We start from the raw sequence: 53,558 nt of genomic DNA, 5'->3' as shown, positions 1-53,558 counted from the left end.
CCAATTTAAAAGCAATCGATAAAGAATCTAAAATAAAGATAAGAAAATATAATAGATAAGATAAAGATTTAAAGATGAAAATAAAAGATTTAAATTAAAAGATGATAAAGATAGAAGATAAAGAAAATAAAAGTAAAAGATAAGAAAAATAAAAAATTAACATAAAGATAAGAATAGATAAGAAAAATAAAATATAAAAATAGAAGATAAAAGAAATAAAATCAGAATTTGATAAGGTTGGGATCTGACGTGCCTTATTTGCCTAGGATGTATGAGTTTATGATTTTTCTTTATTAATTTAAGTGACTCTGTTCTACCCACATTTATTTAATTACTTGCACATGATTCCTCATGATGATAAACCTATTTTATTTATCTATCTTTCAAATTCCTTTGCAAAGACTCAAAAAATAAAACACATGAAGTATGAATTCTAAATGTTTGCAAGAATGCAAAATTATCATTCTATTCCTAGCAATGATTTTCTTATGAAATCTTTACTTTTTGTTATATTAGAAGTTACCTTCTCCCGAGCCTCTAACCCCTAAAACCAATGCATGAAGAAATTACCCTCTCCAAAGGGTCTAACCCCTAACAGAATATAAAGATGAATAATGCAAGATAAAAGTAGAAAAGATAATAAGATAGAGAACACATTTGCATTGATAAACAATGAGTACATCATACATCGCTTGGCTTTTAGGCCTCTCATGACCATTGAGGGTCTTACAATCGATAGGGTATAAGAATGGGATAAGAAGGATGGAAGAAAGAATTGGAATAAATGAAACCCCTAGGAGAGGGGATTCTGTGGTGTTTTTTCTGCTTGCTTGAGTCCCTTACTCCTTTTTTATAATTGTTGCAGTGGACTTGGACTTGATGCTAGAAATCTTCCTTTTTGATATTTTTTTTATATCTTTTGAATTTGTTTTGCTTTTAATCATATCTTCCTGATACTTTGGATATTTTCTCGATCTTTTCCTGTTTTAATTTCTCATTTTACTAGTCATAAATAAGAAAATATCAAATCTTAATATTCAAGTCAAAGAGAACGACTAAATAAATATTTTTAAAGATATTTTCAATATATTTTTATTATCAAAATAACTCATACTCAGTATGAATATTGGTTCCAACATTTTCTTCATTGACACAATTGTTTCAGAAAAAATTGAATGATAACTGAGAATTAGAGTTATCCAACCACATAAGTAAACCGAATATAACAACTCAAACAATATTAAAAGTATCAAATTAATACCGTTCAATGAAAATGTTATTAATCTTTATTTCTATAACTTGATATTCATTTCATCTTATTGAAAAAATACTTAAATTTTTTTTATCAACTTATTATGCAACTTAGAAAATCTTATGTTTCTATATAATAATAATAATTTTTTTATATCAATAGTCCGAAGATTTCAAGCAACTATCAAAAAAAGTATTATTGATAAGTTTGAAAAAATCATTGAGAGAACTCTGCCTACTCGATTGAAAATATGATGATTGTTAATATAGATATGTAAAAAATTCAGACTAACAAACACAAGTTCAAGTTGACTTTCCTGAAACTCACATTATACTTTCCTGAAATTGAGTTTCAAACTGAAAGTAAACTTTGATTTATTATAGTTTCCATAGATATTGGTGGGAGAAGATTATGCTTTTTTACTTAATTAATATAATTTATTTATATTTTAATTTAAAATAATATTAACCATTTTTTCATACTAACATATTTAAATTTTAGTTTCAATACAAATATCATGGGTCATGTGATTGAAAAGGACGATCTAAAAGAGATAATATTTGTCTACCAAGTCTATCTTGTCTTTGGCTGGTGAATTTTAATAGGATAATGGCATTAATAATACATAAAATAATAATTCAATTTCTAAATTATTATAAGAATAATTTCTTTTTCCATTATTTTTATATATTATATATGCAAACGGTCTTTTTCTATATAGTGGTCTTGTTTTTCTTATTTACTTTTATTGCATAAAAAACGTTAATTAATGAAAAAAATTATGTTATCATGTAAAAAATATTTTTTTATAAAAATAATTTATTTATTTATTTATAATAACTTAAATTATGTAATTTACATATAGTTATATAAGTCTACTATTTAATAAAAAAAAATCACCTCAAAACTACGTGAATAACTTGTTTATCCCATGCATCATACGGCTCAAAACCTAATTATACATAAAGATAATAAAGAAACACAAAAGCGAAGCTAAAGAGAAAAAAAATCCCATAGATACATCAAGAAATCTTAGGGGGTGTTTGGTTTGGTTATTTTCTATTTTTATTTTCACTGAAAACAGAAAATGATGATGAAAATGTGTTTGGTTGGATTTCTGAAAACATTTTCAGTGAAAATGAAAACAGGAAACAACAAGAAAATGAAAACAATAAATTCTCATTTTCAGTGTTTTCAGTTGAGAACAAGAAACCTCATTTTGGGTAAAATGAAATTGTGGTGACAATGAATGTAATTTTAAACAAATCTAAAAATATAAAAAGACAAGAAGTCAATATACCATAAATTTTCAGTATTTTTGTTTTATGAAAACAGAAAATAAGAAGTCAAACCAAACATGTTTTCAGAATTCTAATCTTTTGAAAATGAAAACAATTTTTAAAAAATGAAAACAGAAAATGAAAATACAAACCAAACACACCCTTAGCTTTCAGCTTATTGCCTTCTTGTATTTACATAGTTCAAAGAGAGAGAGGACTCGCAGATGTAGCTTTGAAAATCATAAAATTATTCTTAAACATGTGTCACAAATTTTAAGTATAGGTGATGTGTGCTACTACTTGGTGGTAAAAAAAACACAATTCATTGCTTAAATGTCAAAAGAAGCTACGTAGGGTGTGCTTGACACATTACCTAATGATAAAGGTCGGTGCACGACTACCACACTAATATGACAACGAGACATCCCAAGAGTTAGTGCCAAACTTTTCCTTCTCAAGATCCAGGACACCAAACAATCTTGTGATTGTCTAGCACCAAAATATTACTAACTCTCTAGTATTTTTTTATAAAAAATAAGTAATAATTTATTTTATACTATAAGTTGTTTTTTTTAATAAAAAAGACCAAAGATAGTAGTATAAGTAGCCTTTCATTCTGTCTTTATGTGAACTTCGTTTTTTTAAGGTGATTCTCCAAACTATTATTTTTTTAAAAAACCAAACAATTATTATTTAATTATAAAAAAGGAATTATAAGGTAGAGCCTTTCTTTTAGTCCCATTCGTCCTAATTTCAAGTTTTATCCTTTGCTTGAAAACCTAAAAACAAAATGTCACAATTGATTTTTTCTTCTTCTCAAAGCACAATCAAAATCAAGCAAATAAGCTCAGTTATAAAGTCATATTACCTTTCTCAAAATTAACTTGCTTTAAGACAACTAATGCCAAAAAGATGGATACAAGTGATTTAACCCTATTAAAAAGCATAAGAAAATATATAATTTGTAAGATAATTACCTATAATAATGTTTCAAATACAAAAGAGTATCCTCATTTACATTTTCTTTACAATATCATAATTATTTTCAAGTCTTTGGTGAGAATTTCATGAGTGAAGATAATTTTACTTTACATAAATGAAATAGAATAAACTCTTCGAAAGTCATTCCGGAAAGTAAATAACTTATTTAATCAAAATCGTTCCCTACAATCAGTTTTTTCATCAATTCTCTTGAAAGTTATTTCAATATAAACTTTTTTTTTAGCAAACATAGGCCCACCAAATGAAAAGACAAAAAGAAATAATAAATATTTCCTTTTTATTTCTCACCATAATGTTTTTGTCCTATGGTGTTAGCTCATTTTGCTTGGTGTATTTTTGTCTATTCAAGGACATAGATGTCCCAATATGTTACAGCCCATATTATGAGAGGAGATAAGACCAGTACTACTACGAGGCCCCAATTGCTTTTCGCCTGTTTTGGGTACAATTGCTTCTTGTAATCTCTTTTTATTTATTTTTATGCTTGCTTCTTGTAATCTTAACTCTGAATTCATAAGGAAAATCTACGAAAGTCCGATAAACTTTAGACTTCCTATTTTTCCAACCTTTTTTCTCAGTGGTTTGGTAATATGAGATTTAATAATATACTCTTTCCTCTCTGAATATATTAAATTAACTCTCTTGAACGAAAGTGTTTTTAAAAAATATTATTTAACTAAATTATTTTTAAAAGTTTTTCTTAAAAAAATATTTTTTAAAATAATTGTTAATCTTTTATCTGTTTTAACATATTATTTTTATTTATATTTCTAAAGTCAAATGTAAATATTTTGTAAAAAAATTATTATAAATTTAAAGTATGATTTATATGTGCAAAATATTTTATAAATTTTAAGAATTTGTTATTTATTTTAAATATTAGGATATTTAGATTTGAATAATATTAATATTTAAAATATTTTAGGATTTAATTGTTTAATCTTTTAAGATTGAGATGTTAGGTGTATAAATAGATACTCTTTATAAGAGAAGTATATCATACAAGTATTCGGCTAGCCTGAATATCCAAATATACCCCTAACACCTTTAAGATATTGAAACATACTTCTCTTGGAAAAGACTAAGTATCCCACAAAATAGAATGCCAAAGTACATAATCCATTAGGCATACTTAAATGTCCCTACGAAAATACTCATGTACTCAGCCCAACCAAGTACCCAAACACTCAATGCCCCAATGGAAGTACTCAAGTACTCGACCTAGCGGAGTACCTAGGTACCTAATCCTTTGGGAATACTCAAATGCCTGTGAAAGTACTCAAGTACTCGACCTAACCGAAGGTCGAACACCTTATCACGCTATAGGATAATGTTTAGGTATTCAGCATGGCTGAATATTAAACACTCCCATCTTGCCTGTAATTAATTGCTTAAAGGAAAGACTTACTTGATCAATCGATAAATAACCATTAAGGATGGATTCAGCTCCCTAATAATAATTAGAGGTACATTACCTAAAAAAGATAATCTTTTGAAAAGGCCCATAGGTCTAAAGCCCACTAAGGTATGTATAAATAGTTATGCGAATATTGAGGTAGGAAATTATTGATTCTCATTTATTAACCTTATTTATTGCTCTTGACCGAGACCTTACTTGAAAGTTAGAGTGTCTTTTGTAGGTATCCCACCCTCCGACCTACCGAGTGTTATTCCAATGAGGAAGATCACATAGAGGACTTATACAAGGAAGAAAACTATTTGTCTATCCTTATGCAAGTACATTTTTCCACCAATCGTGGGGGCCAAGTAAAAGTTTCCTGCACCCCAAAGAGAGCATGGTAGCCACTACCTAATCCATGGTAGAACTACAATCATTCATATGGGATAAAAAATGTGAAGAAGTCTTGAAGCTGAAATTGGCCACACCATCACTGTTGGCCAAGTCGAACACAAAAAAAAGTTAATTATATACCTATCAATCTTTGCTGAAGTTGTGAGTGCGGCAACGATTCAAGAATTTGAAGGGAACCTACACCCCATCTATTTTTCTAGTCAGGTCTTGCATGAAATTGAAACTAGATACCAATTTATTGAAAAAGTGGCCTTGTCCTTACTCCATGCAGGAAGACAAATTCGATAGTATTTTTAAAGTCATTAAGTGGTTGTGAGGATTGATTGTTGATAACTACTAATTATGAGTATATTTTGGGGTTAAATTATATATGAATTTGTAATTTTTATCTCCTAAGTTTTATTTTTTGAGAAAATAATTGTTAAATTAACATCTTTTAAGTTTTTGTGCAAAGAATATTAAAAGTGATGAATTTATGATGCTTAGTAAGTAAAATAAAGCTCAAAAAAGCAGGATAATTCAGGAAGACATGAATAATTAAAGAAAACGAGTTAATTAAGGAAAGCAGGAATAATTAAGGAAAACATGACTAATTAAAGAAAGTAGGCTAATTCAGGAAAGTAAAGGAAAACTTAGTGCAAGAAGTCTGCTAATATGCACCTATAAAAGAAGAAGAGAGAAGAAGAAAAAGACACAAAAATTCCAAGAGAATACAATTCCTTATAGATGGAAAATGCTAGAAGAAGGAAAAGCAAACATTGAGAGTCATTACTTCCCTCCATTCCCTTTCTTATTTTCTCCTCCTTTACTAAATATTCCCCTTTTGCAATTGTAAAGCTGACAATGAGAGGCTAAATCCTCTTTATTGGAAACTTGGCAGCCAACTACTCTTATTGTAATTTCTCTTCCTATCTATTTATGAATATTGCATTTGCATTATCTTTTCCTATACTTAATATTATTGCTTGTGGCTTGATCACTCATTTGCATGGTAAGTTTTAGGAGTAACGTTGGAAAATGTTATTTTCTAATAGAACTAGGAAAGAGTATCTTAATAAAGTCATAACTAGGGATAGGTTGATATTTGTTTAGCGTGTTATACATCTCTATTCTTAATGCAATATACTATTTTAGCTCTGCAAAGGGATTTGAGAGAGAAAATAGATAAAATAGGCTCTTTCATGTGAGGGACCAAAGTTATAGTATACTAGTAGATACAGGTGTAAATTGGAATAATTATAAATAAAGAAAAATCATTAACATTACATCAAATAGTAGCTTTGGTAGGCTAAGTTTCCAACATTCTCATCTTCTGAATTTACTTCTACAATATTATTGGATTCTCTATTTTTTTTGTCTTTAATTAATCAATTTAAGTTCTTGTTTAATTTCTTCTCTTTTTTGATTTAATTTTTTTGCCAATTTAAATTATTGTTTTTCTCATAAACTTTTTAAGTCGATTTTCTTTAACTTTATTTATTAATACAATATTCATCTACCTAAGTACAAACAAAGTCCATGTGGATTTGACACTCGAACTTTCATTTTAACTTTACTACTTGGGGTGAATTGGTGCACTTTCCAATCCATCAACAATTTCTCAATTGCAAAAATGTTAAGAAAACCAGAATTTGTCGAAAGGATGATTGACATTCGTTACGATCCCAGAGGACCAATAAAGGTGCAACACTTGGCAAATTTTATTAATGAATTACATCCATCTAACCCCTTTGAAGATCAATGATGGACTTTACAGGTAGGCATATCTTTGAACAAAAGAGGATGTGGAGCTAGAGTCCTCTTGGAGGGACCCAATCAATTAATTTTGGAACATTCGCTTAAGTTTGGATTCAAAGCCTCTAGCAATCAAGTTGAGTACGAGGAACTCTTGGCCAAGCTAAGGCTAGCCAAGGAAGTACAGGCAAAAATGATAAAGTGTTGGAGTGATTCCAAGGTGGTAGCAGGGCACATAAATGGGGATTCTCAAGTCAAGGAACCCCAACTTTTAAAATACTAACGCATGTTATGAGACTTAAAAGGGAGTTCAAAGACGTATAGGTAAGACATATTGACAAAGACTGTATTGACAGAGCCGATGAATTAGCTTGCTGCAAGTGATCGGAAACTCGACCACTTGTGAACATTGATATTAGAAACCTTGTTGGAACCAAGCATCCTTTTGGATGAGTGCATGGATGTGTCTTCAAAAGAAAAAGGATGGATGACTGATATATTTGAGTACCTTACCAAGGGAACACAACCAAAAAACCCCTTGAAGCCAAAATCTTGAGAACAAAAGCAACAAGATATGTTGTTATTATCAGTGACTTGTACAAATAAGGATTCATAACACCACCACTCAAATGCCTAAATCAAGAACAACTTGAGTATATGATAAGAGAATTGCATGAAGGCATTTGCGATGTTCATTCAAGAAGTTTAAAAATGGCAACTAGAGTACTTAAGGCTGGATACTACTAGCCTACATTGAGAATTGACTGCGTTGATTTCATTAAAAGGTGCATACAGTGCCAAAACACATGGTAACCTCATTCATTAACCATTAGATGGCTTACACATTCTTGCATCCCCATGGCCATTCACCATGTGGGGTATGGACTTACTTGGCCCTTTTCAACTTGCCAAAGGACAATGTAAATACTTGTTTGTTGCTATTGATTACTTCACCAAATGGATAGATGTTGAGCCCTTGACCTCCATCACAACTCATAATGTGCAAAAATTCTTGTGGAAAAACATAAGTACTTGGTTCGGCGCCCCACATATAGTGATAACCAACAACAGATTATAGTTCATGGACAAGAAGCCAAATGACTTCATGAAAGGTTTAAACACCTCTCATCGGGTCACTTCGATGGAGAATCCCTATGCCATCTGACAAGCCGAAGCAGTGAATAAAGTCATCCTAATGGAACTAAAGAAGAAGCTTGAATTAGCTAAGGGAAAATGGACAGAAGAGTTGCTAGAAGTTTTGTGGGGGATCCAATGCACACTCTAGTCTAAAACTAAAGAAACACCATTTCGATTAACTTATGGCATTGACGCTATGATCCCGATGGAAATAGGAGAACCCTCATTCCAACAACTACATTATAATGAAACTGACAATGTGGAAAACCTAAGGGTCGAACTCGATGTTGTTGATGAAACCCAAGACCGAGAAAAGACTATGGCTAAAGCATGCAAGTAGAAAATGATCAAGAGATTTAATACTAAGCTAAAACAAAGAGAATTCTTAGAAGGTGACTTGGTTTCAAGAGAGCAAGGAGAAGTAATGAAGAATTCTCGAGAAGGAAAGTAGCTATTAATTGGGCTAAACCTTTCCTGAATCAACAAAACCTCAAGAATGGTGCATACAAGTTAGAAAAACTTCCTGGCAAAACCATACCGCACACCTAGAACTTTACCCACCTCAAGTTTTATTATAGCTAATTAAGTGTATTCAAGGGTGTACTCTTTTTCCTTACTTGACATTTTTCCCTATAAGAATGTGAAAGGATTTTTGCCAAGAAGGTTTTAACAAGGCTCCTCTATCAAATATGTGAATACTAAGATGTTTCCATCATATCTGGTTCTTTAATATCTTTATAGGTCCCTCCCAAGTTTACGTACTCGGCCAAGGTTGTACCTAATCAATTAAAAGCAAGGTTTCTCTCTTGAATATACAACAAGGTTTCCCTCTTGAGTATACCTACTCGACCAAGGATGCACCTAATCGGTTAAAGGAAAGCCCCCCTACTCGAGTACACCGAATCGGGCAAGGGAGTACCTTTACTCACATTAAAAGTATTACACCTAAATATATCTACTTAACCAAAGACGAACTTATGGTCAAATTCATAAAATGGCTACTCAACCTAAGAAAAACCTTATTATACTTCAAATAATGAACTAGTGTCCCCGAGTACATGTAGTCGGCTAAAAATCAATAGAATATCCCAATACGCAATAGCAAAGTTAGTAAAAGGATATACTAGTAGACAAAGCAAACACACAATTGCTTCATTAATAAAAAGAAAAACACATAGAGCAAAGCCATATTAGCTAAATTAACAAAATGACACTAATGGTTGGCCATTACAAAAGAGATATTTAAAACATAAGAACACTAATTATCAATCACTTCATCTTTGTCATTCACCTTAGTGTCACCCATATTAGTATTAGCATTAGTCATTTGGGTTTTAACAGGAGGAGTCAGTGGCCAGCTAGTGCGAGGAGTCTTTTTATGAATGTCTTGAATGGAAATTAAAGTTCTTTCATGAACATCCTTGAAAATATCAAACTCAACATTCTTAGGATTCTCAAACTTATGATGCACATGTTGGATAGCTTTGTTAAGTCGGCATGATGCTCCTCAATCATTTTTTCCCGAGCACCACACATCAAAGTTTGGCATTTCTCTTGCCCTTGCTTCACCTCCTTTTTAGCCTTTGTCAAAGGTCCTTTCAAGGTATACATTTTACTCTTCAAGGCAACAATTGAGTCCTTTTTCCTTTTAAGGTTTTTCGCCCAAGAAGCCTATCTATCTTCATATTTTTTAACATCATCAATCAGCTTCATGTTGGACCCAATGGTTTGGTCTCTCTCCTTTTCAATGGTCTCAAATGCTTTCTTCAGTTTCACAATTTCTCGATTAGCCAATGAGTTGCATTGAATCATTTGTTGAGCAATGGTTGAGGATCAACACTGCATCTCTAAAAACTTAGCCCAACTCGAAGCTGTGTCAGAACTCTGAAGAATGTCTTTACCGTAGTGAGATATGACATGATTAGGCATCAAGTTCTAGGGATGATAAGTGGAGTTAAACAACTCCTTCCTAAGCACTAAAGGAAGTGCATCAAGGGAATCGAGAGGAGGAGTGTTGAAGCAATGCAAGTCAGTTGTTGAAGTTTCTTAGTATGGTTCTCCTCTTCACTCTCTTTCCTAGCATGTTTTTTATAATGCTTTTATCAATAGGCAGTACCAAGTCGGTCGTGCTAGGACAAGGAAGAGGAGTTCAAATGACAGGACCAGTAACGATTGCATTAGCGGCGATAACTCTAACCTCAATGCACACACTCACACAATTGAGTGCATCCATCCCAACAAGACGAACAATATCTACAAGAAAAATAAATTATAAGACCAAAAATAAACTAGTTAAGTGTCAAAAAGAAAGAAAAAGACACCTCTTAAGTCCTTCATCACAATCGAAGACTTATACAAAGTAATTATCGGCTTGGTTGGAAAACTTAGGGGGAGTGTTGCCAATATGGTCAAATTACACTTCTTAGTATTGGTTAGGTTGTCTTCAGGAAAATCATCATATCTCATTGACACCTGTTGCCAATAGAAAGGAAATAGTTGCTTCCTCTAAGCATCACGAAAATGGTTTTCGCCTAAGCCTGGGGATGATAACAACCTTAAGGAATCCCCCTTTAAAATTTTTATAAGACGAAGTAAATGGCCTGAATAAAGGCCTCTCTTGGTGTCGAATCAAGGATAACCAATGAGCCTTGTTTGTGGGCCTTGTCTAGAAGAAATACAAAAATAGATTTGTAGTTGGTTCAAATAAAAAAAATCTACACAAAGCACGAAAAGCTAAGCCACACTCATGGTAAATTCATCAAAAGGTATTTCCACATGCAGATCACACAAAATACAATCATACACATAGAAATAATCCCTCAATGGAGTTACATTAGTAGTCTCACCGATACTCGATCTATCACCCCGCATCGATTTCTCTTTAGCCAAGAAAACCCAATTTGGATTTGCAAAGGTGTCATTTCGGCAAGCACAAAGATGGATTGGGCTAAAGTCATCATCCACGAAGGGACAAACCCGAGCATAATTAATAAAGTGGAGAATGCTTAGATTATCAGAATATAGGATAAAATATGTTCCAACCTTGTCGTCTACCCACAAGTAACTAAGGAGGGTTATTGGAGGAGGCTTATCCTTCTTAGTAATTGCTCGACATTTCAGTTGCAACACCGACTCAACATTATCAGTACATGACACCCTAACATCAACTCTCTTGCCAGAAACAACCTCCATGGACTCATTGACTACCTCCTTAAGACCATATTGATCTTCGTCCTTATCATCCCAAGAAAAGGTAGAAGAGTGGGAAGACAAAGTAAATGACCCGGATGAAGTAAATCCCAAGATATCCAAACTAGAAGTCAACACCACTAGCACCTCCTGATCTAACTGATTACCTAACCCTTTCGGACTCTGCCCGAGTGTTGGCCACATCATCAACATTCATATTTAAAGAATAAAACGTACCAGACAAATCCTTAAGGTAAGATGCTTGAGAAAGAAAGCTAGTCTTTGACGCAAAGCAAACTTAAAACTTTTGTGTAAAACCCAAGTAAAGTGTAGAATCCCTTTTTATACCAAAGGCCCACAATTGTTGGTCAAGGTCCAAATCATCTTAACCATTAGATTTGTTGGTGTCAAAGAAGGCCAAGCGACTTACGGTTAGAAAGAACGTAACGATAACTTGAAAAACTTAACTGTTGCAATTCAAATTTGAAAGCAACACTCCTGGCACAAAACCCAAACAAAACGTTCAACCTCCCTGACACAAAAATCTTCATCACTAAGTTCCTCAAGGCTTGAGGGGCCTACATACTATACAGGTATTCGACTAGTCCGAATATCCGAATATACCCCCAACACCTTTAAGATATTGAAACATACTTCTCTTGGAAAGGACTCAAGTATCTGACAAAATCGAATACCTAAGTACTTAATCCTTTGGGCATACTTAAATGCCCCTATGAAAGTATTCGTGTACTTAGTCTAGCCAAGTACCCGAACACTCAATGCCCTAATGAAAGTACTCAGGTACTCTACCTAGTCGAGTACCTAAGTACCCAATCCTTTAGGAATACTCAAACACCCATGAAAGTACTTAGTTACTTGACCTAGCCGAGTACTTGAATACCGAATCACTTGAGCATTCTCAGTGCCTTTGTGAAAGTACTCAAATACTCAGCTGACCTGAAGGCCAAACACCTTATCACGCTATAGGATAGTGTTAGGGTATTCGTCATGGCCCAATATCGAATACTCCCACCTTGTCTATAATTATCTACCTGAAGGAAAAACTAACTAGATCGACCAATAAATAACCATTAGGGATGGATTCAACTCCCTAATGATAATTGGAGGTACATTACCTAAAAAAGGTAATCTTGTGAAAATTCCTATAGGTCCAAAGCCCACTATGATATATATAAAAACCTATGCAAATATCGAGGTAGGACACTGTTGATTCTAATTTATTAGCCTCATTTATTACTCTCAACTGAAACCTTACTTGAGCTTTGGAGTGCTTTTTGCAGGTATTGCACCCTTCGGCCTGTCGAATACTATTCGAAGAAGGAAGATCATGCAGATGACTTATACAAGGAAGAAAGCTATTTGTCTACCCCCGTGTAGGTACAAGAAAAATTACCCAACATGAGAGAAAATCATCCATAAAAACTCATAATGAAGATGATATGAAGAAAGAGGGTTTTCAAATTTTCCATAAAAACTTATGTGTAATAATGATAATATAAAGAAAAGGTTTACAAACTTTTCATAAAAACTTATAATGAATAAAAATAAAATATTAATGATGTTCCTCTACATAATAAATCTCCTTTTTCAATACAATTATATCTCTACACAAAAAAACATATGGTTTTTTTGTTGTTTATTTGTGTAGAGATATATTTGTAAAATAGGGAAATATACTATGTGAAAGAAATGCATCAATATTTTATTAATGGACTCTATATATAGGTTATGTTTAACAAAACTAGCTAAAAAGTTAATTAGAAGCTAAAAATTAGTCGAAATTTGAAAACTATCATATTGAATCACAAGTATTTGGTAAAATTCTTTATTGAAGTAGCTGAAAAATATAAAAATAGATAAATAGACATAAAATTTTACCTTAAATAGAAAAGATGAAAAATAAAATCTAATAAATGCTCAAGGACAACAAATGAATAAATATAAAAAAATTAGAAGCTAGAAGCTAGCATTTTATAAAATGTTACTTTGTGTAGCGTTTCAAAAAACATTAAAAATTACTAGAAAAAACTTGTTTATCAAACAATTAGACAAATTTTTTAGATATAAAAAAAATTAAAAATTAACTAAAATGTCTTAAAGAAAATGACAAAATTAAAATATTATCTTAATCTTAAAATCAAAATGCTAATCTCCTAATAAGATTAAATCCTTATCTTTATATTAAACAAGTTAATATTTGTTTAATGTTTTTTGGCGGTTACTTACTATAAATTTTTTTTTGAAAACTGTTATTTATAGTTATGATGATGAACAAAAGTAAAATATATTTTATTCAAGCTAAAAGGAAAACTTTTTATACTTCAAAAGTAAATGAGAAACCAAAATAAAAAAAAAAAGGGGTACTACCGGCATCACTTGGGACAGTGGTCGTTAAGAAGGCTGTGGATTCAAAGTGTTAAAGAACAAAATCAGACTAAATCATGTTACAACTAAACTAAATCAGACTTGAGGGAAAGTGTTAAAGAACAAATCACCCATTGGTATGTTAGAAATAAATTAAAGGATATATAAATAAGAAGGCTGTGGATTCAAAGTATATAGTGAGACAATAAAAAAAAAATCTTGGTACATCACTTAAGTTAAATTCGCTAACAAATAACTTTTCACATATCGATATGTTGTTAATAAAAGTGAAATTGGATTAAATTTCTTAAACATCTCATGTTCGAATCTGGTTGATAAAAAAAATACAATTCAAAAGGAGGCTCCAAAATAACTTCTCGCACTCTTAAATAAAAATGTTTACAATAAATCTAAAAAGTGTATAAACTCATTTTCTTTCTTTAATTTAGTAACAGGAAATATTTTCAAAAAATTATATATGCATTTGAGACTTTTGTGGCCTGGTGTGGTGTCTTCCGGAATTATAAAGTCTTATATTGCAGAAAGACTCAAAAGTTGTCTGATAAAGAAAGAAAGAAATTTAAAGGAACATGCAGTGTATGATCTATTTGAAAGGCGGAATCTCATGCAAGAACAAGAAGAAATGAGCTCACTTTGGATTTCGACCCATTTAGCATCGTTTATTAATTAACAATTTTTCTTAGACACTTATTATAAATTCATTTCCATACTACAAACTGAGGTAATTCGTGCAGTACTATAGTCTGCATATATACTTCTAAGAGTGTCCAGCGGATCAAATTATTTTGATGAATCCGACAACTCAAATATTTAAATTGGTTTGTATTGGTTCAATTAATTAATTCTTTTTAACTTTAAATTTAAACTAAACTAGTTATAGTTAGTTGGAATTTTAGATTTATTTTTATTCAATCCAAATGAATCTGATAACTCAATCAACTATTTTTAAATTTTTAGATCAATACATTTAGACTACTTATTTTTTTCTTATACTTTGTTTATATTCTTTCCTTTTCAGTCATCTTGAACAGTTTTACTAAGTGTCTCCATTTAGTTATATTTATTATGTACTTTTTTATCCAATTTTGTATAAAAATAATAACAAGATACATATAAAATAGTTGGAGAAAAATTAAATATTAAATAAAAATAATTAGTCACTAAAGAACAATAAATATTTCTACTTTAATACATCGTTTAAAATTTATACAAAATAGACGCAAATCAAATCAATCATAAAATTAGGATGTTTTATTTCAAATCAATTAAGCATGACCATTCAAATTTGATTTTACTCTAAATTCGAACCAATATTGTAACTCATGACTACATACTTAAGTATCTTTAATTTTTTTTGTATGTGAGACTCTATTTTTTATTCGTAAAATAAAATTATTGAAAGAATTGAAGGGGTTCTCCAATCCATAAAACTACGACTCCATCTTTTTTCTTTTTCATGTTAACTTCATGTTCATGCTAAGACTTGCAAAAAGTTGGACTTGCAAATTTGTTGAGGCAACTTGCACGACCCAAAAAAAGTGAAGATCCTGAATGGACAAAAGATCAACTATGTATAAGAAAAAAATCTCAAGAGCCCAGGGGAGATTTGTAAATGATAACCGGATCGCTATTATTAGGGTACATTTTAGTACTCTATAGTGGAATCCATCCATGCAGTGGGACTAATTCCACTTTTCTAACGTAATATTCATCGTATCATATATATTTTTTATTTGTTATCACCATAATTAGCATCTCATGCTTTTGAATGGTATCTCTAAAAATTTTAATCCTTTAAATTTATGAAATTAACTATTGATTGAGACTTAACCACACTCAAAGTTTTTCACTCCTCTCCAATAATGTATATTATGAAGATCAAATTTAAATTTTCTTACAAACTTAATGTATATTCTCAATTGAGTTATACTCATTAAATTGGTGATATTATATATAGCAGATAACTGAGTTATACTCGACATTATATATAGTACATATAAAAGGTAGCAGTGTAATATATATATTATCTCAAATATATCTAACACATGCACAAGTATAATACAGTATTACATATCAAATAACAAACAACTTTAATTTAATTTTTCGATCTATTTTAGTGATTACATATTGTGTTGGTATTAAAGCTCTATCTCACCCGTTTCTAGTTAATTTAATTAAGCTTACGATAATGAAACAATAAATTCTGAGTGCTCCATCATTATAGTCATAAAATGACAAAGCAATGGGGTGAACAAACAGAAGAAAAGGACAACTAATGTCATCGACTTAATTATTCCATCCCTTACCCATCAAAAGAGAAATTAAATTACCATTAAAAGTTAGTCCAATTATATAACATTGGCAAAAAATTATATTGCCAAATAGTTAGTTTAGTTATTTTTTGGCAATGTTATCTTTAAATATTACTATAAGTTTTCGTTGAAGTTTGTGGCACTACACTTGAATTTGGGCTGAAACAAATTTTCTATTTCATTAAGGAAAAAGAAAAATCATACACTAAACAGTATAATGTTAAATTAGATTTTTTTAATTAGTATAACTTTTTTAATTAAAATTAAAGTGTTAATATTTAGATATTATAAATTTATATTAATAATATGATGTATCATATTAAAGAATTTTATTAATATATAAAGTTAATATATATTATTAGATAGTATAACCTATTATTTTATTAATTAATATAAATTCAAAATATCTATACAGACAATTTTTTAAAGAATATACCAATAGAAATAATTTTAATACTTAATATTTTTATGTGTGTGTTAGACAATGCTATTTTTCTTAGTGCTCTATTAAATTTTACATTTAAAAGAAAAATCTAACAAGGAAGAAATCTAACTTCTTACTAATAAAATACTTTAATTTGTCAACTATTATATGTTAAAACTTTTCTTAACCTTTAAGGCTTTAGCCCCATGCTGTTTGAAAGTTAACTCTTGTCTCATAATATTTAAGCTCCACCACTTCTCTAATTGACTTTGTGTATTGTTATTGGCTGGAAACAGTAGGGGGGAAAAAACAGACATTATGATCATGTTGGAACTTGGAGCACCCATGTTAATTACCTTTCAAAAGCTGAAACCATTAAGACATTGTGGGACGAATTGAACAGGAAGGTCAGCAATGTCAAGTGCCTCCCATGTCCCAACAGTGCACAATCAAACATAAAATATTAGTACAGGGTTGAAAAAGCAAATTATTGTTCAACCAAAATGGGGGAAAAAGAAGCATTAACTTAAGAATAAACAAAATTCAAAATGTGGGTCAGATTCTGATCTACCTAGTTGTTCACAAACTTTCTGCTTTTACTTTTTTTTTTTTTATTTAACAAAAGAATTTTCCCTAACCTCTCGTTTCTGAACTTGATTGACTGTTTAAGAAGAAAATGTCAATTTTTTTTTAAAAAAAGAAGAGAGCTATATAAACAATTTTTTTTTGGATAAATAGTCATCTTTATCATTGAATGTGTAAATTGCTGATAAATTCATCCCTAAAAGATCAATTTAATTTTTAGTCTCCGAAAGTATAAAAAATGTGACAAAATTATTCATCCGTTAACTTCTGTCCATTACTGTTGATGAGAGAGCCTATGTGGCACATAGGGACAAAAATTTCACAAAATTGATTACTAACATGATTGTTGAATAGATTGGACGAAAATGTTAGTAAGATATTATTGGACAAAAAATATCAGGAAGTTATAATTATTGAACTTAAATATCAATACGTTTCCCTAAAACCAAAATGTCTGTAAGTTATTATTATTGAACCAAAATGTCAGTAATTTTTCATTGTATCAAAATGTTAGTAATTTTTTATTGAACGTAAATGTTAACAATTTTTTGTTAAACCAAAATATCAGTATGTTTCTATTAGACTAATTTGTTAGATCCCAAATTTCGTTTCATTTAAGGGTAAAATATAATTTTCGGATAATTTCTCCCTTTTTTTATCATTACAAGCATACAATTATAATATTCACTTAAAAAATAGAAAAATAAACATAATAATAACCATAATATTAATTAACAACCACAATTTGTTTGTCACAATAGAAATGATCCAAAAAAACATTCTACTAGTGTACCAAAATAAATATTATAACAGTGTATCAATCATTACAAATTTATCCAAATTATAATAATTAGTCACAATCTACTATAATTCAGATAGTAGAAGTGAAATATGAGATATGTGTATTTTTTTATTTATAGTAGATGGTAACTAATTATTATAATTTGGATAAATTTGTAATGATTGATACACTATTACAATGTTTATTTTGGTACACTAGTAGAATGATTATTTTAGATAATTTTCATTGTGACGAACAAATTATGTTTATCAATCAATATAATGATTATTATTATGTTTATTTTAAATTATTTTTGCTTTTCTATTTTTTGAGTGATTATTGTAATTTTATACTTGCAACGATAACATAGGGGAGAAATTTACCCTAAAACTATATTTTACCTTTGAGGTCTAACAAATTAGTCCAATAGAAACCTATTGATATTTGGGTCCAACAAAAAAGTAGTGACATTTACGTCTAATAAAAAATTACTAACATTTCGATAAAATGAAAAATTATTACATTTTGGTCCAATAATGATAACTTACTAACATTTTGATCCTATGAAAACTTATTGATATTTTGGTCCAAAAAAAATTACCAACATTTTCGTCCAAAAAATTACTGACATTTAGATCCAATAATGGTAACTTATTCACATTTTTATCTAATGATAATTTACTAAATTTTTTCAATCTATTTATGAGTCATGTTGACAATCAATTTTGTGACATTTTCATCCCTTTGTATCACGTAGTCTCTTTCATGAATGATAACTAATAGAAATTAACCTATGAATGTATTTGTCGTACTTTTTACCTTTTTGGGATCTAAAATTAAATTTTTTTTTTTAGAAATAAATTTATCAGCTATTTACACATTAACTATTTATCCATTTTACTTTTCTTTTTCACATGGAGTCGGTGATAAATTTTGCATGCATTAATGGGTAAATGTTTTATTATATGTTAGAGAAACGCGTTTCGGTTGAATTGAACTTTGAGCTTTTTTAAAAATAAAAGTCATAGACAAAGCAAAAACCAAATGAACTGGGAACAGCTTCTTAGGCACACCACATTACAGACATCACATAACACAAGTTATCATGAGTGTGGTCGTAAATGTAATTAAGTTCAATTTTGCGTGTTGCAAGGGATGTGTTTGTGTCGGTGCACATGTAGCACACTGCAACACATCGTTTTGGTCTAATCTTTTTATCTAAGCCACTCACATAAATGGAAATATGAAATATCAAAATGAATTGTTATTTTAGAACCACACGATCCAAACAATGCTTCAAAGATAAATAATTGAAGTAAAAAAAAAAAAAACTGAATTCCGAATAAAATGTTTGTACAAACTTATGATAGTCACAATTTTTTCGTCCACTTTCGATTCTATGTAAGTTATTGGCTGAAACACTGATTTCACTCTAGTTTCTTTTATCTTTTTAAATGCCAAATTTTGGATGTGTATTTTATGTATAATTTGTACCTTGCACCATCTTTATATCTTTCTCGTACATAGATTAAACGACTGTTTTTTTTTTTTTATTAATTTTATCGAACAATATCGTGACGCAAGTGAAATAACAATAGTAATTAAGAAGAAACGTTCGTATAGCTAGTAAAAAAGGTATATAATGATTATATTTAATCACTTAGGGAGAAAAATAAAAGATTAATTAAGGGAGATGAGTCCAATTTAAGTATAAGCAATCTGATCAGAAATGGAACAATGAAACAACATCTCACCTTTTATTTTGAACACAAGTTACAAAAGAAAGTCGCAAATAATCTTACTCACAATTTTTAAAAACTATATATTATATGAATCATTTTATGTATTTGAGACAAAATTATAAGATACACGCTTATTGAATTTCGTAATAAATGGATTTACAACGAATAGAAAAAACTTATTTTGAGAGTATAATGATAATAATAATAATTATTATTATTATTATTTTAATTTAGAACGGCATGAAAATTTGTACAATTAATTGACATGTTCTTTTCTCAAGTTCTGCTAATTTAAATTTGTTGGATATATCTCATGTTCTTTTCAAATAGATCAGTACTGAATGTAATATGTCCATCCTCAAAAGGAGGATACTTAGTTTTTATACTTTCTTGTTCGTTAATATTACTTTTCCGGAAAAGGTGGATCCACATATAACATATATGATATATGAGATTAATTGCTGTCTAAATAATTTAACTAATGATATACAAACAAGTTTAAATTAAGTTTTCTTTTTTGTCAATTCCTTTTAAATTCATTAGTTATTAGTTATATATAAGTATTATATTCAGTAAGTTTTTTTGATGTACGATATCATATGGAAGAAATCCTTTCTAAATCGAATATAGAATCATGGTATGTAGGCGAACATTTTTTTTTTAGTATTTAAATTCAAATACCATTAATTAATTAAACTAAAACAATTCTATTTCAATTAACACATGTTCATTAAATGGCATATCAATTGCATGAAATGTTTTATTTAACCGTAAAATTCAAAGACAGCACAAAGAACTTATATTAACTCAAAGACTTTTATCAGAAAAATCCATTATATATAGAAAAAAAAGCCTTTTATATAATAAAAATATATATTTTGTTGAATATCTTGATTATCTTCCGGTACAATAGTTGAGATTAGTTTCTTGAAACACGGTTAAATGCTAAAGGCCTTTCTCAATAGTATTTTATTTTCATACACATAAATCGATCTAAGGATTGAATTCAAGACCACACATACTTAAAACATTTGAATCCTTCTTTAAAAAAATTGAATCCTTTCTCTCTACACTAACAAATATTGATTTATATATACTGAAATATTGATTTGATTAATAATGATGATATATATACAGAGCTTTTTCTTTATTTTACTTCTAAATAATATAAAGTCGATTATCAGTTTTCTTTTAATTCCTTCGCCAAATTAGGAAACCAGGTTGATCAATTTTTTATACTAATAACAAAAATTAATATACTTGAAATATATAACATTGCAGTATTTAAGATTATAATTTTCCACAAAAATTAAAATTAATATAGAGTGACAACTAGTAAGGGTGGGCCATTACTTGTTCCTCTTAATTTTTTAATTTTTTTTATAATAGATACATGACTAAAGATTAATTATCCTGAAAGAATATAAATTCTCATGCATCATATTTAACCGAGTTAAACTTTCTTAACATTGACATATAAATTTTAACTTTAGAATATGAAAAAATTATTTTAACATATAATATATCTTTTATTCTTATGCAAATACTAAATCTGGTTCGATTATATATATCTATAAAAAGATTATTATATCATATTATTTTACTGTGATTAATCATATATAATATTATAATTTCTCGATGAGTTATATTCTCATAACAATTAATAATCCTTACTTAGATATACTCTCTCTCTCTCTCTCTTTCCTCCCAGCATATATATATATATATATATATAAGCTTTATATCGATACGGAATGCTGATTATATAACTATTTTAATTGTCACACGATTAATTACTTAAGGTCTTGTTAAGTTTAATAAAATTTTCTCTGTAATTTTTTATAAGTTAAAATTAACTTATATATAAGTTACAATTAGCTTTTTAAATAAATTAAATGAAATAATTTTTATATAAATTAGTTTATGCATAAAATTAACTTAAAATTATAAGGGACGGGGGGATTTTTTTCTCTCTCCAATAAATATTTATAGAGAAACTTATCCACACGCACAAAGTTGTAAAATGAATGCAATCTTTTTTTAATGTAAGATGAAAAAATGCTTACTAGTGTTTGGTTCTTTAATTAGTTATTAATGATTTCATCCTAATGCATATGAAAATATTTTATTAAAGTTAGCTTTTATTATTTTACAGTATAAAATGTTATACTTAATTATTTACAAACACTCATTTAGAAATAAATATCACACTAAGCAAAGTGAACCCACAAAATTATGCTATAATAAACTGTGATTGGATTTTGGTGTTTTTTTTCTTTCATTTTGATCTGGAGTTCCTTTGCTGCATAAATCCCAAAGATTTAAGACTAAATACGTGTAACTAGGTCACATGTCATTGAGAATAAAATCCAAATAATAACTAGACGCAAAAATAATTGTTTAACATGCACATCCAATTCTTAAAGCACATATATACATGTAAACATATATACCCTACAAACACCGCACGCATATATAAATTTAAAGACAAAAGGTTATCATGCAATCTTAGCTTTTATATTTTGAACAAACATTTCCTTTTCTATCACTGATCTCTGCGATCTTCCTTTTGTTATCTTTAAATTATTTTATTAATTAAAAAAATCAATTTATCACAGATGACACGGCTTAATGAATGTGTTAATTGCCACTTTAAAGTCATAAGTTCATACCTGAGGCTGAAATTCTGGTACTAATATGATCATGATGATGTCCTAGCTAGCTCTCTCACATGCACAGGGTCAATGTCAGTAACCATTCGGAATATGAACTCTTGCATGCAAAATTGAAATCACCTAGCTATCAAAAATCTCATGGGAATAGATACAAATTAGGCTTTGGCATCCATCCAAAACTTTGAGAACGTGAAATTCAAACTGAAAATGATTTTTCCTTGTAGTATCTGGCTATAGGCTCTATCAATACACAATCAAAGTTCTTGGAAATCATTATGAAAAATGTTAGATTTACATAACTTACACGCACACGTCATATATGCATTTGTACAATTTCATAGTATCTCACTCTATTTTTCTCCACTAGTGTGTGAATATATATATATATATATATATATATATATATATATATATATATATATATATATATATTCACACATAATAAAATCCTTTTGTAACATCACTTTGTGTATAGTGACTCATTTAAGCAAACCTTGAAATCGTGCGTCTCCACATATATGGATAGACATTATGATGAGTTATCTTGTGGACATGTTTGTGGATCTTTTGCCCGTTTTCGGTTGTTAGTTAAGAACTGCAAATTGTGCTCTTTTATATATATTTCTCTCTATCTACACCTACTACTAGAATAGAATCTCTATGAAAGCATTCATTTGAGGATCAACATTGGTCCTCTCTCAATGATAACCAAAAAAAAAAATGAAAACACAAAATTATATGCCTAGTGCATACTAAAACAACAAGAGGGGGAAATAGAATATACTAGAAACGTTTTTTTTTTCCCTTCTTTTTCTTTCTATCGCTTCCCCTAGAGAAGCCTTAGTAGGTAAATTTAACAAGAGGAGGAGATATCATATGTAACATAGTATAGTAGTATATAATAAAACTAACCACAAGAACCATTAAAGTATGTATATATATTAATATTGACCAAGGTATATAAATTGAGAGTTCTTAGAAGTTAGAACAAACCTCTTAAATTAAGCTTTGCTTCATGAGAAGAAGAAAGACACATAAAAGCTAGCTATCTATCCAGCCAAAAGAAACTACTACATCTCTTCTCTTCTGAGCTTGTTAAGAAGAGCAGTGATTAGAGCATCTCTCTTATCAGCCCTAACTTCTTCCCTAATCCTTCTTTGTTCTTCCCTCTCCCTCCACCTTTGGTCCATCATTAACCTCTCATTCTCCAACGCCTCCATGGTTTGCCTCCACTCCATCTCCTTCAGCCTCCTCTCATTCTCCCTTGCCTCAAAGGCTTCCATCCACTGTGCCTCCATTTGCATCTGCTGCCTCATGAACTCGTCCATGATCTCCTTCAAACTCTCCAAGTTGTTACTACTACTACTACTATTATTGTTGTTGTTACCACTCCCTCCGACGCCAATTACCATCTTTCCCTTCTTCTTGTTCTTCTTGCTGATGATGATGTTACCCTTGTGATCCCCCTCGCTCATCATCTCTTCATTGCCTTCTTCCTCGTCGTCGGAAGAAAGGTGCATCCCCTTCTTCTTATTATTGGACCCTCCTTCTGCTTCCGCCCACAACATTCTCTGCATTCTCGCCGCGAAAATCGCTTGAAGCTCGTTGTAGAACGGGAATTGCTGCCTCATCGCTTCCGGCTCCATCGTTTCACATCCCTTTAAATCTCAACAACAACAAAAAATAGTACCATCACTATACAAAACCGATGAAAAAGCTCATAATAATAAATAAACCACATTACCATAACACCCATTTTTTAATTAATATTATATATATATATATATATATATATATATATTTCATACTTTTGCAATTAATTTATTAATTAAAAATTCTTGAAAAAACCCAATAGATATAGATATTGACTAAGATCATAAACACTTAATAATCTCGGTCTCAAACTAGATATTGATCAGAATCATGATCACTTGTTAATCCAGAGACCAGATAGAAAAGGTAAAAAAAAATGTGATCAATGATAAGAATATATGAGTTTATTTGGATTGGTGTGATTAATATAATAAGTATATATATGTATATCTATTAATGAATTATATTATAAAAATAGTACCTTGTAGCGGGTAACGAGGTTTTTCCACTTGCACTTGCACTGTTCTGCACTTCTATGGAAACCCTTTTCCTTCATCCGGTTGGAGATGACTTCCCAAAGCTGTTTGTTCCTCTTTGTCTCCATGAAAGTCTGATCCAGCTCGGCACGGATCACGAGGAACTCTTTGGTCTCTTGGATGCTCCATTGGGGGAACCTATCCGTGGCATCCACGTTACTAGTTGTGATGTTGTGATGAGGGTGGTGATGTTGTTGTAATTGTTGTTGCCGGTGATGGAGATGATGACCCTCCATGAAAATTGAAAAAGAAAAAAAAAATCAGAGTGAGAGGGAGAGATTGAAATCCAATAGAGAAGAGAAAGAAGTTATTGAAGGGTGTTTTTGATGTTTTGGTTATGGTGGAGAGAGACAGAAGCAAAAGATGAGAGAGAAAAAGAGAGGAAGAATATATATGTAGGTGGGGGTGTGGTGTGAACATCAGGTGTGAAATGCGTAACAAAGAAGAGAGAAAAAAAAAATAAGAGATTGAGATTTTCTTTTGGCTTAGGTGTCCAAGGTAGTGTTTCTTTAATTTCATGGAAGAAATTTAAATGACCAAATTAATAAAATAAAAGCTAGCTAGTAGTATGTGTTTTGTTATTTATCCCTAAATATTAGACACAAAAACAACTCGTGAAGCGAAAATGGACATTTCATCGACAAATTAGTCCATGAATTATGTGTCTTACATGTGTGCAATGCTTAAAAAATTGATTTTTTCTTCCTTTTTGAAGTTTCTTTTTTCAAAACAAATATTGAATGATATGAAACTCACTGTCTCATTCTCATCCTCTACGCGGAAACTCTCTATTTGTTTTTTCTTTATTTTATTGCGTTCCCATTGCGTCAAATTTTCGTCAGGCTGACACGAAAAGTCTCACTCCCCGCGGCTTCTTTAATGTTTATTTATCCTCTACGACCATCACGACATGGATACCGAGTTTCCCTTTCTTTTTATACATATAAATATAAATTAATTTAAGTTCTATAATATTATTATCATGTATATATCTCTTAAATTCTTGCGTATTTTACTCCTTTAAGTATTAGTATTATTTACAGTATTCAATTTTAGAGCAGATTATTACTATAATTCTGAGCTGAAAAAGTTATGGCTAAAAACGGGTCCTATATATACTATGCGATCAGGCATTTAATAAATTTAAGTTTAAAGAAATTAGATTAAAGCTTCTTTATTTTGCTTTGATTAGCTTTTATTGTGTTTTGTATAATGCTTTATTTAACTTTCTGCGCGTTCTTTATCTCCGCTCGTGGGAGGGTGACATAGAAAAGGCTTCGCGACCGTAATACCCTGGATGTAACCCCCAGATTTATCATACTTTTCTGCATGGATTTCGAAAATCCAAAAGTTAGAGTTCAAGCGAAAAAGTATTCCTCTCATTAATTTTTTTTTCTGATCCCTGTATGAATTTCTTATTTAATGATTACAGTAAGATGTAGTACTAACTTAATTTACGTAATAATATATATTTCCATGTTAATTAAATAGTTTAGTTATCTAATTAGCTATATATGTGTATATAATGGATTACTGATCATTAACCGTTTTCCATTTAAGGTTGTATCAAACACATTCTTCACAATTGAGTAAATTTCAGTTTTTCTCGCATATTTTCTTAGTTTCATCACTTTCATGTGTGCCTTTATTGTTTCTCAGCACATAACATTATAAGGATTTTAATTTTGATGAGTAATATGAACTTTTATTATTAATTATATACTGTTAAATTATTAAACAAATTTAATTATTATAGTTATTATTTAAAAGTTTACAGCTTTTTTTATATAAAAAAGTTCACGAATACATTAGCAAAAACCAAATTGGAATTCAATTTATAAATTTCATTTTGATTTAGTATCCATATATATAGAAGTGGCCAAATGAGTTGGTTGGTCCAAATTTGTCTAATAAGATGTGACAGCTTTTTTTTATTTTTAAATGTGGACTTAAACTTTAAATTTTGGGTCTAAATTATATCTAAGCTTTTCTAAACTCAATATAATCATAATCTAATTCGAACATAAGCTTGCAAATAGTATGAAAAAATTAAGCTTTCACTATTAATTCGAACATCATTTTAGGAAGGCCAGTTATAAATCCAGACTTATTTTTTTGGTCTTGAGCTCTTGAAAACTATAGCACTTACATCCAGCCACATAACACTCTTTTGTCGCCTCTACAGTCTGTATACAATGTGTATATATTTTTATCATTTATTTAACAACTTAAAATTCCACCAACAAAAGAGGCTTAAGTTAAGAGAGTTTAGGTTTAGATACAAACTAAGTTTGAACTAAGTTCAAATTTCCTTTTACGTACCTAAAATACCCAAAAAAAAAAAAAAACTAAACTCATGATTACGCAATATTAATGCATAAATTAAACCTTACAAGCCCATTATTATTTATTTCCTTGAGTGTCATTAACAAAATTATTATCCTTAAAAATTCATGAAAGTTAGTAGAGAAAGATAGAGATTGAGAGAGGTGTACACTTTTCGATGTCATCACATAGTACGCGGAATTCTGCTTTTGCGGCCTCCCGCGTGTGAGTGACCAACCATATCCGTCCACGTGGAGAAAAGTGGGGTCCTCGAGTCCACGGTCCTCTAAGCGAACATGACGGGTTCAGCTATTCTAGACCGTCCTCTTCAGACCGTTCGTTTGCTTAAGTGGTTTTGCCTTTTGATTTTGACGTAGTAGGCACAATTCGTAGCCAACTAGGAAAGAGAAATTAATTAGTGAAATATTTTATAACATAGTACTTTATATCAATGTTTTGAATGAGTATACTGATTTAAGGTTGATAGAAATGTTTTAAGTGGGTATACTACTTTAAGGTTTATAGAATATAATAGGTGTTTATGACTTAATTAGTTGATAACATTATAAGAGAACTTGATTTTATTCTTGCATAATGCATTCTTAAATTGAGGAAGAGTTATATATATATATATATATATATATATATATATTAAAATTTGGAGTTAGCACACGTTATGGTGAACGTAGTTAAAGTGAATTTTTGGATTTTGCACATCGGCTTTGAGAGTGATCCTTGTTAAGAGGACAAGAGGAGGGAGGGGGAGAGTCTGCAGAATAAAGGACTCGGACGTTCAAGTAAGTATATGAGTTAGGAGATAAAACAAGTATATGCATAAATGTAAGCTCGAGTGAGCAATCAAGAAAGATGTGCACAAGCGTGTTTGCTCGTGTGCTGGTGTGTGGGACATGTTAAGGGTTCGATGGAACTTGGTATTTATAGGAATGAAGTGAAGTTGTGGGTCCTTGTTTGTAGGGGCTGTTATAGTCTTCGCAGATAATTCCCGACTTATAGATAAGAGTCGATAGCTTATAGATAATATTAGAGATAATACATAGCCTAAAGATAAAAGCTAGTAGATAATTATACCTTATAGATAATGTGTAGTTTGTAGATAATTGAATACTTGCCAAAAGATAAGGAGATTCAAATATATTCAAATAATAAGAGGTTAGAGATAACCTGTCAGTTAGGGAGCCCGACTACTAAGGGTCGAATGTTTGTGCTCCTGTTGTGGAGGGTCGACACGTGTCTCGGAGTACCATGTAAGGTATCACGTGTATTTTATAGACCTTGGACAATACATAAGCCTCTCAAGATCTGAGTCGGCGATATTATCTCGTGTTAAGGGAGATTATTTGATGTTCGGGGTAGTAGCCTTGACAAGTAGAGGGTGACGAACTTGTCAAGCCCCCAAGCATGGGCGAGTGTTTGTCTGATGTCGGGTGTGGTAATCACAACAGGTGAGAGAATTGCAGGTCGATGTGGCTTTTCAAGCCCTCGAGCCTAGACAAGTGTCGTTTGAACTACTTCTGTCAAGTTGTCCGGGGTGGACATGTCTTTGATCTTGCAGGCTAAGTCTAACATGTTAGATGAGGGTAGTCTTTAAATTTGACAACTCTACCCTTTTTTTACCATTGGAGGGTGCATTGAAGACAAGCATTACGTTTTGTTTGTTGCCGCAGGCGTGTACGGCGTACATGTAATACTCTTGCATATGTGTCACTCTGTTGTTGGATTGTTATTATTGTTCAGATGAAATCGACGAGGAAGGTGTATTGATGTTTATTTGTTTTTTTTCCTTTCTTTCTTTTCATTTGTTCCTATTTGATGTTAGATATTGGGCTTTGATTTCTCCAGTGAGGTGTGTTAGGATTTTTGACGTTGGTTTTTCTTTTGTTCTTCTTTGATGTTGCATGTTCGGCTTTGATTTTGCCAATGGGATGGGTTAGGGTTTTTGAGGTTGGTTTTTTGTTTGTTCCTCTTTGATGTTGGGTGTTGGGCTTATATTTTGTCAGTGTGGTGGGTTAGGGTTTCTAACGTCAGAAATTAGGTTTTGTGTTTTGTTTGTTGGCCGGTGCAAGTTGGTTTTATATTGTGCTCTGTTTGTCTATGATGTAGCTCGAAATACGTTTTTGGGTTCTGAGGTTGGGTTTGGGCTTTGATTTTTTGAAAGTTTGGTCTTGGGATTCCAGGGTTGGAAGTTGATGTTTAGGGTTTAGGTTTTCTCAATTCAAAGATTGGGTTTTAGGTTTGCTTTCTGGGATTTTAGGTTGACTTTTGTTGTTAAGTAATGTTTAGTCTGACTTAATTGTTAAATGAATTTGTTTTTCTTTCTTGGTCCATATGACATGTTGAATGGAGAATGTTTGTTAATGTTGTTGTGTTTGAGGTGACATTTTGTGGTCACATTGTTTGCATTCCTTATTATGCTTATTCATTAAAGTTTTTTTGTGGGAAATGTCTCGGAGTTTTGATAAGATGAGAGTATTGATGATAGCAAAGAAACATTCAAGCTTGGAGTTCGAATTGTGGACCTGTGGTTTGACTAGGCGTGTGAAAAGTCTAGCCACCTTGAAATGATGTTGATGGATGGAAAGATATGTTGTCATTTTGCTTTTGCTTTGTTTGATAATGTGACAGGGTTTATGCTCTATTTTGATGTTATGCTAGAAGGATAAAATACATGTCATAGTTAAGAAAGAAGATTAGTCCTGTCAAAAATTGTTTTTTGTTCTTTAATATTCACAAATCACCACTCTTTTAACTTCCGAATAACACTTTTATTTGATGGTTTAATTTGACGTTTGTATATCTAATTTATAAAATGTGTTCTTATCTTCCTATTTTTCCATTTATAGTGTTGTACCCAACAACAATAAGCAGCTCATTGTAAGCATCAAAATTACTAATAAACCAATCAATGCTTGGGATTGAAGAATTCAAGCAGAGGCATTTTGTTTTTCATTTGGATTGACTTAATTATGTTTGTTTTTGCCTTTATTGTGAATTCTCATTTTGTAGACTTACTGAATTAAAAATCAAGGTTTGACGAGTTCTCATGTTTCACGGTTAACCAAGTTTACAACTTTCTGGCTCTAGCCAGTTTTCAGAAAAGGATAGGTTTTTTAACAAACTTAAGTGGAGAGAATTTTCAAGATAAATGAAATCTAAAAGGTACCGATAATATTTATGTATTAAATTATTATTATGTGAACAGAAATCATTTTACTAATTATTCTAATTACTTTTTTATTTTGTACAGGAAGTTGTTTGTGTAACTGTGGGTATGATTGGTAGAATCTACTATCTATCTATTATATCTATTATCTACTTCTACTATCTATCTACTATATCTATTATATCCTAATAATCGAATAGGCTGTCAAAATGTCCAAATTGCCCCTTCCTACACCATCGACACATGGGTTGCTCTTCTGCGTATCTTTGTTATGTTTGCACCTAGTGTTGTGTTGTGTGTTGTGTGTTGTTCTTTAAAAAAATATCTATTTTCTGCTCTCAATCTCTAAACGAATGTTTTCGTTGTCCTTTCCATTTGCTAGCGTTAAAAATGACAAAGGTTAAGTGTTGGGGTGTAGAATTGTTATGGAAAATCATTCATGGTCTATCTTAATAATGGAATGGGTAGTGGAAATGTCATAATGCCTTTGTTTAGACCATTGACATGTGGCTCAAGAAGCTCTTCTGTGTTGGTTATTTTCTGTTCGGTGTTATGTGTTTTGTGTTGTGGCTTTTTTTTCTTTCTTCTTTAGTTGGATTTGGGCTCAGTGATGTGGGTTAAATGGTAGTAGTATGTGTGTGTCACTAATAAACGACGTAAGTCTAGAATATTCTCTTTCTGCTCTCCATCTCTGAACTCTGACACCTATCTTTTTGTTGTCATTTTCATTTGCTTGGGTTAATATGAGAGAGGTTAAGTGTTGGGGTGTGTTTGCCAAAGGAACAAAAGTCTCTGTAGTTAGGTTGTTGTTGTCATTTAGATGAAAACAACGAGGAAGGTGTGTTGAGGTTTATTTTGTTTTTTTCCTTTCGTTCTTTTCTCTAATTTAGGCATTTGAGCTTATAGTTTGTGCACTGGGTTTTTAGTTTATTCCTCTTTGATGTTGGGTGTTTGGCTTTTTTTGGAAGTTTGGTTGAGGTATTCCGGAGTTAGGAGTTAGATGTTTAAGGTTTAGGTTTGGGTTCTTATTATTTAGGCTTTAAGGTTTAGGGTGTAGCGTCTGATGGTGTCTATTGATTTCCCTCCACATGTGCATGCAAAAAATATAATCAACAATCTGTGTTGAGCTAACTGGTAGAATTTTTTAGTTTACATTGTTTATGTGTGCATGTTAATATTAATTTATTTTTCCATTTTTAGGTATAGACTTCAGGTTATGGTTTACCACAAGGAGCAAAACACAAAGTTTATATTCTGGGACCTTGGATGCACATATCTTATTAATAGGTTAAAGATGGCAGTAAATTACTGTTGAATGGAAGCTTCAAATTGAATTTTTTTCCCATAGTTGATAACTTTACCTATGACCTAAATTATTATTATTAACGTATGCTTATATGTTCTGTGGAAGGATGGTAATGTTGATTTGAATGCTTCTCCAAAAGAACTTGATAAAATCCCAGGTTAAACACTTGTAATTAAAATCAAGGTTCAACCGAAGTTCAGGAATTTAGTTATTTTGAAATACTCTTTTGACTTAGATTGGATAGACACCATAATAGGCTTATTCCCAAATACTAAGGTACTATTTTCGGGAAATTTTTAGAGCGCTAATTCAGGCTATAATATATAACATGTTTAACTGATACTCTGATACTCATTGTGATCTATGAATATTATAGGTAGCTGGTTCATCTGGTGGTTAATCAATCAATCAATCAATTAGAGAGGTGTTACTCTACTCATATATTGTTAATGCTTTGATCTACGTGTCTATTATTCAAAACAAATTATATAATGACAATTTTATTTGTCTTTCCTATAGTGTTTTGTGCTTAGGAAACAACTTAATCCAATGGTAACATATTATTTAACATCACAACATTGCTTTTTGCCATTTCAGTTTTGGCAATATGCTTAAATTCTTTACTTTTCTAATTAACAGCTTTTGTTGAGTTAATTGATGCGTTTTTTTAGTTCACATCTACTATTTACTTCTATTTTTCTATTATCTATTTAATAATGGATAATCTAGCAAAATATCAAAATTGCCCTTGCCTACACCATCGACACATGGCTTGCTCCTCTGCGTTTCTTTGATTTGTTTGTACCCAGTGTTGTGTTGTTGTTGTTGTTGTTATGTGTTATGTTTTTTGGTTTCCATTTTCTTGGGTTAAAAATGATAGAGGTTAAGCATTGGGGTGTTAACCTTGGGTTAAAACTCTCTGTAGTTGGCATGTTGTTGTTCAGACGAAACCAACGAGGAAGGTGTGTTGAAGTCATTGTTTTTGTGTGCATGTTAATATTAATTTATTTTTACATTGTTAGGTATAGACTTCAAGTCATGGTTTACCACAAGGAGTGAAGGACAAATTTTTTGTTCTGAGACCATGGGTGCACAGACCTTATTGATAACCATACAACGAAGTTAATAGGTTAAAGATATCACTGAATTACTATTGAATAGAAGCTTCAAACTGAATTTTATTTTTTCATGGTTAAAAAATTTAGCTATGACATAAATTATTATTATTAACCTATGCTTATATGTTCAGTGGAAGGATGGTGATGTTGATTTGAATGCTTCTCCGAAAGCACTTGATAAAATCATGGGTTAAACACTTGCATTTAAAATCAAGGTTTAGCCAAAGTTCAGGAATCTTTTGACTCAGACTTGATAAACACCATAATAGACTTATTCCCACATGCTGAGGTACTATTTTCTGGAAAATTTTAAGTGTAAATTTAGGCTATAATATACAATATGTTTAATTGTATTCTGATACTCATTGTGATCCATGAATATTATAGGTAGTTGGTCCATCTGGTAGTTAATCAATCAATTAGTAAGATGCTACTCAACTCATACATTGTTAATGCTTTGATTTATGTGTCCATTGTTCAAAACAAATTATACAATGACAAAATATATTTGTCTTTCGTGCAATGTTTTGTGCTTAGGAAACAACTTAATCCAGTGGTAACAAATTATTTAACATTGCAACATTTTGTCGTCTTAGATTTTAGAATATGCTTAGATTTTTTACTTTTCTAATTAAGATATACAGACAAAATAATGCTGACAGAATAAATGCTTTTGCTTTTTCAGCAAAAGTAATAGTACTGTCAGGAATTAATTTATGCTATAAAAGTAATAAAACAAGCACATAAGTACAAAATACAAATCAAATAGTGACCCTTAATAGATGTGTGCTATCAAACATGTCATAAGCAACAATTGTATATTCATTCTATTTAAGAAACAAAGACATACTTCATTCTAAATCATTCATCATTATTCTGCCTTTTCTCATTCCTATCCGGTTATGTCTTCAAACAATTCAAGAGAAATAAAAATTAAAGATATCAAACTAGATCAAGGAAAATGATTTATCAAATGTTAGATTAATAGGTATTTGACACTGTCAAATAATCAATGGAAAACATGTATCTTTTATTCAATTCATTCTCATAGATTCAGAGGTATGTTTTAACATGGATTATATTTTGATTTTTAGTATTTTTAATTTCTCATTTTAAACATTTCCAATATTGAGGTGACAATACAATAAAAATAATTATATTTATGTACATTTCTGTTTCAATATGTAGGGTGCAAAAATTGAAGGTCTAATGAAAGAGAAACTTTATGACATAATTTTAAAGGATGAGATAAATCATCAAAAACTTTACACATTTGCTAATGTTAAATTATTAGATAATTTTGGCACCAATCGTATGACTAATCATTGTTATATTTTGTTGTTTACAAAAAAAGAAACCCATATTAGAGGAGCTTAAAATTCTATATATACTAACTTTGGGCTAACACCAGTCCATTGCAATCAAGTTCGTAATCTAAAGTAATAGGCAGACTTCCTCATAAGTATCATATATTATTCATTTTAACTTTTTATATCTATTACAGTTTGTAATTTAAAATTAATAGTAATATATTACTATTTTTATTTCTATTAAAAATGCATAGGGGAAAGCTCAAATTTGTCTTGCATGATAACTAAGCTTAAAAAAGACTAAATTGGCAAATCCATAGCACAACTCCAATACCCACAATTGCAATCCAATTTGCAAAAATAAGTCAAGCTTCTCCATTATTATATGGTTAGAAAAACCATATACCAAAATTTATTTTTTTATTTCTATTTTAAATTCAAGATTCATTTTTTCTTCTTTTCTATCACTAATTTTCCTCTCAAAATTGAAGGTAATACTATTGTTGAAACAGTTGAAAATACAACGATGATTCATTTCAACCCCAATCTAGATGAATGATCTGCAATAAAAAAAAATGGGTAGTTAAAGTTATTTAAATTCCATAAAAACTTAGATACTATTTCAAACAATTATAATCTTAAATTATTATATATGAGCCTTTGCAAGAGAATCGGGTAATAAAATAATGTGCCTTCTTCCCATAACACAAAACAAAAAATTAACTTTTTTAAAACTTTTATTTTTTTATAGGATGGGGCAGGCTATTCAATCCAAAGTACCAAGGATCATTGAAATATATGATGAATTTCATCTTATTTCTTGAAATATTATAGTGTATCTTTTCTAATATCTTTTTATAGTTATTATTTTTTACTCTATGGTCGATGTAATATTATAATCTCATACACCATAAATAATTATATCTTTTTAATATCTTAGATATGGTAGTATTTACTTTATTTTCTTCTGCAATTTAATCAACCACACACACACACACACACACATATATATATATATATATATATATATATATATATTATTAATAAAAAAATCTCAAAGAATTGTGGGATAGAGAAATATGAAATGCATATTACTTTTGATGAAGCTGAGGATGTAATTTGACATTGAATTCTTATTTCTGATACAAATTGTAGGAATGTTTTAACATTTGTAATTGTCTAAAGATAATCATCCCTCGACCTTGGGGTTTTATTTGAATCGATATCGACCCAAAGTGGGGTTGGTGCACCTTGGTCACTGCTTATAATAGTGACTATCAGCATATGTATCAATTAGATGTATGTAGTAGTAGTCATGCATATTTCTATTTATATCTCATGTTCTATGTTCAATGAAATGTATCTTCAATTTTTTTGTTCAAACTGTTCCAGCTTATCTTGTTTATAGTGGCTACTATCTGTTCCTCTAGGACTATCATGTTGAAATCATGTCCATTGTGCTTATTTTACTGTCCTTCAGGTAGATTAACGTTATTAATTGGACCAAAATGGTTTTGGATTCTCTTAAAATAAAATTCAAATTACTATGAATTGAGACAATACTTTTAAGAACATTAGCATCTGGCAGTATATTAAAAATAATTTCTTATTGTGTTTATCTAAAAATAATACTTGCTATTATTTTGTTCACGGTAGAAAATATACAATAGAAAAATCACATTCAACAAAATTAAATAAATCAAATAATAACGTATACCTAATTACTGTCATATTTTTATGAGGGTGAAAGCCTTACTGCTAAGGGTCTGTTACGTTGCTTATTAAAGCATCAAAATTGTTGACATTAAAGAATTCAAGCAGAGATATTTTGTTTTTCATTTGCGTTAATTTTATTTTGTTTGTATTTGTCTTTCATATGAATTCTCATTTTACATTACCTACTGATTTAAAAACCACAGTGAGAACAACTTTGATCTTTAGCCATTAAAAAAGTTCTTAGTCTTTTGGCTCTAATAAGTTTTCATAAAAGCATAGATTTTCTTACAAAACTGAAGTTAACAAAGATCATTTTACTGTATTTTGTTTATGTGGATTTTTTAGAAAAGGCAAGTCAATGACTTAGCAACAAATTAAGAGCTTCGAATGAGATTAATTAACCTTTTTGCTTGATTGTTAGTATGTAATTTTCAACTGTCAGCAAGGTTAATAGCAATGCAATTAAATCATTACTATAAATTCCTCATATATACGATAACAATTTGAAGTGCATTTCATATCAAGTATAAAAGTATTAGTGATTTGGACAATAGATGGTATAACCTAACTACGTTTTATAAAGTTTATTATTAATCTACTTATAATAAACCAATTGAAAATAAATTGAAAATAGATTACAGTATTTACTAATTCTAGTAAACATATTAACTCAATCTGCGAAAATAAATCCAATTGTCTAACTAATCACTTTCTTTCACTAAAATTTTATCCCATCTGTGTCTAATAGTCTACACTTTCTGAAAAAAAATTACTTTAACTTATATGTAACTACATTTGGGATAATTCTATACTTTAATTTATTAAAAACATGTTATTAAAAACAAATAAAAAGACTTTTATTAAAAATATATATATAATCTTATTTATTTATTCTTTTACTAACCTATAAATCGCATTCCACTAAAATATATATTTATGTTAAACATAACAATAACTTATAAAACTATAAACTTGTTCTCGAAAGCTAACGTGAAATCGACCCGTGCGTACGCACACGTTCAAGAATAGTTTGAACATGTAGGTTGGTGAAGGTACCTGTAAAATTCTCAGATTGAAGCGTGGGTCGTTATTAGTCGGATTGGATTTGGATGCTGTTATATATATATATATATATATATATATATATATATATATATATATGGATTTGGATGCTGTTCGGACCATAAATAAAGTGATTTTATTTTAAGAATAATTTGAAAATTTTCCAACACAAATTTTTAGTGATTTTTATTTCATAAATATGAAATAGGTATTAGTTTTGTTGATTTTTATTAAAATTTGAACCTAACATACCCGATCTGATTTATTAGTTCAACCTATTAAATTTTTTTGGTGAAACTCAAAAAGTCGAATAAATGTAAATAAAAAGTCATTCGATTTAAATCGTGCATATCAAAGCACTGTAAAAAGAAAAGATAGTTTTATCGATTCAAAAAGTGGATCAAGTATGTTTGAGGCAATTCACTTTTGTGCTTTCGACAAACAATCAAATGTATCATCCAGTGTGAATCTATCCCAAAAAAGGTTTCATATATTCACATTTATAATGACTAGGCATTTATTTAACTTTTGTTCATCCAAATCTTTTATAATTATAATTTTCAAAACTATTACTGTTAGATATGACTCAACGGAGAAACATCAACCAACATTAGATTGGGTTATGTGCTTAGGGACCTTAGCGTACGATCTCCTCTCGACTTTGGATCTTAGCACCCTAAAACGATTGGAATATTTTGGATTATATAAAATGTCTTGAGTTTAAATTTTATAAATTAAAAAAACATAGTTGAGATTCTAACGATCATCAGCAAACTGTGTGATTTTTTTATATTTATAACATGGTAAAAAAATAGAATATCATATATAATTGATTAAGTTTGAACTAAAATTAAAAATATTATATAATCGAATATAATAGATAAACATTAAGAACAAATAATGGAAGCAATTCCTTAAAAAAAAATGAAAGCAATAAGATAAAAGTATTGGTTGGAAAAATAAAAAATTTATGTGTTTTGACAGTGTGCCCTGGAATTTCTTGTACACAAGCACGTTACAAACAGCTATATATGGATAAAGATGAAATGAGATTGTGAAAAGTTGCTTGGTTTCCTTTTGTCACGACGAGGACCAGGTAACAACGTGATTGGCCCACTCTTTTTAACCCTCACTCATGGCCCTACGTATTTTTCCATGAAACTTCATAATATATATTCTTTTGGTTACCTTTGGACCATGGCTGAAAAATAGGGAGAAGAAGAAACTTGAGATTGGAAAGTTTGAAATATGCATGCATGTGTCTCATTTTTATATAGCTTAATGAATATATGTTTCATGAGTTCGTCGGAAATTTGGGGTTTGAAATAGTCGTTCTTATGAGAACCCAAAACCACGTGGAACAAGGGATAGTGGACTGTGTTTTGGTCTACGAGATGAAGAAGATGCCTTATATTGCATAATTTTTATTTGGATGATTAAAGAAACTTGTAACTTGTAATTAAGAATAGTTTAATAAGGTACGTACCGTACTGGATCGTGTGAACGTATTGTTTAGAAGAGTAAATATATTTAAAGGCCATTGATAAAGGTTGATTTGAATGGTAATAACAAAAGGACAGAATGACATTTTATGATGTACATTAGGGCTTAAAAAAGAAGACGTTTTATGATTTAACTTGAATTGATTGATTAGCTCACCAATCTTACTTTAGGGTTTTATTGGGAGACAATATTCGACACTACATCTAATTTTCGCCCCTTTATTTTATTTGTGACACACAAATAGAAGAAAGAACACTAAAAAAAATATTCCGGGTTGGGAGGCCATGAAAAAGGATTGAAAATTTTAAATTATAGTTCAGTATTTGTTTTCCTATGTTTCCTTTTCCCTCTGAATAATGTGCATCGTTTTTTAAGGCAAACCCGTATTTTGCATGCAAATTAAACTAATGATTTCGATGGTAGACACGTATAGATCATTCACCAAAAAAAGAAAAAAAGACACGTATAGAAATAGGATTCATTAGCATTCATTCAATTTCATAATAAAAGCAAAACCGGTATTGGCGACAAATATCAAAGAATATTCAGCCACGCTTTGCAATCTGGGAGGCAAATTGATAATTTGGGTTATGTTTCGCAATCATTTTTAAATAAGTTTTTAGTTTCTTTTCCTAATTAATTTTTTTTAATATTATGAACAATATTTAGTAAATAAAATTTTTAAATCAATATTAGCATTTTTTAAATTCTACTTAAATAATATTTTTTAAAATGTTGACTTTTAGTTATTTTGTTTTATTCTTTTTTATTTTTAAAGTATTTATTAAATTTCAATCTTACCTTTTTTATACATAAGTTAGGATTTTTTTTCTCTCTCTTCTTACATAATTTATTTCTACCATTATACCATTTACATTATTTATTATATTATTTTAACATTATACTTCAAGATATTTTAATCGTTATGTTTTTTAAGAAGAAATTCTTAACTATTATGTTAATGAAAGTATAAAATATGTATGTTACTTGATTTTATTTTAAATTTGGTTAAAAATATTGGATTAAAATACAATTTTAATCTTCCTATTGTTATCAATAAGTGATTTTAATTCTTTTATTTTAAAATTAAAATATATAACCCCACATCTTAAAAATATCAATGATTTTGGTTCTTTCATTCAAATCAGTATTTTGGTCAATAAATTATATTTTTAATAATTAACTTGAAGATTATAAAATTTGTGTTTTTAATAAACTAAATTTATTTTAATTAAAAAAAAAAAACTATGATCCTTTGCTTCAATGACCACCATGAAACTTCAATCCCTAACCCTCATTCGTTGCTCAGCACTCCCCTCCCATCAGACTTAGACTTGCAAAGATCAACGGTGCTTCTCACACTAGCAAGCATTCTTCAAAGTTCAAACCGTCTATGCTTCTTCTCCGAGCACATTTTAATCTTCCTTGGAGAACCCCCAAGAATCACATCTGCAACAGTACTTTTCGTCTATGGCCTAATCCCTCAAATATTCACCAACGTTGTAAACTTCCCCATTCAAAAATTCCTCGAAGCCTGGAGCATAGTGGCTCCAAGTGCATACATTTCAACACGACGGAGTTCCGGCGAAAAATTGCTATTCTTCAAAAAAAATGTTTATGTTTTCTGAACCCAAATACAAAAACAACCTCATGTTTGCTACAATTTCATAACTAAGGATACTACGTGGAGAGTTAACACAATTCTTTGTTTTTATATTAAGAGGTTAAGTGCACAAGAAACACCCTCTAACAGAAGTACACTGTAACTATGATCACACTGGATGCAATCAATAGAAAAAGAAAAAAGTAGGACCCAGAATTGTGAACAAGGCTAAACCCCACCAGCATTTTTTTTTTTTGTAAAACTTTGAATAAGATGTCTTAACAATGCGGGAAATGTAAGAAGGTTTAACCATTGCCCCAATCTTATATTTCCCTTCACCAGAGAGTGTTTAGATCTTTCCAAGTCTGATTCTGAGGCCGATATAGCACGGCAACGCGGTGGAGTTCTGGCGGCCGGAGACAACGATCAAAGGGAGTGCAGAAGAACGAATGACGGGTTAGGGATTGGAGTTTCACAGTAGCCACTAAAGGATCACAATTTATTTATTTTTATTTTTAATCTTTAATTGAAATAAATTTCAATTCAATAAAAAAAACATATTTTATAATAGTTAATATTAATTATTTGACCGTCAAAGTATTAACTTGAATGAAAAGATCAAAATTACATTAAAAAAACTAAATATTTCAATTTAAAAATAAGAAAATTAAAATTACTTATGGACAAAAATAAAGAAATTAAAATTACATTATAGTCAAAATATTTTAAGGCTTCCAAATGTTACTTGAGTTTTAATTTTTATTAATACAAATTTTACTTTAATTTTATTGGTTGTGTATGTAAATAGTCAGTAAATTTTTTAAAATACTCGTTATACAACACAAAATTAGACTATCAAAAAGTCTATGACATTAATATATTAGCTTGTATTTATATTTGGAGAAGCATGAGGCAAATGTTGTCTCATCTGGTACTACTCTTTTATTTGATGTATGACTTTGTGATATTAATCCTACGTTAAAGTATGTCTACGATATATAATTCTTATATTTATATCGTGAAAATTAACTCACATTTTCATAAATAAATTAAATAAAATATTTAATTTAATTAAAATTAAATAGTAAATCTTACTAACACAACAAGGTGTTACATTTGTCAACCGCGAAGATGACTATCATGAAGATATATATTCGTTTCTAGCTATTGGCATCTGACGAAGACTAACTCTCATGTACCCACTAGAGGCAACTGAAACTTGATAGACTCACCACCTAGTCTAACTAACACCTTAAACGCCTAGATTTGATCTTACTTATTTCTTGTTCAAGTTCGTTCAATTCTAAATCCGAAACCAACCGTTGATTACCCTTAGAATAAACCAAAGCCCTACTTTTGGTGGAATGCATGGTTTAATTGTTGCCTTGAGTCTAAGAACTCACATTTTAATAAAGTGGGTGTTAAAATGAATTAAACTGGGCGGATAAATTTATTAAATCTATGAAAACAAGTTGGTTTGTGTGATTCAATCTTTCAATTTGTATAACGTACTCAACGACTCATCTCATATAACTCGTTGAGTTAAGGAACAACTTGGATGGATTCAACCATCAAGTTAGACTTTTTTGGTTTGCTATTTGGGTAAATAGTCACTTTTATCCCTGAAAGTATAATTTGCTGATAAATGTGTCCCTGAAAAATCTAAATATATAATTTAATCATCGAAAGTATTAAAAGTGCGACGAAAATATTATGTTATCAACTTCCGTCCGTCAACGCTAAAAAAGTTGTCTACGTGATACAGAGGGATAATTTTGTCAGTAATAAATTACTTACATGACTGCCAACGTAGAAACATATTTGTCATATGCAAATTTAGTGACTTTTGATTTTCCTAGACTGTGGGAAAAATTATTCTTTTGGCGTTTGTTCATTTTCTTCATTCCCAAAAGGTTTTTTTTTTTACACAACCCAAAAGTAACTCTTCGTTCTTGAACGTTCTTGATTTTTTTTCATCTCCCACACTTCCTCAAACTTCTTCATTTCCAAAGTCTGGTTCCTGAAAGTGCTTCATCTCCCACACTTCTACAGCCTTGTTTCCAGAAGTAGTTCGTTGCCAAATTTCCCAACCACAGCGACGACCACCATACATTCATTCCCGTCGATGATGACCACAGCGACACACACCCAAGTTTGGAGTTTATCGTATATTGTGTCATCTTTGTATGCTTTTTTTTTTAATTTTTTTTACGCGTATGGAGTTTATTGATTGGTCGTAATGGCACCGTCGTCGGCTAGTGTCTTCATCGTCAATAGACGATTGTTTTGGGGTTTCGACGATGACCGTAACGATGCCGTCGTCATTTTCATATTTCGTTGACCGAAATGGCATCGTCACCGTCGTGTTTTTCGTGGTGGTCATCGTCCATGTGGCCTCTGTTGTCAAACCTCTTCTCTTGTGTTATCTTCTTTATTCTTAAACTTCTTCTCTTCTTTTCTCTATTATGAAACTTGTCTTTTTTTCTCTGTTATGAAACTTTTGTGTTATCTATTTGTGAAAATACAATTAATGTTTGCTATGTTTCTCTGTAGGATGCCTAATGAAATCATTCTTATTCTGCACCACAATGGTAAATTCATACAAAATGCAAATGGGACACTAGAGTATGTCGGTGGTGAATTTTGTGTCTAGGCAGAAGTTGAAATAGATTTGGTTGATGTGTGGACACCTAAGAATTGTGCAAAGCCTGTCGCAACTATGTGAAGTTTGTTTCAGTATGTTATTTGGTGTGTGGTATTGGTTTACAAAGGCTGGAGAATGATCATGATGTGTTGTCTATGTGCCAAATTGGGCTTGTTGATCCAGAAAAGGAAGTGCATGTATACTTTAGAAAATGTTGATCCAATGGGGGGTCCTGTTAGTGAAATTGGGCCGGTGATTAAAGTACATGCAATGCCTATAAATTGCAGTGCAGAAAATGTTGTTGAGACTGTTACTGAAGAGTGTACTCAAAATGGTATTGAAGATATGGATGATGATGGTGCTAAAGGTGGTTCAGATGATGAAAATGAAGTAGTTGGACTTGGTGTACAAGATGTAGAAACTGAAGTCGTTGAAACAACAGTTGAAACAGAACCTGAAGTTGTTGGAGTTGAAACTGAAGTGAACAGTGATGCAGATGATGATGAAGTTAAAGAACGTGATGGGGATGTTGATTTTTTTTATCATTTTGAAAGTGACTTAGACTATGTATATGTGTCTCCAGAAGATGATGGACAATCAAGTGACACATTGGCAGATAGTTACCAGTCTAAAGAATTCCAATCCCTTCCCAACAGTGATGATGAAGGTGACTCCAATTCTAAAATCATGTATCCTCAATACAATCCTACAAATAGTTTTGGACAAGTGCATTTGGAGGTTGGAATGGAGTTTGATACCATCAAAATGTTTATTGAAGTTGTCAGAGACTTTACTATTTTCCATGGCAGAGATTTGAAATGGGTAAAAGTTGACACCATTCGAGCTAAAGCACGTTGTAAACAAGTTGGATGTTCATGGGAAATTTATTGTTCATGGTCTGAAGTTACAAAAGCTTTCAAATCAAGACTTTTTTGGAGGAGCACATATGTGGAAGGGTCTTCAAAAATAAACAAGTTACAATGAAAATGGGTGGCAAAAAAGGTGGTTGATAAGCTTAGGTTTCATTCAAACCTAAATCATGTGGAGACACATGAACATCTCAAAGAATATTATGGTGTGCACATTGATGAAAGAAAGATGTTTAGGTCTATCAAAGAGGCTTGATCATTGGTTAAGGGAAGCATCCAATTGTAATATGTTAAGCTTTGGGACTATTCACTTGAGTTAACAAGAAGCAATGAAGGATCAACTGTGAAAATGAATTGCATTCCCATAGCTAGATCTTCTCCACAACTCCACCGAATTTATATATGTTTAGATGCATGCAAGAAAGGATTCAAGGCTGGCTGTAGACCTTTTATTGGTCTTGAAGGTTGTTTCCTGAAAGGGTACTATAGTGGTCATTTGCTTGCAGCAAAGGGACAACATGCAAACAATGTTTTTTTTGTGATTGCATATACAATAGTAAATGCTAAAGATAAAGATAACTAGAAGTGATTAATCACTTTGTTACATGAAGACATAGGAGACTACAAGAACTATGGCTAAAATTTCATGTCAGACATTCAAAAGGTGCAATTCAATATAGAAAGTTGATTTCATGCATGCATATGTGATAGTTTTGTGTCATGATAGCAATATGATATGTTGTATCGTGGAAATTTTTGTCAGTAAGTATAATAATTGAATGATATAAATTTCAATAAGTTATAAACATCAGGGTTATTTTTGACTCTGTAGTAATTTGGTTTGTGATTTCATTCAAATCATACTAGTGTGTCATGCTAGCAATATAATTTGTTCTATCTGTGTTTAATTTTCCCTGCCTTTACCTGTTTTGATATTTAACATGTAATGTTTATTTATATATAGGGGTTGCTTCCTACAATGCAGGAAGTTATGCCATGTGTGAAACACAGATATTGTGTTATGCACTTTATGGAGGAATTTCTCAAAGCAGTGGAAAGACAAAGAGTTAAAAGGTGTAGTTTGGAAGTGTGCACGATCTACTACTGAAGCAGAATTTATGTTAGTATGGAAGCTATAAAAAGGAAGAATGAAAAAGCATGGGTATATTTAGACAAGTGGCCCCATGAATCATGGACCAAAGCTTACTTCAGTGAAAATTGCAAAGTTGACAACATAACCAACAACAATTGTGAGTCTTTTAATGCAAAGATTTTAAAGTTAAAAAATAAGCCAATTTTGAGTTTGTGTGAGGATATAAGGACGTATATAATGCACAAGATGACAAGTGCAAAACTGAAAATGGCTACAAGATTTAGCCCATTGGTACCTATGCAACAGTCAAGGTTGGAAAAGGAGAAACTTGAATCCAACAAGTGGACTACAAACTAGGTTGGTGATCCTCATAGAACTAGATTTAAGGTCTGCCATCATGAAACAAGAATTGATGTCGATCTACAAAACCAATCATGCACATGTAGGATGTGGAAACTTCCAGGTATACCACTGCATGACTTAAGTTTATAAATTATGGATTTTATGTATTGCATCTCTATGAAAATTGTGTTTATGTACATAGGCCTACCTTGTAGGCATGCGATTGTCGCCATCAGATACAATAACCACAAACTAGAGGACTACAGTGATGGTATGTTGACTATTGGATCTTACAATGCAACCTATGAAAATTTAATACGCCCTACCAAGAGTCAACAATATTAGGAAACTACACCGTTTGATAGGCTGACACCACCCCATATTAAAAGGAGACCTGATCGACCCAAAAAATGTAGAAGAAAGGATCAGAATGAGGGTCAAGTCAGTAACAGTAGACTAAAAAGATCCTATAAAGAGGTTACATGTACTAGATGTGGTCTCAATGGTCATAACAGTAGAGGATGCATTAATGGTGGTGTTTTACCAAGACCAAAAAAGTGGAAACCTACTGTTGAAGAAGGCAATAACTCAAATGCAACCACAACAACACCAACAAGATATTTTTAAACATCTGATTAATTTTTTTATTGTTCCTGGGGCATGGTTGTAATAGATTAAGCATTGATTACTTGTTGTCAACTGATCTACTTGCTATAAATCCATTTTTTGTGTATGTGGTGAATTGATTTGTTGCCATCAGATACAATAACCACTTAACTTAAATTTGTCAATTATTCTGTGTATGATGTGAATTGATCTACTGTTGTTAATCCACTGAGTATGCAATTCTGTTAATTCAGTACATGATTAATTTCTTTTGGATTTAATGCAGGTTTGTTATTATTAAATGTAGTTTGTGTTGTATATTGCTTTAAAATTTTGTTAGCAAGCATTTGTTCTTAAATGTAGTTTGTGTTGTATAAGAAGGGAATAATCATATATATTGTTAGCAACCATTTGGCTACTCTATTTTGTTGGAAAAGGTTATCTTTAAATTTTGATGATTACTCCTTTTAGAGAATGCCACTGCATACACCATTTGTCTATTATAGTTACATGAAATTTGTGTTATCCATGTGGAATGTTAGTTGCTAATGATTACTTACTAATGTTAGTTCTCAATAATCTATTTATCTATAATTATATTAAATTTGTGCAGAGGCTAATGACTATTTTACATATATGTAGAATGAGATTAACTGCTTTCAATTTGCTCCACAAGTTGAACAACCTTCAACTAATTTGGAAATTACTCCAACTCCTAATGCTGAAAATGCTTCAACTCAAAATGTTCCAACTCCAAGTCATGTGAGTGATTTTTACATTTTATTGATTAGTTATTATTAAATTATGGTATGCATAACTAATCACTATTTATTAGTGCTGTAGGAAACAATCTTTATACCTCCACCGATGTCAACTGCATTTAGACCATCTCCACTTAGGCCTCCAGCACCAATTTAAATTATACTGCCAAATGGAGTATCTCATAACAAGAACCAATCGAATTACATGAACTTCATACCTACACCTGGAATGTCTAGCCATCAAGATTCGAAGAACTAAAATATGAGATAGATTAATCTTTTATTTATAGTAGATAGTAACTAATTATTATAATTTGGATAAAACTATAATGATTAATACACTAATACAATGTTTATTTTGGTATAATATTTATTTTGGATAATTTATGTTGTGACAGAAAAATTATTATTCATAATCAATATTATTAATATTATGTTTGTTATAAATTATTTTTGCAAACTAGTTTGTTAGGTTATTATTGTGACGTTATGCTTGTAACAATAAAAAATGTCGCAAAATCTATTATAAAATTATATTTTACCCATAAAAAATGAAATTACTGACATTGTCGTCCAAAATTGGTGACTATTTTCATCCAAATGGCCAAAATCTATCACAATTTTTTTTTTGTGATTGACATTTTGTTCCAAAAGAAGGTACTGACATTTAGGTCCAAATAAAATTACTGACAATTTCCTCCAAGAAAAAAATTACTGACAATTTGATCCATAAAATTTTTACTGACATTTACGTCCAAAAATGATTTCTTACTCACATTTTCGTCCAATTTATTTAGCATGACCACGTTGACGATCAATTTTGTAACAAATTTGTTCCTCTGTGTCACGTAGACAACTTTTTTAACGGTAACGGATGAAAGTTGACGACGAGATATTTTTGTCACACTTTTAATACTTTCTATGACTAAATTTTGCATTTAAATATTTTAGGGATACATTTGTTAGTGAATTACACTTTCAGATATAAAAGTGACTATTTACCCTTGATATTTTGATAGATTGTTTGATCAAATATTATTTAATTTATTGGATATAATATTTTGTAAATTATTATAAATTTGATGTTATGTTGTTGTTTTCTCTACTTTTATTTTATTTATGATAATAGCTTCTAAAGAGGATTTGTGTCAACACAATTTAGTAAGATGATATTATTGTGATTGTCACATCATATTTAGATTTTATTTATTTATTTATTAGTAAACTAACTTATGAATGATTTATTATATATATATATATATATATATATATATATATATATATATATATATATATATATCATTTTGACAGCTCAATTTAATCTAACTTAACTCATAGTCTCATTAAGATTAGGTTGAATTTTTCAACTAAATCTTAAAATGGATCCAACTCAACTTTTTTTCCTAGTTGAAGTTGGAATATATTAGATTAGAGTTATTTTTGAATAATTTTATTTAGAAATACTTCTAAGAAAAAAATAAAATAAACATCTTCATAAACTAGAATGAGTATTTAATTAATTAGTTAATCATTAGCTAATTTGTAAAAACTCTCTCATATAATTTCTCTAAGAGTATATTTGGATGGAGAAATTTAATAGGGTAATTCAATTTTTTAAATAATTTTAATTACTTTTCAGTTAAATAAGGTGTTTGGATAAAATATTTGAAAAGAAATTGAAATTTCAGTATTTTGTTCAAGTATTTTAATCAACTTAAATATTAGGATTTCAAATTCTTTCAAAAATTAAAGAATTTGAAATTCTTGTGAACTTATGATGACATGTTCTCCTTCCTCCAACAATTTATCACCCTTCTCTCTCTCTCTCAACGTGTTTTCTCCCTCATTTCACTCTCGGATCTCTCTCTGCGCTCAATCTCTCTCTTGCAACAGCACTCAATCTCAACGTGTTCTTCTCTAAAACACAGCTTATCTGTCTCTGGTTAGTCTCTCTTGCTCTCTCGTCTAAGTATTATAGGATTTTTGTGTTCATCTTTATTTCAATCCTATTTTTACTATTTGATTTTATTAATTTGCATTTCGTGTCTATAATATAGGGTTTGTAGGTTGCATTTCTACCAAACTATGTTGGATTTGGATTTGAGTTTGTCTGATTATAAGATTTGATGTTGCATCTAAGTAATAGATACATTATACAATCCAAAATCCTTCAATAAATAAGTAAAAAGAAAGGACAATTTGTTATCACATTTCCTTTCTTTTGTTGAGTATTCTGTTGGAAACCGCAACAGAGGATGCAGAGGACAATTTCCTAGCTTGACTATAAGATCTGATGTTGTTCTTTGCATGTTGTTGTAGTGACCTTAAGGCATAGTTCCATCTGCATACACCTAATTGGTCTTTCAAGGCCTCCACTGCGCCTATTCTTGATGCCACTATCCAAGCTTTGGTTGATGTACTCATGGTGTATGAGAGAAAGAGATTAGGAATCAAGAAAGGTCCAATAATTTCTGAGGAAGAGCTTATTTGTCTTAAAAGATTAAAAAAATCATAATAAAAACAAAGTTCTAAAGCAATTGATAATGAAAGATGGATCATAGATTACGTGTTGTCTCATCATTCGCAAAGTCATAGGAGGAGCCACCTTTAGCATAAGAGAACCCTTCTCCAACTGGTGTCTCTAAATACAACATGTTTGTTTCTGCATCACAAAGTAACTCTTATCATATTGGAGCAATTCTTGCAAATATAATGGAATGGTCAATACTTCAATGAAGTACCTTTGTTCCAACTGTACTCATTTTTAATCAGAACTTCTCCATTTGGTCTAAAAGGTCCATTTTCAGAGAATGCACCCACTCCAAGAGAAGAACAACCTGGTCCTGTAAACAGGAATTCACTTATATAACATTTTTCTAGGAAATTTTAAAACCATGTTCTGAAACTAAATGGTCTATATTCTATACTGATTTTACATTTTTTTTAATCCAAAGTCTTAGACTTATTCTAATTTTTGAGGCAGTGTTACATAAATATAGTTGTAGCAAGTGAGAAAATGCAGACCTCCATTGAGCCAAAGAACAAGAGGCTTTGAAGCTGGATCCGTTTTTGATTCAACAAAATAGTAAAAGAGAGCCATGTATATTTGGATACACCTAATTATTGCCATGTATATGAGAAATTATTATATAATTTTCTGTCCACTTGCAATTTTGACATGGGTTCAGAGTTTGTCCAAAAACTCTTAAAAGAGTGATATCACTTCCTGGCTTACTTTGCACTCTAAAATAAGTTGTTCACTTTGGGGGAACTAGATTTCATATGTGTAGATATGGTAAAAAGAGTAAAATGAGATCAATTATCACTAGATGATAATAATTAAGTACAAGTGTGTGTAATTATGGCACGTTAGTCCAAGTGAAATTACATACAAGAAAGTCGTGTGACTTTTTTTCTTGTTTTAGGATGTATGTACTAATGGTTGGTTAATGGATTCAAGAAAGTCATGTGACTTTTTTTCTTTTTTTTTTATTTCCAGTGGCTAACAGATGTATATTTGCTCATACTGGTAGAACTTCCTTCAATTATCATTCAGCGTCCAGTTTTGTTGCTTTTAGATTTTATTTTTCTTGCTTTGTTTTTCATAAATATGTTGGCTCTAATTCAATTGAAATTTTTTTGGCTATTTGAATTAACTTTTTAATATAGTATGACATTTGTTATTTATAAATCTTTTTGTGGTTCATCAGTATTTTGTGACTCTGCCTGGTGTTTTAAGTATGTATATTTAACTGAATGTCGATACTTCCTTGATGTTTCTCATGCACATACATTGGTGCAGTTTTATTGAACTTCGGAGGATTAAGTATTTATGGTTTTACATTTCAGGAGTGAGAGATAGATCACTTTTCTTGGTTTATAACTGAAGGCTTCACATCTTACTGTAAGAGAAAGAGAAGAGAAAGGTAGGTGATAATATATTTGGCAGAAGTTATTTTTGTTGTTTCAAGGAAAAACTTATAGTTATTTGGATTTTAGGTTTGTGGTTGGATATGATTACTTTATTTCTCTCCCTTTTCATTTGCTATTGATTGTGTGGAACTTTGTGATGGAACTGGTCAGTTTTTATTTTTAATATATTTTTGGAAAATTATTTCTTAAATTGTTTAGAATTTTATACCATTACCATCAAAGCTACATGCTTGTCAATAATGTGGATGTTGATTTGCCTTATATAGGAATTGGAAAAAAAAATCTTGCTCTTCCAGACAATATTTTCATAATTAAAGGAATTCTCATTATCCTTATCCTAATCCTTATTTAGTCAATTGAATTAGTGCCATAGTGGGTTCTGAACATGCCTTTAGTGTTCAATTTATGAGCTTAATAGCTTGTAATTTTCTACACTTATTCCTAGAAAGTAAGCTTGTCCATTATAGAATTATATATCAATGTACTTAGAAAAAAGGTCAAGTGTACTAATAGTTTGGTTATATTGTTTTAGTAGTATTTTCATTTGAAATAGTTCTTTTGACAAGTTCCTTCAGTCTCTTGGTGTTTTGGTATTTCTGTTTCTCATTTTGCAAATTAAATTATATATACTTGTCTTTTTTGATAGAAATTGTAGTTTCACATAAACCTGTACTTGTTGGGTTTTTTATGTCAACAATCATAAAAGATGCTTAGAAATTGTAGCATTGGCTATTTTTGGTTGGATGGATGTATTAAAGGATGCTTGTAAATAGCCTCCGTCATGTTCTTGAAAACATGGTTTTTTGTATTGAGTTGTCTCAAAGACTAGCAGTAGTCTCTCAAGTGTAGAGCTCAATCAATTCATAGCATTGGCAATTTTGGAATTTATTGTTGGATGGATGTGTTAAAGGATGCATGGAAATATCCTTTGTTGTGCTAGGCACCTAAAATATAGTTTTAGCTATGTTATATGGGGTTGTCTCAAAGACCGGAAGCCTATATGCTTTGCCCAAATAGTACATAGAACTTATTAATGAAAAAAATAATTATTTTATTAAAAAATTATTTTATTCAAATATAAAATTTTAAAAAAGAATGCATTTGATTATTTTATCAAAATAAGAAATTTTTAAAATGAAGAAATTCAATTTCTTTATCGAAACACAAAATTTTGAAAATGAAGAAATTCAATTTTTTATCCAAACACAATTTTAAAAATGAAGGAATTTAAATTGAAACATTTGAAATTTTCACTCATCCAAACACACTCTAAAAGATAAAAGAACATCTACAAATTAGCTAATTGAAACTTAATTATTTTAACTTCTAAAAAAACTCATTTTATTTTTTTATTTCTATTTTCTTCTCTTATAATTTCTTCTAGGGAGGCTTCTCCAAATAGACCCTTAGTTTGTTTTGACATCTCTATGTTCAGCTTATTAATAACAGGACCAAACTAAACTCGCATAAGCATCTCAAATAATGCAATAAGCATGTTGCTCGCAACACCCAACTAAACTATGTAGTTTGTTTTTTCAGATAACACTATGTTGTTAGTTTGATATATCTAGTGTTTTCTCTCTACGGCTGAAACAAAACCACATATACATGAGTGATTATTGTTAGGAATTTTATAATTCCTAATTAATTAATATGGGCTACATATTATATTATAACATTTATATTAGCTATTTATATTTAGATGGGTTCAATATAAAATGATCTAATTCAATGAGTTCATTAGACTGCCAACAGAAAATTGATATGGGCCTAATAAGCGGAAACCAGTTTGGCCCATTAGGGGATAATGAGAACCCTAATAGGTTAAAACTTAAGGCAAGATTATGGTCCCCAAGACACCAAATCAAGAAACAATTTCTCCTCTCCCCATCTGAAAAGAAAACGAAGGTCTCATAAGGAAGAAGGTGATTTGGTTAAAAAAGGTCATTAAACCAATTGTTCGTGACCGTTATAAGATTCTGCTTCGTGTTGATCAAGCTCTATGGATCTAGGTATTCCTTAAAACCTCTTGATAATCTGATGTAATGTGTTTTGGTGCTCATTTGGTATTTTATAAGGTTTATTAAAAATTCCAACAAGTGGTATCAGAGTCACCATTACTGTTAGATTATTGGGATTTAAAGTTGTTTGATATGTATTATATCTGGATTGTTTTAGTTATATGAACCCTAATATTATTTTGGGGAGAAACTATTTCGATTAATAAATTTGTGATAGTACCGTGGTATGTTCGTTTCGGATGCGTAACTAGTTTACCATGATGTTGTTTTCAAATATTTACTGTTATCATAATTGGGTGCAAATTTAACCATTGCAAATCCTTTCCATTTATTTGCGTGTCCAGTAATTTTAATTAAATTGATTGAAACATTATGTTGCCAAAGTAACCTCTATTGTGTAAATTGATTTAATTAAATTGCATGGATGTTAGTATGAAATTATTTATGCGAATTGTGCTTGACCCAAAGGAAGACACAATTTGGCCAAATAATAACATACCTGCGATGATAAATATGTGATAATTATAAAGTTTTTTTTCATGAAAATAATAGTCGGTCCAAAGAAAGGCTATTATTTGTTAGAACTAATTGTCAATATTTGATCATTGCGTTGAGAGTACCAATTACAAATTAATTTCTCTATCCAAAGACTAGAATTAATGTTGTGTTGGGTATCTTGTGATGGATCTGTTATAGGAAATATTTGCATGTATTGTTATATATACTTTATATGACTTGCTTGATTATTTGTGAACATGTTATTAATTTTTGTTCTCTCTTTAGTTAATATTGTAGTGCTGCAAATGTTACTGCCCAAGTGAATTCTATCCCAATGCTGAATGAGACAAATTTTAAGGTCTGGAAGGAAGTCATAGAAATTGTTCTTAGCTGTATGGATTTGGACTTGACACTAAGGACGGACAACCCATTTCCACTCCGGAAACCTCTAATGAGGTAAAAATTGAGAAGTGGGATCGGTCTAACCGAATGTGCCTTATGATCATGAAGCACTCTATTCTAGAGGCGTTTCGGGGCTCTATTTCTGAGGGTCAAAGTACAAAGAAATTTCTTAAGGAAATTGAGCAATACTTTGCCAAAAATGAAAAAACAGAAACGAGTAACCTTTTGGCTAAACTCATCCCCATGAAGTATAAAGGCAAAGGGAACATAAGGGAGTACATTATGGAGATGTCCAATCTCGCATCGAAACTCAAGTCACTTAAGTTAGATCTTGGTGAAGACCTGCTCGTGCACTTGGTTTTGATCTCGCTTCCTGCACACTTTGGGAAATTCAAAGTGAGCTATAACACTCAAAAGGACAAATGGTCCCTCAATGAGCTTATATCTCACTATGTGTAAGAGGAGGAGAAGTTGCAGAGAGATAGGACTGAAAGTGCTCACTTGACTTCGACCTCTCAAAATAAGAAAAGGAAGAAGACTAAGGATGTTGCGGAAGGGACTTCTCAGCAAAAGAAACAAAAGAAGGATGATGAATTTACCTGTTACTTTTGCAAGAAGTCAGGATACATGAAGAAAGAGTGTCCTAAGTATGCCGCATGGCGTGTGAAAAAAGGTAAATTTCTTACTCTAATTTGTTCTTAAGTTAATTTGGCCTTTGTACCTAAAGATACTTGGTGGGTAGATTCTGGTGCTACTACTTACATAAGTATGACTATGTAGGATTTCCTGTGGAGCCGACCGCCA

At 30.6% G+C, this 53,558-nt stretch overlaps 2 protein-coding genes across 3 annotated transcripts; one reads left to right on the top strand and one right to left on the bottom strand.

Moving 5' to 3' along the window:
* Nucleotides 1-21,599: 21,599 nt before the first annotated feature.
* LOC100794230 (trihelix transcription factor GT-3b) lies at nt 21,600-24,985 on the bottom strand. Of its 2 annotated transcripts, XR_003265388.2 has the most exons (3): nt 24,407-24,985; nt 23,326-23,990; nt 21,600-22,456 (listed from the first exon to the last, which is right to left on the bottom strand). XR_003265388.2 is itself a non-coding variant. In XM_003551512.5 (2 exons), exons 1-2 carry the CDS (start codon nt 24,695-24,697, stop codon nt 23,403-23,405), a joined length of 879 nt encoding a protein of 292 aa, XP_003551560.1. In that variant the 5' UTR covers nt 24,698-24,985; the 3' UTR covers nt 23,251-23,402. The 2 variants fall into 2 exon arrangements, 1 of the variants encoding a protein (XP_003551560.1); XM_003551512.5 differs by lacking the exon at nt 21,600-22,456 and having other exon boundaries at nt 23,251-23,990.
* A 27,871-nt stretch (nt 24,986-52,856) lies between these two features.
* Nucleotides 52,857-53,213, top strand: LOC113000220 (uncharacterized). The gene has a single exon (XM_026126895.1). The coding sequence runs from the start codon at nt 52,857-52,859 to the stop codon at nt 53,211-53,213; it is 357 nt and encodes a 118-aa protein (XP_025982680.1).
* The last annotated feature ends 345 nt before the right edge of the window (nt 53,214-53,558 follow it).

The sequence above is a fragment of the Glycine max genome, chromosome 18 (assembly GCF_000004515.6).
Source record: "Glycine max cultivar Williams 82 chromosome 18, Glycine_max_v4.0, whole genome shotgun sequence".
NCBI lineage: Eukaryota > Viridiplantae > Streptophyta > Magnoliopsida > Fabales > Fabaceae > Glycine > Glycine max.
This window is presented reverse-complemented; position numbering and strand designations above follow the sequence as displayed.

Coding starts and splice junctions, on each gene's coding strand:
- LOC100794230 (XM_003551512.5), bottom strand. CDS start 24,697: ATGGAGGGTCATCATCTCCATCACCGGCAACAACAATTACAACAACAT. Junction 23,991..24,406: donor ACCTCGTTACCCGCTACAAG/GTACTATTTTTA, acceptor TGAGATTTAAAG/GGATGTGAAACGATGGAGCC.
- LOC113000220 (XM_026126895.1), top strand. CDS start 52,857: ATGAAGCACTCTATTCTAGAGGCGTTTCGGGGCTCTATTTCTGAGGGT.